At 28.0% G+C, this 60948-nt stretch overlaps 6 protein-coding genes across 19 annotated transcripts; 1 reads left to right on the forward strand and 5 right to left on the reverse strand.

Annotated features, from left to right (window-relative positions):
• Positions 1 to 5667: 5667 nt before the first annotated feature.
• On the reverse strand, positions 5668 to 13372 carry Cyp305a1 (Cytochrome P450 305a1). Of its 4 annotated transcripts, XM_089228236.1 has the most exons (9): positions 13249 to 13372; positions 12988 to 13184; positions 9171 to 9425; positions 8054 to 8442; positions 7421 to 7529; positions 6473 to 6653; positions 6263 to 6380; positions 5909 to 6050; positions 5668 to 5838 (listed from the first exon to the last, which is right to left on the reverse strand). In XM_089228236.1, the coding sequence occupies exons 2-9, from the start codon at positions 13025 to 13027 to the stop codon at positions 5669 to 5671; spliced, it is 1404 nt and encodes a 467-aa protein (XP_089084362.1). In that variant the 5' UTR covers positions 13028 to 13184; positions 13249 to 13372; the 3' UTR covers position 5668. The 4 variants fall into 4 exon arrangements, with proteins under 4 accessions (XP_089084362.1, XP_089084360.1, XP_015375411.1 ...); XM_089228234.1 differs by lacking the exons at positions 12988 to 13184; positions 13249 to 13372 and adding an exon at positions 11497 to 11697 and having other exon boundaries at positions 6473 to 6650; XM_015519925.2 differs by lacking the exons at positions 12988 to 13184; positions 13249 to 13372 and adding an exon at positions 11497 to 11696.
• A 70-nt stretch (positions 13373 to 13442) lies between these two features.
• Positions 13443 to 20967, reverse strand: LOC107169948 (venom protease-like). 4 transcript variants are annotated; one of them, XM_089228237.1, is made up of 10 exons: positions 20821 to 20958; positions 20269 to 20423; positions 18773 to 18920; positions 18558 to 18685; positions 17164 to 17523; positions 16876 to 17023; positions 15749 to 15915; positions 14843 to 14944; positions 14529 to 14677; positions 13443 to 14464 (listed from the first exon to the last, which is right to left on the reverse strand). In XM_089228237.1, the coding sequence occupies exons 4-10, from the start codon at positions 18655 to 18657 to the stop codon at positions 14303 to 14305; spliced, it is 1188 nt and encodes a 395-aa protein (XP_089084363.1). In that variant the 5' UTR covers positions 18658 to 18685; positions 18773 to 18920; positions 20269 to 20423; positions 20821 to 20958; the 3' UTR covers positions 13443 to 14302. The 4 variants fall into 4 exon arrangements, with proteins under 4 accessions (XP_089084363.1, XP_015375409.1, XP_015375410.1 ...); XM_015519923.2 differs by lacking the exon at positions 20269 to 20423 and having other exon boundaries at positions 20821 to 20967; XM_015519924.2 differs by lacking the exon at positions 20269 to 20423 and having other exon boundaries at positions 20801 to 20940.
• Positions 20968 to 20980: 13 nt separating this feature from the next.
• On the forward strand, positions 20981 to 27999 carry LOC107169951 (PRADC1-like protein). 2 transcript variants are annotated; one of them, XM_089228239.1, is made up of 5 exons: positions 20981 to 20999; positions 26890 to 27026; positions 27124 to 27242; positions 27334 to 27501; positions 27671 to 27999. In XM_089228239.1, exons 2-5 carry the CDS (start codon positions 26904 to 26906, stop codon positions 27789 to 27791), a joined length of 531 nt encoding a protein of 176 aa, XP_089084365.1. In that variant the 5' UTR covers positions 20981 to 20999; positions 26890 to 26903; the 3' UTR covers positions 27792 to 27999. The 2 variants fall into 2 exon arrangements, with proteins under 2 accessions (XP_089084365.1, XP_015375413.1); XM_015519927.2 differs by lacking the exon at positions 20981 to 20999 and adding an exon at positions 26471 to 26792.
• Positions 28000 to 28284: 285 nt separating this feature from the next.
• LOC107169953 (sialin-like) lies at positions 28285 to 38530 on the reverse strand. The gene is made up of 9 exons (XM_015519928.2): positions 38512 to 38530; positions 37615 to 37817; positions 36751 to 36984; positions 35139 to 35328; positions 33387 to 33511; positions 32493 to 32642; positions 32284 to 32416; positions 30776 to 31020; positions 28285 to 30085 (listed from the first exon to the last, which is right to left on the reverse strand). The coding sequence occupies exons 1-9, from the start codon at positions 38528 to 38530 to the stop codon at positions 29879 to 29881; spliced, it is 1506 nt and encodes a 501-aa protein (XP_015375414.1). The 3' UTR covers positions 28285 to 29878.
• A 3064-nt stretch (positions 38531 to 41594) lies between these two features.
• Paip2 (polyA-binding protein interacting protein 2) lies at positions 41595 to 47507 on the reverse strand. Its single transcript, XM_015519930.2, has 5 exons — positions 47291 to 47507; positions 45316 to 45512; positions 44743 to 44852; positions 44483 to 44582; positions 41595 to 43695 (listed from the first exon to the last, which is right to left on the reverse strand). Exons 2-5 carry the CDS (start codon positions 45493 to 45495, stop codon positions 43606 to 43608), a joined length of 480 nt encoding a protein of 159 aa, XP_015375416.1. The 5' UTR covers positions 45496 to 45512; positions 47291 to 47507; the 3' UTR covers positions 41595 to 43605.
• LOC107169954 (heterogeneous nuclear ribonucleoprotein A1-like) lies at positions 47290 to 57677 on the reverse strand. 7 transcript variants are annotated; one of them, XM_089228353.1, is made up of 15 exons: positions 57139 to 57674; positions 56915 to 57072; positions 55961 to 56081; positions 55690 to 55897; positions 55484 to 55627; positions 55019 to 55132; positions 54855 to 54950; positions 54679 to 54724; positions 53597 to 54551; positions 52879 to 52938; positions 52749 to 52820; positions 52612 to 52686; positions 48893 to 49101; positions 48565 to 48824; positions 47290 to 48464 (listed from the first exon to the last, which is right to left on the reverse strand). In XM_089228353.1, exons 1-8 carry the CDS (start codon positions 57148 to 57150, stop codon positions 54681 to 54683), a joined length of 897 nt encoding a protein of 298 aa, XP_089084479.1. In that variant the 5' UTR covers positions 57151 to 57674; the 3' UTR covers positions 47290 to 48464; positions 48565 to 48824; positions 48893 to 49101; positions 52612 to 52686; positions 52749 to 52820; positions 52879 to 52938; positions 53597 to 54551; positions 54679 to 54680. The 7 variants fall into 7 exon arrangements, with proteins under 7 accessions (XP_089084479.1, XP_089084478.1, XP_015375415.1 ...); XM_089228352.1 differs by having other exon boundaries at positions 47290 to 48467; XM_015519929.2 differs by lacking the exon at positions 47290 to 48464 and having other exon boundaries at positions 48504 to 48824; positions 57139 to 57176; positions 57371 to 57676.
• Between the last annotated feature and the right edge of the window lie 3271 nt (positions 57678 to 60948).

Genomic DNA, 60948 nt, shown 5'->3' on the forward strand with positions numbered 1-60948 from the left:
ATATAATCATAATATTGGTTCTCTGCATAAAAAAGAAAACTGCAATAACTGAGCGATTTTTGTGAGAAATATGGCATGCACTTCATCCAATTTTTAAATTTATAGATTAAAATTTAAGAGGTACCATGTTTTTATGAAATATCGTATGCACTTGTGTAGGTACATAGGGTACCTAGGTATTAGGTACTTAGAATTTATGGCTATGCAAATTACCTACAGCTGCTAGATTAATATTGAAAAATATTATGCTCGAACTGGTTTTAAAACATCTATTATAGTGCAACATTTCACGACTTTCGGGTTTGTAATAGCTATAAACTACAAGTGCGTGTTATTTAATACTCGAGTACCAAAAATATGCCAAAAAATTAAACCGCCAACGTTCCTAACACAGTATACAAACTATTTCATGTATACTACATTACTACACGGTATACATCACTAGGTATACATTGTAGTTGTCCATGAAATATGAATAAAATAACACTTTTTTATAACGGCTGAAAATACAATAACCTCACAATTATTAACGATAAAACTACTTTTTGATTTAAGAAATAATGTATAGTATTATACTACTTTAAATTATTTTAATAAATAGCAGTATGTATACAGTGTGTAACAGAAAGATATGACATTCTGTTATTATGTCTTTTATAATATGTTTTTATACATTTCCTTTGTCATATTATATTTCTGTTACATCCTGCATATATTATCATAACATTCATAACACACAAACATTGAACACGCAACATTTTTTCGTATAAAATAATTTAATTTATTTGCTATTTAAATTATCTAATAATTATTTAAAAGGTAACAATTTTTTAACGTAAAATCGTAAATAAAACGAAAGTGACTATAATGATGAACCTTGTGTTAATAGGTATATTGTTTGATATATTTTATACGTTAATATTAAATTATAATTGACGTACTTAGGTAATTGTATATACAATTTATTATGATTTTCATTAATGTGTAATATATATAACATGTGTATAACAATTATATTCAATATAAATTAATTTATACGCTTTACGTTAATATCTGAAGCGGATATGGTTTGTACATTAACATGAAAAAAAAGCTCATGTAATAATAATATAATAATAATGCTATTAAGTGGTTTTCTACATTTATGATAGGTATACATTTATTTGATACATATTATAGTGGTTTAATTGAGATAATAAGATAAGCAAAAAATAATAATGCGAAGGTTGTTTGATGGAGGAAATTTGTCATGCTTAATAATTGATAAATAATAATGATTAACGAATAATATCATAATTAATAATTTTCATTCAACTTAACCTACAGTATCAAGTATTCTCTTGCATAGTTGCATTATAACCAACAGATTACTTGGTCGACTAAATAAAAAAGGGCCCCTCTATTTAGGTTCAATTAGGAAGACGTGGAGCCTTGAACATATTTTTTCAATAAATTTAAAGAGGACCTAGTCAGCGATCGTCGTCTCACCGACCTGGCCAGGCCGCCTCTGGTTATAACGATCGTAGTTATAAGTTATGATTCATTAGACTCCCTATTCCCGAACAATGAATAGCAAGCGAGATCTGATGATTTTCATTATAAACTCGTCACTTTTCACTGATTTTAAATGATCATATTGCTTAGTTCACTATATTATCCACAACGTTATAATAACACAAAAAAAGTTTTTTAGTTTCAAATAATACGCTGATTTCTCTAAACGAGTATCTGAATAAATATTCCAAATAAATTATATTTGCACATATTTTGATATAAAATTTAGTTTATTTAGAATAGAGCCAAGAAAATATTGTTATGTCTTACATATTTTCACAGGCTTAAAATCAGCTTCGGTAATAAGCAATTCTTACAAGTCAATCATTTCCACAGTTATAACACCAATCTGGCAGTCTTTATAACTACCCAACAAAACAAATTTAAAACTGTAATATTGATTACAATATTATATTATTACGTATTGATTTAATCTAAAGTAGAAAAGCAAAAATAAGATTTTGGCCTATGTCACCGAGGGTATATTTCATGTTAATAAAAAAAAAAAAAAAATACGAGTAAGATTTGAAAAAAAACGTCATCATAAATCACGAAGTGTAGCTAGATTCGCAGAAGCATATTATATAGAATTTGTGTATTCCAAATTATCAATAATTCTTTTATATAATACTAACCCGATGTTTCTATTTTTTTTTGCTACATCTGCTTATACTTTATATTTTTATAATAATATATTTAACATAATAACGATGGAATGTCATTCATTCTCTAAACAAGGATTGATCGCAAAATTACCGGAACACCTTTCAGAATCTTTGAAATGCAACAGATACTCGCAACCATCACCATCAAATTCGTCATAAAACTCGAAAAAACCTTTAAAACATTATATAAAAAAACTTTTATAAATATGCACACAAATTTGTCTCAATATCATTAAAAATAAAATGTCTATGCAAATAATATGTAAGCCAATGTCCTATGTCCCCGAGATTAATTTTTTATCATAATAAAAAAAAAAAAAATATGTATTTGATATTAAACTATATAGTATCTCACCATACTATTAATATAGTATACTGCACACGGACATGGTATACTTATGATACATATACACAATAATTAATAGTAATAACTTATAATATTATTATAATTGTCGTGAATATTTTATGTAAGTTTGAAACGAGATATTTTGTGTGCCACTGGACTTGTTCCCCGTCGGAAATCGTATCGTAATCGCACACCTATGCACAGAACACTGAACAATATAATAATATAATATTATCATAATATCTCATACACACGGCGCGTGTTCTTATAGTGTTGCAACTGCAATAAACAACGCGTCGCCGCCGCGCGGACTAACCGACGAATAGTCATCGCCAACACCGCCGCCGTGTGAGGTGCAGCGAGGGCGTTTAATTATGATTATTTATCATCTTTATTCCGCGGGCGACCGCCGAAAACTTTCGACCATTGTGCGCAATAATGGTGAAAACACAATAACATAATAATACTATACCACGTGTAGGTGTATAATGTCTGTATGTGTGTACAACGACACATATTGGAAAATTTCGAACCAAATCCCTTTATCACACCTATAACAATAATAATATATACTCACGGCGCCGCAGTATGTATATAAGTGATGGTATATATGCACACTGTGCACGCCGAGAGGAGGTTCGCACATACTATAATAATATGTTCATAGTGTTATTATTACAAGTATCGAGCTTAAATCATAAATCGTCCTTTTCACACTCTCTATTTCTCTCCGTCTCTCTCCCACCCGCCACTCTGTCACTCTCGCTAGTCCCTATCTTTCTCCCTTTCTCAATATCGCACACACATACCTTATATATGCTGCACTGCATGTGTGCACCACCCCTGCGTATATTATTATTATTCACAATATACCGAACCCCCGAAAACGCATCACACACGTCGTTCGCGTATTATAGCGACAACAATAATATCGACATATTGATACTCTAATTTAATACAGTGGACGAGTGGCGTGCGTTATTTATTTCCAGACACCTCTTGTCCGGTCGAATATGCAGAAAATCCGTACATTATAATATTATACGGTCAAAAAAGGAGCGCGCGTGCGCCGTTATTATATTATTGTTGTTATTATTACAGCGAACCCGCCACTCCATCAACTTATATACGGCCCTGACCACCCACCCCCTCACAACCGTGTAGTTTTCACGCATATATATTGCATTATTTATATTATGCGCATGTATATATAATATTTTAACATTTATTAATATAATATAATATATATATACACGATGAGCTGATGGTGTGGCTTTATTATTGTTATTTCGAGTGTTTTCAATTTCTCCACAAACACCCCCCCCCACACTCTCACCCCAAGGACCTTTATTATGTTAACGCCACCGACACGGTACGTGTTATGTGTGTGCGCCCGCTATTCAATAGAATTACGAAACTACCGCGTGACGTTTTTGTATATATTATTATTGTTATTATTACTGTACCTATATCTACACCGACTATATGTAATATTGTAAACTCGTATAATATTATGCTGTATAATCACACACACACACACACACACACAAACACGTGCGTCAACGCGATTGGGGTATAGGTATATAATATGTTTGTATATTATACAATACATATACCATTTGTAATATGGCCGAGTAGTTATCGTATATCATCGTATTGTAAGTGGTTATAATATGATATTGTATTATTTTTACGGTTTATGAAAAATGTTTTTTTTCTTATGGCATGAGGACCGTGACAACAAGTTTCTGAACAGATTACCATCATACTACTGTCTACTATGTTGTGCCTAGGTGGTACACTGTAGTTCCGTTGTTACACTCATCCTCTTGAGGCCCAACTATGACTTGATAATACTGTAGTACTACGAGCTCAATGCCCATTTCAATTGATATATATTTTTAATTTATCTGCGATATTAATTATTATCAACTGCTGAAAAAACAATTATAGTATTATTTTGTCACTCGACGTCCATTATGTTAGGCACGTATTTATTATTTAACATCAAGAACTTGATATTACATATTCTAATTTCCATTCCAATGGATTCTTTTTAGTAAATAATGTTATCAGATAAAAGTTATCTAACAAATATTTTTTCCTAAAAATGTTTACTTATTTAAGTTTAAATATTCAAATTGTGGACCTGAATGAGAATAGGAAAAAACTTTCACTGTAGTGACTTACCATTTACATTTTCTATATAGTCTAGTTCTGTTTAAAGTTGCAAGCTATACCTAATTAATCAGTAATTATTCAAGAAAATTATGACACTTTTAAATATTTGTTCACGTGCGGGGTCAACGAGACAAATGAACTGTACAAATGAACTGAAATTCAAAATTAGTTAATATTTTACCCAGGTAGTTCAAAGTGTGATAAGCAATGAAGTAACAAATAATATACGTATGTATTATAATAATAATTAATCATTAATCATCAAATATGGTAACTGATTATTTCAAATTATATTTATAAAATATATTGATACCAAATTAAACTAAAAGTATATTCCAATATGTTGACACGTTATAAGGATAAAATAATTACACACGAGCAGTACCCAACATATACGCCAATTACTAATTATTTATATTGTTAAACAATTTGATTGACTTTGGTAACGATGGAAAAATATAAAAATAAAGAGCGTGCTCAATCATAATACTAAAAATGTTAGGTGCATTATTTTCTTCATAACTCAAAAATTAAAGTGGAATCATTTTCACTATTAACAGTGATTTTGACATTCACAAACAAAAGATTACATATCATTATCAAATCAGTACATTCAGATCTCCACTTAGAACCTTAAACATTGTTTCAACGATAAAAAAATTAAAAATTATAAGAAATCTTATGTTGTCTGTTAACTATCTACAATTTTTGAAATGTTCTAATTTAAATTAAAAAGTTCCATGTTCGTGAAATTTAAAACTTTGTCTGTAATTTAATATGTCACAATTCATTTGTATACTCCTATAATCATTTAAAAAATCAGTGTTGAATTTTATCTTACCTTCGAAAGTTATATAATTAACATTACCATGAACCGTTGGAATTAGAAAATCATGTTAGAAACAAAATACACAAAAGATATTCATTTTCTTTTAGTCATTTTTATTTTATAAGGTTTTGGTGTTAAAAGTATACCACAATTTACTCCATCAGGTAATTGATCTATTTCGATTACAAAATCGTGTACTAGGTTGGCAAATACTAAATTAACAAACCGCTGTGCCAACGCTTCACCAGGACATCGTCTTTTTCCTACAAATAAATAAACAATGACAATATTATTAAATATTATATCATATTATTAATTAATTAAACAGTTTACCAAATCCAAAAAAGTACATGTCTTCAGTCATATTAAGTTTTCCGTTAGTATCCATAAATCTCTCTGGGCGAAAAACTTCTGGATCACCCCATTTCAGTGGATCGTGGTGTACTGAATACAAACTCATCAAAAGAGTTGTATTCTAAAAATAAATATAGAAACATTGTTAAAAATTCTGAAACTATTATTTATGAAGTTTAAAAATTAAAATACCAAAACAAATTTAATATTGCATGGAAAGGATAGTAATGCATTCAACTAAATTTTTGTACAAGGGAGACTATCGTTGAAAAATTTGTCACTTTGATACTTAACCGATTGTGATAATACGATATGGTATTGAAATAATTTTACCTTAGGTAAACTATATCCATTAAGATTTGTATTTCTTAATACACGTCTAGGACCTATGATTGGTGTTACGTGATTAAGCCTTTTCGTCTCTAAAAGCACCGCTTCCACGTATCGATTTCTAATAATAAAAAAAAAAAAATAGATTTAATATGAAAATAATTATACTTGATAGTTGATAATGTCAAACATTATCCATTCAGTTTATTTTACTTAAGAATCTGTTCAGCTGTAATATACGTCCCTGGAGGTTGGATTTCATCCAGAGTAGATTGAACTTTAGCCTGGACATCTGGCCATCGTGCCATGGCCAATATAGCAAAATCCAATGTACTACTAGTTGTATGTGATCCAGCAATAAATAAGTCCAAGCAAACAGCTATCAATTGTTCTTCTGAAATAATTTATACGTTTTAATATGTATTAGAACGAATATAAATAATATCAAAAGAGGAGCGGTCCTTAACCGACTTCGCATAGGACACACCAGAATCACCCATGGTTTCCTTATGTCAAAAGAGGATCCCCCTATTTGTCAAACCTGTGGTACTGCATTAACAGTAAAACATATAATAGCCGACTGTCTAATCTACAACCAAGAACGCGCCGAACATAAAATATCATTCAACCTCGACTCCACACTCGGACCTATTCATGATAACCTAGATATAATTAATTTTTTAAGAAAAACAAAATTGTTCAATCTTATATATATATAAAAAAAAAATGTTTTATTCAAATTAATAACTTTCCATTGTATCAATACATATTATATTATATAATTACTGTATACATAAGTGTAACTAATGGCCTTTGTTGTCGATGTAAATATACTTAATAAAAAGAAAAATAATAATAATAATATCAAAAGTGTTGTTAATACCTAAAGTATAGCAATATAGTATTATTATTTGTTGTACTAGTATAAAATAAATTTTTATTTGTATAGAATTATTAATATTTTATCATAATAAAATAGATATTTTCATAAATTCCATTGATATTAAATTAATACAAATTATGGAAAAAAGACATATAATATAAATGTATTAGAATACCTACTAGTTACTTATACTTTTAAGCATATAAATTATAATAATTTAAGTCGAATGTATGCTTTAAACTAAAAGCTAATTATAAAATTAATAATTAACTACTAACCAGTAAACATTGTATTATACATTTCTTCTTTTTTCATTTGATGTAAATATGCGTCAATAAAATCTCTGGTAGTGTCAGTTATCGTTCTCTTGTGTTCAGCAATATTATTCTATATTAAATATTATACAATTTTGTGTATATTATTATTATTATGTTTTATGTTATATGGGTTAATATTAATAAAACAATCTATCTATTCTATCATAAATAAATATTGAATTTTGTTGAAATGTTTTAGTGAATTTACTTCTGACGAGGGAAGAGAGTACTAAAAGTTGATGAATCATAAATAGAATAATATGTAACTATTATTGAATATCTCTAAATTACAATCGTAATAATACATCTATTTTAATTTATAAATATAGAAGAAAACTATTAAAAATTATAGTTGTTTTAAAAATTAGAATTCTTAAATTATGTATAAAAACGCAGGAATAGTGGAAACAAAATAATATACTATCATAATATAAAATTAAGTTTAAATCGAATAAAAAGTTATAAGATGCATTAAATGCAAATAAAGCGGGCTAGAGGGCTTAAACTCCCCCCCCCCCCCCCCTCAAAATGTCAAACACAATTTGAACTGATATAATAAGATGTAAGAAAATAATCATTTAAACCAGATCTTACGGATATCAAGGAGTAAAGTTGCTGATTGATATCAGTTATGAGTGAGAACCCCGTCCTGTTGGGTGCCAAATACCGTATCCAAGGTATCTGATTGAGCAGCCCACCGGCCATGTCGAATGCTGAACTCCGTTTCCTCATCAATGCTAACAACTTAGGGTCTTCGAACTTAGTGCCGGCTGTCAGCTCCCACAAAACATTCATTACAGCTGATTGCAAGTATAAGGTTGGCGTCACACTTTTTGTCGCATCAAGTAGACGTTTTACCATGTTTTGATATTCATCATAAATCAACTCGTCCACCCTTCTCTGTCCTAAACCAAGTACTTTCAAATGTCTAACCGCAAATGATCTGTGTACTTTCCAAAGGTCTCCATCAGTCATTGTTATACCTGTTTTTAATATAACCATGTCTATAATTAAATACTAGGATTTGGACTATTTGGGGACACCTACATAGATACGGGAATTTTTATTATTATTTTTTTTTAAACAAAATTTGAAAAGTTCATATACAGCTAAAAAATTATTTCAAAATACGAAGAGTTAACCTTTATTTTAAATCTAAATGTTAAAAATGTCTCAGTTTGTAAATAATTATTTGTTTATTAGGTACATAATATATAAGTATAACATATCATTTCAGATTGCTAATGAAGTATATATTGATTGTGTAACTATTCTAATTTTTTGACACGTAACTTTATTCATAATACCTATATTTAATTATTTCTTCAAAAAAATAAAATAATTCCGATGGAATCAAAAGATCTTGCGGTCAACATCTTATTCTGTATTACATTTTAAATTACAGTGCACGTAATATTGTATAATGTATTTTCATACTATAAAGTAATGAAATACCGTCAATGAGAAGGTCTCATTCAGGAGAGTTCATAAGAAATAATTTTAAAAAATACATTGAGTATTGACTTATAAAGTATTGAGTATCAAAATCAAGATTATTGGCATCACTATCAGTTAAAACAATAGTATCTGCTATAATTATTATTTGATTTAAAAGGCGTTTTATTATGTAGAATTGCATTTGTACATTTTTTAATGATTACATAAAATATTTTATGTAATCATAATTTATAACTTTGATATTATATTTTACCTCTACGTTTGCCCATCGTCCGGAGTCTCATAAAAAAATTATCAGGCCGGCCCTGAAATTCATCTCTATGAAACGTTTCATTCAATAGGTTGTTTCCGAACACAATAACGACGTATTCACGTCCTAATTTCAACCCAATGATGTCAGAGTTGTATCTTTGACGGAGCTCCTCTAATGCCAAATACTGACCATTCTTGGTAGCCGCCAATTTAGCTAATTGGTACGTATTTCCCACAAACGGTATCCACTTCGGCCCTAAATATACATATAGAGAAAAAATCAAACGTCAATTAAAATTTTGTAGTAGGTATGAAATTAAAAAAAAAAATACAAATATTTTGACAGTCTTATGTTTTGTTTTAAAGCGTATTAACTATTAAGTACGTAACTTAACTTTGCACACAGATTTGAATATAAAAATTGTTCATGCTGCTGCAATAACGTTCTACAAACGATTTCATAATAGACTTATTCCTTCCCATCCCAGGTTAGGTCAGGAAACTTAATATCATAGGTACTTAAATAACAGATTGAGAAAAATTCACTCAGAATTGAATTTAGTAGAAGAACGAGTGAGTAATAATATTCTAATTTTGCCGATAATTTAAAATAACAATATGAAAATAAAACTATGATAGATAATTTTATTTTATTTTTTTTATTTGTACGCACATATTCGTATTAATAATATACATATTTAGATACCATGTGACATGTAGTGTACTGTGTGTACTATACTATCAATCAAACACAACTATCTCTCTACAAACACATTTTTTTTGTGCATGTTATATATCTCAAACAAACTGGTTTAACAATACTATCCAGATGTTAAGTGCTAGGTTGAATCATTTTGGCAATAAGACCATCAAAAATACTGAATTTCGTATTTTCGTTCACACATTTTTATCACAGCATGACATAATTACATTTGTAATAATAATACTTCAAAATATAAAATTAAATTGTTTAGAAACTATAACGAATTTAAATACCAAACATATTTTAATTAGCGTATGACAACTATAAAATATATTGATAATATTATAAAATAATATTTGTACTATTGTTTCTCATTCGATTCTGTGGGGTGTAGAAAATATAATAAATTATATATTAAGTGATTATCATTGGCAAATTTTAAGTAATTAGAAAACAATATTGATATCTTCATAATTGGATACATATTAAAATGATGCATAGCCAAATAAATGTGCATAAAAATAAATGATATTATAATTTATTATTTTTCTAAAACAATAAATAACGATGATAAGATTAAAGAATTTTGAGTTTTAATCTAATCATACTTAAAGACTAACCCAAGTTTCCACCCATTCTAATAATTTTATAGTTAATATCAATATATTATGGCTATCATATAATTAGTAATTAAAAAATTTAGAACTTAAAAGCTTTATATGAAATATGTGTTATGATGTTTGTAATAGTTTATTTAAAATAACCTTTATGGATAAAATGATTTCCAATTTATACAATAATAAAACATATTATAAGTTATCAAAAAATCATAATTATAAAAAAAGTCAATGTTAATAACTTATATTTCTTTGTAGAGGCGTGATAGCAAAAATAAGCATGAGTAACATCATAACCAGAATGAGGTGTTCTTTGTACATCGGTAGCATACAAATTGTAAAAAAATTGGTTTGAATTTTCGAGAGACATATATGATGACTGATATAAAAAGATACTTCACCACATCAAACTTAGGTACCTACCTATATGATTGTATTATGTATTGTTTAGTAGATAGGTAACTTGAATATAATTTCATGACATTTTTTAATTTATTAAATTATCATAATGGTTACAAATAATTTGATTATACTTACATTTAATATTGTAAAATACTAAAATGTGTGTATTACACGAAACAATAAAATACAAAATGAGTGTCATGCAAGTCACAAATATATTAATACTTCACAATTTTCAAAACGTGAAAAATAAATAAATGAATATAATATGAAGAAAAAAATTATAATTGTTATAATTTATTATGTAATAGGTATTTACATACATGTTATGCAATTTTTAATTGGTTGATTTCATAATGCTGTGCAATATACTAATATATCTTCATAAAAACCGAAAATTATCTTAAGAACCCAGAGAAACCTATTTGTACTATCTACCTATCCATCACATGGATTATTGTATACCAAATTATTTAAATTATTACTTTGCCGTGGTTTATGATGATATGAGTACCTGCCTATACTAACTGTAGACTGGTACAAGCCAAATTGTGAAACCAAATCACAACTTAAACAAAAATAATACTTGGAAAATGTAACTTTACCTGGTGGATAGTTTTTTGGTTTTCTACACGTACGAAGAGCGATTAATAACAGAATTACAGCAACGAAACATACAAAATACCAAATAATTAATAACAGAGACATAATATTATTAAAGTGTAATTAACGCCGGGACAGGCTGACGATTAGAATAACGATACAAACGATACACGTGGTAGCCGGCAAACGACTGACCGTTTTTTATTCACTCGTGTAATAGTGCTTTAATCGTATTTATTTAAGGCGATGACAAAGAATAATAATAATAATAATAATAATGATAATAATAATAATAAATTGCTTCTGCAGAATGAGATATTTGTGTGTGTGAGTGTGTGTGTATGTATAATACTATACCGTATATGTATAACAACGACAATAATTATTTGTGCAGTAAATTGGTGGGGACATTTCCGTTGTCCACTATCCAATAAACTATTTTGTATAAGTAATTATAAATACAATTAGTTTTGGCCGTTTGCCTAGTCAATACAGAGTGATTCACACTACACTGTATAATATACTATCATAACTATAAAGTGTTGGTACAACATGTCAATATCTAATAGCATATTGTAGTAAGTAGTAAGTACGTAATACTAATATAATGTAAATATTATATATATAACATGTTAAGAATAAGAAACTTAACAAATACAATTATAATTATTAATGTATAATATGACTAGATAGATGCAACTTAGTATCACCTCGAACTCGTACTTTTATAATTAACTCCTCCAAGTTCTTTAAGCATACTTAATTACCTTCATCAAATACTTAGATTTTTATATCATTTTAATAGTATAGGTGATATTGCGAATGTTGAGATACAAAAATTATTTTCACTTAAAATTGTTAAGTCGACGATTTTATTGAAAATGTTGATGTAATCGAACGGAAATTTTTAGGAGTAGTTTTTGAGTTATTGAATTTTGCGTACCAAGGTATGATGATTTGAAAATAGGTAGTAATTTCATTAATCTATCAACATTTTATGTTTTTAAAAACTGTCCAAGTTTAATAAGTACTAGATTTAAAATTACAACTATTTTTCAGAGATTTATAAAATTATTTTTTAGAATTATTATTCTTTTAAGTAAGTATATGCATTTAAATAACTCAGAAACAACTCGTACAAATTTTGATTTAAATATATGCTAAATGCATCAACGATTACATTAAATCGTCTGCATAGTAATATACTTATAAAAAGTTTGTATCACCACAGCACATAAGACATAATATAGCACTCTGTATATAGTCGTATGTATCTAACTACATAACTAACTATTTACTGTTTAGATTCTCCTTCTCAACACTTGATACATAATATACTTATAAGCTTATTTTAGATATTATACCTATACTTTAAAGTTAATTATTTTCAGTACAGTACAGTGTGCACGTACATACACATTTAATAATCTCTCTGTATACATTACTGGATTTATTAATATTTTTTTATTCTACATTTACAAATGAATACGTACCGTGGTCCACGAGAGAAAAATTAAATTTATTTGTTCTCATTTAATAAAATATCCAATTGAAACGTGAAGTTTTAAAAGTTCTCGGTTGACCCAACTACTCGACTGGATTTTATTCATTTTGCGTTGTTGGCTATTTTACATTATCTTCGTCACAGTGTGCAGTGTGCACATTACACACATAATATTTTACAATCTTCCTGTATACATTATTGGATTTATTAATAATTTTTTTTTATTTTAGATTTACGAATGAATACGTACTACGAGAGAAATATTTTATTATTTATTTGCCCTCATTTAATAAAATATCCAATTGAAACATGAAGTTTTTAAAGTTCCCGGTTGACCCGGCTACACGACTGAATTTTATTCATTTTTCATTAGCTATCCTACATTATCTTCATCACCAAGTAGTGAAGTATTCTCAACATACTTATACATAACAGTAAAACATATTACAATATGAAATGTAAATGATATATTATTATAAAAACAATAACATATACAAAATATATGATAGTAGAGACGCTGAAACCAATGTAATATTTAACTAAAGGCTCAGCAAAAAATTGTAATTGCATCTATTCTATTTATAGGTCTGCATTTGTCACTACTTAAGGATACGCGTATGATATTAAGTATTAGATAATACATATTATAGATACACAAGTAGTGTCTACACACTTAATTATAGGTGTTGATTGAACTGATACCACAGTGGTATTACCATTAAGTATCTAGCAAATAAACATAATGAATGATTATAATAAAAACTGCATATTATAATATTTTTAAGTGTAATGTATTAATATAAGTTACATTTTTAGGTTAATTGTTAATATATTTATACTATATACAGGCAGTGACAATATTATGGCCGGGGTTATGCTTATAAATATGCTAATACGTAAAAACTTTAAATTTAAATCATCAGATAAACTAATAGGTACATTGGATTACTATATAAATGTTTATTTATATATTTACTGGAAAAAAATAATTTCAAATTAAAATACTAAAATCAATAAATCGACCAATTATAATTTATCATGTTTAATAATATAGGTAGGTACTAGGTATGCATTTCGTTTTAAAGTGAAAAACTTAAATCTGAAAAAATATTTTAAAATGAACAATTAAAATTTAAAAAAAAATAATAATATTATTTTTAAAATAATCGATATTAAAATTTAGTAGTTTCCTGAGTAATTATAAATTTGTTGTAATAGTAATATATAAACCAATTGCACAGAGTTATCTGTTCTTTTTTCGCTCTTAAGTAAATGTCATATAAAACAACATCTATTAATATAATTTAACTATAATTCATGTTATCTGCGATCCATTCGACAAATGACGCTACCCTGGTATATACACCTGGGTAACCTGGTTCAGCGCACTTAAATCCAAAAGACACAACACCAACTAAATAATATTGAGTACCACTTGGCCACATTAAGGGACCTCCAGAATCTCCCTGAAATAACGATCAAAATTATAAATATATTTACACAGTACAAATTAAGTTTTTAGATCAGCACCTGACAAGCGTCTTTTCCTCCAGTTAATAATCCAGCACACAAAACTCTATCATCGATAACAGATTTCTTGTTGGCAAATGCTCGCTTACATTCTGAATTATCTATCACGGGTACTTGAACTTCCATCAGAGTAGTAGAACTCGGTCCGCCTAAGTAATACATATAATATTATTAAAACCAAATGCAAAAAATAAACATTGTTATTTTAATATGCTATAATCATAATAAGAGTTCAGTATAATATATAGTATAATATATAATATGTAATTTGAAATGTACCAACTCTACATTTTATATTATTTGGTTATGCTTACGGAATGATGTGGAACCCCATCCGGCAACAAATGGTACAGATTTAACTAACTTGTTTGCTCTATGATGCGATAAGACAGGTAAACAGATAGGTTGAATAAATTCTAAAAAAAAAAAAAATGTAAAAAGTAAAGTAAAATAAATAAAAATTATGCTCATTGTACGTAATATACTAGGTAGTACTAGTTTTGAAATATTTTATAATAATATTCTTACATAACATTTCTTATTTCTGTAGTAGGCAATATAATTAACAATATGAAAAATACAATATTATACCAATAGAAGTTAACTACACCACTGTTTTACAACGATTATTTTCTATAGGCTTGAAAATCATTCATCGACAATGAGTCGACTCCTGAAAAATTCTAAATAGGTCTTACAAGACAAATTTTAAATATTTCGAGGAATAGGTCGGTAAAGTTTTAAAAATGATTATACTGCCCTCATTAGTGTTAATCAGAGAGAAATTAGAGATTGTAAGACCTATTATCTGACTTTACTCAAAATGTAGATTAATAAAAATAAATAAAATGAAAAATGAAAAAAATAAATAGAACAAAATAATTTTCCGCCGCTCAATATTTAACTAAATAACTCCTGTACTTGCCTATATGTATAATATACTTTAGATATTAATATATTAATTAGGTACGCATCAAATAAACATATATTGTTTTAAAAAAGTCTTGTGTTTTTTATCATTTACATATTACTTATTTTTATATTTTAAGTTACCTAAATATAATAACAAAAGATAATAATATCATAATAGATATCAAGATGTAAAGAAAGGCGGCTTTTGTGAAGCCGGGAATTGGCATTGACCTAAGCCTTGACACCCTCAGAGACTTATACACGATATAGAAGTGTAATGAAATGTGTGATATTAAAAAAATACTTACGATTGAATCTAACACTGTTTTCTAATTTTAATAATGCAATATCAGTGGTATATTCTTGTGCATTATATCGTTCATGTGTCATGACGCGTGAAATTGCAACATCTATTGGTCCAGCTCCATCATTCACTTTAGGATCTAAGTTCAAATCACCTAAATGCGCGACAGCCCTGAAAAACAAAATAATTTGAAGCTACGATATTTGATATTAATTATTATCAAAAAAAAATTTGATGTAAATTTAAAGATCGTTTTGTTGAAAAAAAATGTTTAATATCAATTTTCATTCATTCGTTTGATTATAGTGTATTATAAAATCAATTATACAACTAACATTTAGGCATGTGGTAAACTTGTATAACCAACCTACTCTTTATAATCTATTTGTATTGAATATATTTATTTTTTATAAACATGTTTTATAACAAATATTATACTTTTTTAACTACTCGTTACTTGTTAGTTGTTCGAAATACGATTCTTAAATAAGAACATGTTGAAATTTCAAAAATATATTCTGCTTTTAAATATGTTACTATTCAAAATAATAAAACTACAGTTAAAAATAAAATCACATTATAATATATATATATATATATTATATATATTAATTTAAATGTACCTACCTAAAAAAATTTTCGATTTTTACATAGAAATCACAATAAAAAAACACATATTATTATCACTCGAACTAGAAAAACTCACAAACTTTTTTCAATTTAAACTCAAGTTGGTATTAGGATAACTAAAGAAGCAGCACCTCAACATTTATCGATTACCTATAAAATACAATTACCAATGATAACTAATATATAAAGTGTATAATCATATTTATACCAATAAATACTTATCAACATGTGTATATTTACTATTTAAACATAAAATAAATAATGGCAATTGTATGTAGGTATAGTGGCATATTGTAATATTACTTACTATCTATGTAATATGTAACCTCTTCACACCATTGATTTAATAATAATAATAAAATTTTCAACTATCATAATTTATATTATTCTTGTCTCAAAAACATTAAGAACATAAGTTACTTTATATGCTAAATATTTTAAGCAAAATGAAACAATTTTTAACTAGTTTATAGACAGATTAATCAGATTATTTACACTTACAATTTTCGATTTCCAATACCGACGGTACAGTGGGCAGCTGTTAATACGTATCTATCTGATATCAAGGCACCACCACACAGCCACTGATATTCGGAACTTGGCCTATTAAGATCTTGATATCCAAGTGCTGTCATCCAGGGCCAAGCACCTAAATACATCAAAAAGTCATTATTTGTAATGAATAATATTATACTTCAATAAATCTAAAACGCTTTACGAGGTAGATATTTTGTGAAATTTTAAAAAAATAAACACAAATTACAATTTAGTTTGTTTTCTAACGTATACCTAATTCAGCAGGATTTCCTCCGACAATTCGAACGTGGCTAGAATTAGTTCGTCCACAAGTTTTTTGTGATGGCAATTTGATTGACGTAACTGTTTCGTAAACTGCTGAACCTCCCGAATCAGTTTTTGGAGTAGTTATCCTTTGAGTGGTATCAGTGTAGCTGGTATCAGTGTAGGTGGTAGGTTCATTCTCCAATGGACAGCATACCTTGGGGTCTCTACCCTCATATCCACACATGGAGTTTCTGAGAAATGTGGCAATAGAAGAATTGTGTCTCTGATTTTCTAATAGATAACGTAGCTTAGGGCATCTTTTTATGTTAATGCAATTGCCGTTAAGATCATTAGGCGTGAAACATCCTATACATTTAAACATTTAGGTAAATTATTCATAATTTGTTTTTATATTAATATTAATAATAAATAAGTAATAAGTATAAGTTTAATAAGTAATGAAAAAATTACTAAGTTCAACAAGTTTGCAATACTTTTTTTTTAAATTTTATATAGGTAACCAAACTGATAATATAGTAAAATTGGAACTATACGGAAATATTACTTCTTATTTTTTCATCACTTTAAAGTTTAAAGAACTTAAATTAATATTTGTTAATCAAATAAAACAAAATATAAATTAATAATGAGTCAATTATTCTTGTTGTAAATTGCAATAATATTGTTGTTAATTTGATGAATACCTACATGTTGGTCTACAATTTTCAGTTGTTTTAAAGATAAATAAACCTGAATTGTCATTATCACCTACCATCTTACTATAATAGTAAAATAAGTTACTATAATAGCTATATATAAATATTATAAAATATAATTACTAATTAGTAATAGACTAATATAGGCTGACCATCTTCGCTCAGAATCCTTTTTCGTATACAAAAATCTATCATTAAATTCGTAACTAACTGAATTAACACATACAATATAATGATTTAGGTATTCAATAACATAATATACTACACTGCAGTAGATCAGACTGATCAGTTATCTACCTACTCCCTTTTTTTTATAAATGACTTTAAAGTGAGTACAGACGTACGGTCACATGATCAAATGATACTCTTTGGTGACTTTTAAGGTAGGTGACACGAAGTCTAAGTTAATCCCGTTATTTTTAATAACACCTAATCAAACATTTTTGTTAATTAAATATATAATAACTTAAAATTTATTCACCGCCATCTATTGGACGTGATTCAATCTTTTTTATAAAATTTTCTGGTATCACTAAGAATAATCTATGAAATTTTCGTCAAGATCGGTCAGTTTTTGAATGATTTAACTACAACCACACACACGCACTAATAGCCTACTATTATTAATTTAAACAGATATAGGTTGATAAACAACAATATTTTGTAATCAAAATAAAAACACACCATTATTATTTTGTGAGTTTTGAGCCTTCACACTTCTATCTCCATCAATCCAAAAACTGAACACGAATATCATACAAATAATAAATGTGCCTCTGTCCATGTTCAATTATGAAAACCAAACCGTATACCTAAATACAAAAAAAAAAATGTGTAATAAATGGAATAGTCAAATTACCCACGCCGTTCTAAACTCAATAATTAAAGATTTATTTTACCTTCGGTGTTTAGTTCTTGATTATGTTGCAGTTGTGAGTATAATTACTTGATGATTGTGTTCGTGGGCATTGATTTATTCTGATCAAAAGCAATCTATATTTAAAATACCAAGTATACGTGGCCTAGACGTTGTCGGCAAAGTAATCCCTATAATGATTTTTAATATTTTAGATTTTAGACTCATTTATACCAAAACAATAATACAATATAAATAAATAGCTATACGCCATACCAAGTGTAGGGTCATAAGAACATTACAATAGGTCAAACTGATTAGGTACCATTCATTATTAAATATGTACCTATCGTCAAAAAATATATGATAATGATGCACATTGTATATACAGTTATTTTTTATTTTTAATAATAATTATTTTTTTATTTCGGTTTTCAATTTTTGTTGATAGACCCTCTAATAATTGATGATCATTTTTAACTACCCTAATACAATTATTTTATAATGTATTTATTTATTCATCTGATTGTAATATTTCAAGTACCAAAATTATCAATCATCAAGTTCACCGTATTATATAGAAACATAACTGATATTATATGGCAAAAAAGTACTATCTCAATCTGTAAATTTCATTGATTTAATAATTTAACTGCAGTAGGCATAGCTAGGAACGTAATTTGATGAATTTGGAGATTGAAATTAATCTACCATATTATATAACATAATGCGTAAGATATTAGTTGTTCTAATTCTTCTATTAACTAGATTAATTCCTGGATTTCTTCTTAAGTATCAAACGTATTGTAAAAAACAAGCGACCAATTAGAAATAATAATAACATATGAATTAACAGATACATGTATAACCGCAATGTTTGTGCCCGTCATCAATACATTTTTCCCGTTTTATTTTATATGAACGTAATTATTTTAATTTATTACCTACACCATATCTTTTGGTTACACGCATGATATTGTAATTAAAAAGTTAATTAAATACCTATACTTGAAAATTGTATTATATTGTTCGTGTCACTTACCTAAACATTTGAGAACAGTATATTTATAACCAATTAATAAATTAAATGATTATAATATATCCATTATTTATTAATAACATTTATCACTTATCACTTTATCTGCTATCATAGATAAGATCAAAAATATATAATTTTGTTGAAAATTAATTTTTAGTTTAAACAGGTAAATAGTTACACACACAAAAAGCAAAGTATTCATACAATCATACATAATATATAATATGTAAACTAAAATGCATAAATCATTTTCTAGTACAATTTTAAGGAAAATAAAATTAAAATATCATTAACCTAACGCATGATGGAACAACATTTACCATTACTTTTATATTTTATATTTTGTATAATACTAAAAAGGTGTTAAGATTATTTTTGTGACAAATATAATAAATTACACGTAGCTAGGTAGGTACCTATAAGGCATTACTAAAGTTAGTTCTTACTGTAATGAAGTTATGTGTATAAGAAAATAAAAATGTTGATTAGTTGATACGTACCTACTATTCTTAAGTATGAAATGGAGGAAATAATATAGGTATTTATTATTTTTTCATTTTCTGTTGAAGTTAAAAATCACTTGTTATACTATTATGTTATACACCCTGAAAATTATTTAATTTTGCATCTGTATGACATTCCGCAAATTAGATACCTATTTAAATAGTGAGAATCAACATAAGTTATATTTATTTATTTAATATTTATTAGAAAAATCGTAAATTTATAAACCATACTGAAGGTCTAGGTCACAATTTCAAGGTAAAAATAATTTAATTTGATAAGCAACAAGGAAATTAAAGTTAAAAATATTTGTTTTTCTTTTGTTCAATGAATTGTTTGTTACACATTATATTTTTGAACTGCATAGAAAAAAATATATATTATAGTAAAAGGTTAGTCCAAGCAATTTACATGAGAGCATTTTAAACTCCCTAATGATTTTTTCATAAAAATAATACACTTGTGAGTGAACGTGATTTTTTAACTATTACATTATCATCAAATGATTTATTAACACATCATACATACCTACATAACTGAGTTGTTACCTGTTAATATATTGGTGACTTCTTTTATTGTAACGTAGCGTTTATAATAGAAATAAACTACCATAGACCACAATAAACAGTGCAGATTGTCTGGCTTAAATTAGTTGTGCCTTGTACGATACGTAAGAACCATGAACAAGTGAACAGTAATACGTCAAAAGAGATACTAATAAAATAAGGTAATTTAACAAATTATTATTATGCATTATGCTCATCAGTAGTTGCGAATCCCACCTCCAACTCGCTTTGTTCAAAACCGGTCGACTAATATGATTTTAGTTACACGTTTATCGCTTTAGCTTGAAAACAGGTTCCCGATTATGTGTTGAGAAAAATTTGTTGGAAACAGATAATAATAATTAATAATAATAATAACATGAATATGATAATATATTCTAAATTGTAATTTAAATATAATACCTATATCTTAATATCTTAAAAAGAAACATAATATGATGAATATCATTTATGTGGTAATACACCACTACGTCACGAAAATATTTTTTTTTCAATAAAAAATAAGTCATTGGTATGTACACAACTTGAGGCCTAAGTAAGGGGAAGAAAAATTAAGACAAAAGAATATTTAGTTTTTGGTCTGAAAATTAAAACCCTTATAGAAGAATATCTTCAAATACTAATAAAATTGGTTTATTATTTTAAAAATTTATTTTATATGGAAATAATAATTATTTCTATCTATAATTATAATTATTATAAATTATTAATGTTAGAAAATTAAAAATAATCAATACATAATGCATAACATAAAATAGCGACTATACGTAGTAGGTACATATTCCTTATGGTATTAAATAAAGAATAATGATATTTTAATTAACTTTTGTGAAATAACATAACATGATCCTGACATCGAAAAAATAAATATTTTTAAATGCATTAGGTAAAACATTTGATAAGTCGATATTATCATTAATCGGTAAAATTTTTTTTTAAGATGATTATTATGTTGCTTAGATAATTTTACTAAAGAAGTATCTAAAATATTAGACAATAATAACTTTGATAAAAGCGTAACTTGATTATGTACCCATAATTTATTTAAATTATTATTTACCTATGCTTTTATTTATTTCACTCGTTTTAAAATGACAACATTATTAAATAGTAAAATATGAACATGGTATGCAGATACCAAAATGCATATTGTATTTAACGCCGAGTCCTGTTAAACGTATAAATAACATTTTTATTTAAAACTGTAAATTTGTTGTCATTATATATTTGTATGTAATTATTTTATACAGCAAACGAATAAGTTGTAACCGTATATTCTAATTATTTTATATTACAGTGCTTGCTTAATTTTTTTTTTATTTGAATTAAGCCTTGGCAACAATGGGTTTAACTCTAATTAAAATACTTAATATAAAAAATTGTATTGGTTTTTTGTTACATTCTAACTTCTATATATTTGTGAAGTTGTTTTGGATGGTGGATCTGTCTTACTATTCCACCGCAACACATCATGGCACACGTTAATAAGTGCTTAACTACCTTTAGTCTATACTTATTAATTATTATATAGAATATAGTACATTAGTACATACATGCTTATAACATTGGGTTTCCATATTATATTTTACTCAAACCGTGAGAAGCATTTTGCGTATAATTTTATGGGAAAAATCTAACCACTTCCCCCTCCACGGCCGGTCAGCTGCCAATTTGCACAACCTATTTTTTCGATACTATCACACAATGTTAAGCATTTAGCGACATAAAGGTATGTAAATTACAATCTATTCTTTTATAGTTTATGTTAGAAACATTTTAATTTCAAAGAATATAAAGTTTAATATTATTATAATAAAATAGTAGATACAATAAAAAATTAATCAGATTTTAACATGAACCTATAAAATGTTCATATACAATATTTTTTGAAATTAAAATGTTTCTAACATAAACTATATCGTACTTTACTTAACGAAAATATTGATATTTAAAAAACTTTAAAAAGTCAGCCATTTGACTTAAATAAGTGTTTTTACCATATACATTTTTCTGAAAGTCAGATTTACAAATTGGCTATATTGAATATTTCGAAAAAGATGTTTATCAATGTGTATGTTTTTTTATTTTCAATATATTAAAAAATAAAAACAAAAAATTTATTCTAAAAATTTAGCATAAGTGTCAATGAATTATTTTTTAAAGAAATTTAAAAAAAATATCGATTAGAGCAAAGCGATAGATGTATTTTTTTTATTAGATATGAATAATAATTTAGGTGTCGTTTATCTGATCAATTTCAATAAACATAAATTATCAAAATATAACTAGACAAGATAAAAATGAACATAATGTATTTTAACAATTTTAATTTTAGTTATTAAGCTTTATTAATTTTAACAATTTTAATTTTAATTATTAAGCTTTATTAATGTGCCATCGAAATAAAGTTTATTTTTAATAAAATAATTTATTTATTACAATTTATAGGTAAAGTTTATCTGGCCAATTACAGTAGGTAAACATAAAATATTATAGTTTAAAAATGATCATAACTCGCATAAAAATTATACAACATAATATTATACTCACCTATTAGGGTGATGCTGAAAATCACCACCACGAGTCCATGATGCACTCGTGATGTATTTAACATAAAAGATTTTCTACGAAATTTGTTATTTTAAGAATTTCATTCAAATTACAGTACTTACATACAATCATTGATGTAATACGTAGATGGGTTAACCCACACTGCTTGTTTTGTCCCAACAACTAGGACATCATCGCTGAACACACTCTGTCCCAATGCCCGATATGAGTTGCAATGACGTTTCACCATCACGGTAGGTGTATGCTAAAGCTAAACTGCTCTGAGGACTAGGTTTTTGATGACATACCCACCGAAATGACTGGGCGGGTTGCGACTCTACAAGACGTTTAAGAATCCTATACAGAGGATTTCACGCGAGACGACCATGACGGAAACGCGGCTTAAATATAAAGCTACAGGACCCGATCGCTACCACGGTGCTGGTTCAGAATTTCAGATGCTATACCAGCTATACCGAGCAATTCTCTTCATTTCTCCTTCCATGACTGGCGGGACGACAATCATAATATAGCGGTGGCCGCTGGACTCCAGAAAGTTGGACATAAAAAATAGGTACGTCATATATACACGTTATATGTACAATACGTTAATACTCGACTACATCATCCTAATTAGTTCCGGGTAATCTAGGCGGATCAAGACCGAATCGGTTTCCGATAAAGACCTTCTAAAAAGAAGAAATACATGCAATCTAAAATATAATTTGATATCAATATAACAAATGTTCCATCATTAATTATGGGTGTACCTATGTAAAAATGTAACAAGTACCTACACAAGAAAAATGATTCGTGTACATCAATTTAACTTAAAAATGAATAATTGTTAAGTGGAAACCAGAAATGTTCACAGAATATTTAAATATGACATGTGATTTGTAGTTTTTGTTTTTGAAAAGTAAAAATCTTGAAACTGTAGTACAAATGTTATGTTAGGGAAGTTGTTCATATCTCAATTATACAAAAAAAATCGAAAGTACATAGTCATGTTAGAAATTCAAGTTTTTATGAAATTCATCAAATTGACAGATTCATAATATCTCAGATATGATGACAGGGGATCAGTAACTGCGTCGTCAATGAACAAGCAAGCGGGTTCACCGACGGGACCGAGGAACGTCATATTATTATTCACTGCCGACCGAACACGTCTGCACTGTCGAGTTGTTGTCGAGTGACGACCGTGTTGTCGGTTGCCTAACCAACCACCCGACCACCATAATGGGACGTACACACCACGACAAATGAAGGGCGTCGGTCTGCCCATGTCACCGGACTATTGCGTATAGCCGACACTCGAGCAAATGTGGTCGGAAGTGCTGTTGCCGGGCTGCGGGTTGGCGATTCAGTTGACCAGAAACCGGTAGACACATCGACCAGATCGAGAATCCACACGCCTAGAGCCATTAACCACTAACCAGAACAGGTCAGGCGAGAACCACCAAATTCCGGCAGGAAGAGCAAACTCCAATAACACCGAAAGGACCTTTTTTAAAGCTACGCCTTCTTATAACAACTAGGTCCACCCAACGCGCTTGTTATGCATAATCCAAAGGTCGGCAAGTAACTTCTATTGGAGTCCAGAAAATCAAAATAATAAATAAATGAGGTCCCGTGAAACCAAATCCTCGTTAAAATTGTGTATTTATGTAATAGCAATAAAAAAGCCAAACAAATTGTAAGACATATACTGACGGTCCAACTGTTTACAGTTCTCCACGGTCAACAATTAGTCTATCGTTGGTATAAAAGCCAGAGTTTCCCAACCAGGGCGCCGAGAACTTTATTTAGGGGTTCCGTGATAATTTGAAATATATGTCCAATTTTTATTCAATCTTAATAATGAAAAAAGAATAATAACTAAAGATAAAAAAATGTAGTTATATTGCTCAATATTATAATTTGTTTTATAAAATGTAATAGGTATGTGTATTATATAATATGTCTTAATATTTTAAATTTTTATTTACACTTATGCAGTTAAGCGCTGCTAAATAGAACCGAAGTAGGCTATATAGGGTGCCTCCGGATTTGTAGAAAATGACTTAGAGAGCCGTGAGTCAAAAAATGTTGAAAAACTTTATTATAAGCGTTCGTAAGACACTACGAATTCACATCAAGTCTCTTGTTTGAGTGGGCACCGCGGTGCGATCCTATATCTCCACATAAACTGTACAATCACTACGTCATATGTATTTAACAGGCCATTCGCCATGGTGAAAAATTTAAATAATCATTAAAAAAATTAAAAATTTTGAAAACGTAATTTAAGATCCCATACATTTTTCTATTGGCAATTTAAAAGTATTAAAAATTCATAAATCAATTTTTATTTAATATTTTGTAGTTCAAAAATTAACAAAAATCGAAAATCATTTTGTTGTCGAAACCTTGTAAAATGTTCCAATATTACAGCTAAAGCTTTAAAATTGAATACACGGTTTCTCATATAGTTTTGACTGAAATTTCAAAAGAATAAAAAAAATATTTTTCTTGCTTAACATCTGAACATTTTGACGAAATTAGATGTTCTAACGAATAATAACAATTTTAGTAATTTCATTGCAACTAAAAAATAAGCTATTTTTTTACACTTGAAACTTTTACGGGTTTTTCGTAGACATCTGAAGTTGAACAGCTGGTTACACAACGGACAAATTGGTTGCGAGCAGTTTTATTCGCTTACAACACAAAATTCATTAGGTACACGTTGTAGGTATTAAGGTATATAGTAGACACATAAAAATGTGTGTTTTAAAAAGAACACGATAATGAAAATTCATATTATTAAGTGACATTAGTCATTAATTGTATATTACTTTAAAAATTGCCACCTATCAACTATTTAAATGTTGGTACCAAAACTTTTATTTCAATAGCCAATAAGTAGCTGCTTCTTAGCTCAGTTACAAGTTGGTACGATAATATGTAGTGCGATGCGCATGCGCAACATAAGTGATACATTCCTCATGTTCCTGAGATAACAAGCAGACGTTATCAGCTGATTGTTTGGCTATGTGCCACGATAAGGTGACGAAAATGATAACCATCGCGGTACGTCCTAACGATGTGTGTCATGTACTCATTGTACATTTGTAGTGTTGTACTCATGTATCAGTTATATTTGTTTAAGGTGTTAGAGTGGCTTTTTTTTTGTTTAATGAATATTGAATAATTATCAACCACTCGGGACATATAATGGTAACATATGTTCAAAATGCTCACTATAAACGCCGCAATTGCTTTAGAATTTTGCACCGACGAACCGTTCTGATAGCATTGCTGCAGTTGTGCCGTAGTGACGAAAATGATTTCAATACGTAAAGCTGTTTTTATCGTAAACACTTTTCTACTGTGCATTTTGTCGTTTTTTAACATTTATTGTAAGATCTTCGGCGTTCAGTTATTTAAATAATATTGACATCGACAATAACAATGTATTGGCACAATGATGTATGTTTTTATACTTTTTTTTTACAGTCACAAATGGAGACATGACCATTGTTGACATCAAAGAATTCGAATATGGAGGCGATATATTCTTTGAGATAACACATCCGCCAGAACTACAGTTTACATATCGCATAAGACCGGCCAAAAGCTTTGGGATCCCTTTTGTAAATAATTACCTTTTACTAATTAGTTTAATTTTGGGTCTAAATGAATAAAATTTAGTGTTTCACAATATAAATTAGGTATTTTTTGTTTGTTAAGGACAAGGAAAAGTTTCCAGCTAAAAAAACAAAATTGGTACTCGTTGACCCTCACCATGGTTGCGAAATTCCTAAAAACGCAAAGCAACTTGAAGGAAATGTTGCATTTGTGAAAAGAGGGTAAATATATCTATTTTTTGTATGTTAATAAATTAATAACTAACCAGTAATAATACTGAAGAAGCATTTTTAAAATAAATTGTTTAAACAGTGTGTGTAGCTTCTTAAAGAAAACTGTAATATCAGAAATGTCTGGAGCAAAAGCTATTGTTATCACGGACAATAACATTTATGATGATACAGCTTATATACACATGATTGATGATGAAAGTGAAATGTCTGCCAATATTCCAGCTGGTTTCCTTGTTGGAAAATCTGGGTAAATTGTTTCTTTAAAAATGAAAATAAAATATTTACATTTTAAACATCAAATCATTATTGGAGTTTATATTTATTTATGTCATGCAACATATTACTTAATTCCAATTGAAATATTTATATAAACTTAATATTATTTATTTATATGGTAATATTACACTGTGTTCTAGGCATTTGATACACACCAAAATGACTCAACTAAGTATGACAGAACTGCCCATTGTGTTTCCATTAAACATGACTTATGTACCACTACATGAAATCAAGCAACCACCTTGGATAACAATTTGAATCTTCAGAATCTTGTATGTTCAACTCAATTTTAGACTGAAAATCCCTCCACATTATCATATATTTTTAATATTTAATCATTATGTTTTTATTTTATTTAATAATGAATAATGACTGAACAGAAATCTCACGTATTTCAATTATATATTATATTATAACATTTATTTATTAAATATAATTGCAGAAAACTGTGGACCTAATTTTTAAATAGTTTTAGCCATATTTTACTACATTTTTGCAGTTAATATAAATGTATGACATTATTTGGTTAATTTTTAACAGGGTTATATTAAACAGGGAGTTTTTATGGCATTAAAATGTAATTATTAACCATAATATTCGAGGTAACCGTTCATTTTTTGTATTTGATATTTATTTGTATAATATTAGAATCAATGATAGTTATTCAAGTAAAGAACTAAAACTCTAGTGATGACAAATAAATGTATAGATATAATTACTAATTAATAATAATACATCATCTCACCTTAAAATTACCAATTAAATTTATATAATAAGTGTTGTTTTATTGTATTTCAATAAATATAAAACATTAATATATTTTAATTGACCAGATAAATTATTTGGATTTCACATTTAATACTTAAATGTTAAATCAACTAGAGTTTATTATATCAGAAACCAGCCAAAGAAAAATATTAATGTCCATTAACGTTATTTTAAATTTACGCCGCAAACAAAAATGTGAGTGTTGCAAGTACTTGTGTGGTAATAAAAATATATCTGATTACCTGAGAAAATAGTTAAGTTACTTAAAATAGTACTACAAATAAATTACTTCAAATAATGTGGATGTTAACATTCTTTTATTTTTGATGCTAATACAAAAACATATAACGGTTTAAACTTTATTACATCTACAGTTTTTAAATCTCACCATTGTAGCATTGCATCTACTATGTTCGCTACTTGCGCCTACCTAAATACGTCAGCACAATCAATTTAGAAGTATTTATTATTTTTTATCATCAATAATAAACTCGAAATTAGCCTAATAATCGCAATCTGTAAAAGAATCTCGAAAATCAATAGACGGTGTCGACAAAAAAAATTCGACAGCAACACCCCGACCGCAAAAAAAAAAATGTTCGACATTTTTTTAAAGCCGTTGGTTAGCATGAATTTGAACGGTTACCTATCACCGAAATTTACACGGTTTTTAATTTTTTTTTTCAAATTTGTCGGTTGCCTAACCTAACCTAACTTTTGCATTGTGACAAAAAGTCAGCAATATATTCAGAGTATAACGATTTAATGGTCGTTGCACGCACCGAGTAAAAAATAAGATGGGTAGCGAGTACTAGCAGAGTACTACTACTACTTCTGTGACAGAAGGGAGAATTTATTGTAACATACTATTATATCTCAAACAATGTTTCAATGTAAACCCATGTAATATGTATTGCAACCCATTCATTCGTTCTCATTGTAACTTGGCTCGTTTTAAGCCACGCGTGACATAAATCTAGTGAATCAATTGACTTCTATAAACAGGTGTGACTTTCCTAATTTCATGTAAACCCATTAAATAAAACGGAGTTCTGAAGCTAATTGTTCAGAATTTTTGTCAAAAACTGTTAAATGATATTAATAAATGGTCCGTTTCCGGGACGTACAAGGTGAATCGGTGGCGACGACCGCAGAAAACCTACTAAAACGCAACGCATCCCACCTAAAAATGTTTGGATTTTGGAATTGAGCCAATCTTTACTCTTAAGTAGGTATGAATAGAAGATATTGATTATTGACTGTTGGTCTGTGCCATTTTTTCACGTTAGTGGGTTGATACCTATTGGCTACTACCTACTCAACTACTTTGTGACGTGCATTGTGCAGTTAGTCGTATGATTATATGATAAAATGATTATTTACATTTAAAATGTAAATGCTTTTCTACGTACGAATTCAGCATGTAATTTGCAATGATTTTAAATAAATAATTAAAGTGAACTGTTCAACTGCAGTATTACCTAAACATTAATTTATGAAAAATCGTGTTACTTAAAATATTTATATTTCATATGTTATTTCAACTGCAATATAGTAATTGACAGTTATGTTTGATTTTAAAATATATGTGTGGGACGTGCAACTGACATACTTCTAGATGCGTTAAATAATGTTGTCCGGAATGTTCCTCTTTCGGGAATTTCTAGTTTGTCAATCGACCATAATTGCAATGACGCTGATCCAAATATTAAATAAAAACACATTATGAATATAAACATAGCTACAATTATCCATAAAACAGTATTCCACTCTTCCCTGGTGTTCTGTAAAATATACAAGTACCAAGTTAGATAATATAATATAATAACAAATTATTAAATTGATAAAGTCTTTAAAAATTTATTGATACCTAAATTAATATTTATAAGTTATAACTATATTTTAGATAAAGGAGGAAATAATAATCATACTGTTTTTTTCAGTAGGGTAGACAAGAAAAAGCGGGGAAGTCGTGGATGTCGCTCTGCTGTACAGTAGGTTACAAGTGGGTTACTGTAATGGGTGGAATTAAATTTGAATCCAATGATACTATATCATTGTATACGAAAAACGATTCTGAGCGAAGATGGTTTATTTGTCTAGGATGTATTATAGATTATAAAAAATTTTCAAATCTTAGATTTTAAATAAAATTTTTTATGAATTTCTAGCACAAAATAATTTGAACATTGCCGTAATTTTAAATTAATTATTGTTATTAAATTTAATCAATAAATATAACAATATAGTCTATTCATATTATGTGGTGTGTATAAATTAAAGACAGAATTGTTTTTTGAGAAAACGTATTTATAATTTAAGTAAAAAAAAAACAGATATTTGTATTAAAGAACTGATAAGTTAGTGAGGGCGGCAATGGTGTAATATCTTTTCTCTAGTAAAAAAACTTTTATATTACTGGTGATTTGATGTTTGATTTATGGTTTTAACAATATAAAGGTATTTTTTCTAACTTGTTTAATAATGATGCTGTTGATTAAAGTCGATGGACAAGCAACCAAGAATGCGATAAATGTTGACAAACCGGACAACAAACCAGCATAATTTGGAGCCAAATCGAGGAGTGTAGGAAAGAAGCCTCCACTGTAAGCGAAATCACCTAAAGCCAAGTTTATTGATATTGCGACCATGATATGCAATTTGGTGATGTTCTCTTCAAAAATTATGCTCAATAGTGATGTAATGACCATTATGCACCCTGTTATCGAACGAATAATGCATTATAATTAATGTATACCCAACTACTAGTACAATATTATGTTATTAGAATTTTTCATAATTTATTGATTTATACTATATACTGTTATATAACTAGTAATAAGTACTGTGCTATGCGCTGTTATATTTATCCAGTGTTTACCTGCAAAGTCCAGTATCAACTTAAATCGATCACAACTATGGTTTTTACTACAATAATATACATATACAAATACACTTATATAATACCAACTGTATATCAATTATCGTAACAGGATAAAACTCTAAACGACTTATCTATTTTTGTGCATTTTAATTTTCCTAAGGATTTAAACATTTTTAATACCTACATAGCATTTGAAACGTTTAATACTGAACTCAACAAATTAATTTTAAAATGTAATAATGTAGTTCTTTATTTATATAAAATGTATGACGACTTTCAATTTGATTTCAGAAATTATGTCTGATAAGTAGTTTAGTTAATACAATTGCTAAAAGATAAATACTAATAGGTCAAAATAAATAATAGTCGTTTCTTACACGACATCACGAACTTGTTAAAATGTAATGCGTACCTACCTACAATTGTACCGGAAAGACACAACAGCTACACTGCACAATAACATTGTTGTAATTATAATTATAATTACTAATTAGACATGCCATAGGCAAGCTCAGTTTAAGATAAATTTGGGCCCAGGACAAAATAATAATAATATATCCATTAAATCATTATCCATATGCATAAAAACACTATATCTATATTATACATTGAAGTTTGAACACCCTCTAGACATTAAATCCATATCTTTTAAATAATTCCATTCGTATAATTATAATAAATAGGTATCTACGTGATATACCTATATATATATATATATATATATATATATATATATATATATATATATATATATATATATATATATATATATATATATATATATATGTGTGTATTTAAATTATTATCACACTTACATAGGTAACCTACTGTTTAAAAAAAAAGCTAAATATTTTTATATTAAAAAATATATATTTCGTACGGGTTTATAACAAACACAAATCAATAGGTACAACAAATAATTAATAAGTAACATCTATAATAAAGCGTATAGGTATGTCTATATTTTCCCGCGGCGTCGTCGGTTCAAAACTGGGGAAAAAAAGGTATGTCTATATTTAATGTTTAAAGTAAGTTCAAGTAAAATAGTAATATTTCTTATATTAGTCAATAGTCACAAATTGCAAATGAGTACGTTACCAAAACAACAATATAGTTTTCGGCATGCGGTGTGTGACAGTCCAGAAAAGTCTTTGACCATAGGATATGTTATGGCGTTAAAATTTCGCATTAAAAACGTCAAGATAAATGGTATGCAATACAAATATCCACTCTGAAAATTATAATTAGACACACTGCAAAGTGGAGATTATACAATTTCGTCAATCATAGCATGTTGTATAGTTCACCTCACTGGTTTGGATACCCAACATGGTTTGCAAATACATCGGCATAAGGTTCATCATGGTGAACACATTCCACAAAAATGCCGAGTAACACAGCATGTATGCGATAAATGGCAATGAAGTGAATATGGACAACCACGGTATTACTGGCGGCTAAAACACCAAGCGATGTGATTTGAAAAAAAGTATTTAAAAATTATTAAAATAACAGCTAGGTAGTGAGATAGTTTCATACACTCAAATTTTAAGAGGGGTTAGACAATTTCAAAGAAGATAAATAAATAACATTTTTAGTCACAGCATTTAGAACTACATTTGTGATCGAATTGCGAAGTCACGGTGGGTGGGGTAGGGATGACTGGAAGAGATTCGTCTACTAGAAAGGTTTTCGTTTTGCATACCCAGGGTTCTCGACAATTTGTATTTTATTAGAAAGAAATGAGATGAGATGAGAATTTCAAATTTGGTGTCGAGTCGTAGGTAGTAGCACTGTATCGAATCGTTCGTAACTATTATAGGAAATCATATTATGTTTAACAACTAAAGTGTATATAGTTATAATAAAATAGTGTTAGTTATGTAATATAAGTGTCTATGTCTGGACCTCAGAATCACACACTCACACATTCTCTTATAACCATCGGCGTCTCCGCGGGGAGCAATACGGGGCACTTGACCCCCCTATAATTTTAATTTTTTTTTTCCAAAGCATTATCTGTATAGTGCCAATTTAGTAGACATAGATTACTTTTAAAATGTATAAAAATATATTCATTTATTTTTTAAATTGATTTTTCTCCTCCCTCTCGAAAAATGCCTGGGGACGCCCGTGCTCTTAATATGATATATTATTATACATATTTAAATATGATAGTACCTAATACATAGAATAGTTACCTCTTGGGACACACCAACGTTTTGAAATAGATATGTATATTCTTCTGGAGATATTTTAGGGTGGTTGTCAGGTACGTCGTACAAATATCGATGAAAATAGAATATGAACGAAATGGATATGATCGCTGAAATTTGTCACAATTGTATACTATATGTATAACAAACCAAAAGGTATATTTGGACAATGGACAGACAGTTTATATTGAATGTAGTTGAACAAACAAGGAACCTATAAAAAAACCTTTTGTTCTGATCAATATTTTTAATTTTTCTTTTTTTCTATATAATTTATTGATATGAGCGCTACACATTTAATATAATTTGTAAAATATAAATATATCTGTGTTAATTTGGTTTAAATATTTTGTGAAAATTTCAAATTAGTCAATAATATATATATAATAGGAGCGTTTCGACGATTAAGGCGGGTTTCCACTATAGGTACCAGGTACGCATGTGCTGTGTAGGTACACGTAAACTTACTGTTCTGCTATGTTTGATAACACGGTAACGTGGTTAACCATGTAGTAAACTAACCTAACCAACCATACACAGTAAAGGGTTTGCGCCAACGTGCAAGTGTAGTGGAAACCCGCCTTTATAGGGTCTGGTACTCTGGTTTACTGTATCTATCGGTATTTCGGTATAAATATGTACAAGGCCGTAACTGGGGGAGGGTCCAGGGGACCGGACCCCTCCATCCAATTTGTTTTTCAGTTACGGCCTTGTAAAACGTAATATATAAAACTTGTATAATTATATATTGATAAAGGCCAGTGCGCGGACTTTTAAGTAATAATAGATATAATTTAGCATTCGACATTATACTAATAAGCAAGTATAGATTGCAATTACTGCAGTGAAATCCTCCCAACCATTTGTCATAATATTTAAATAGTCTGTAGACATTTAGCATCCGCCGGTCGCCATTTACCACCTGGTAATCTGCAGCGGTGATACCCGATTGAGCACGGTCGTTATCGGCCGACCTTTTAGACGACCCGATTGAGCACGATAAAAAAATAAAAATATTGTATACAACGTTGTCAGATTTTCACTAGTACCTACGTATGTTGTGTAGTAGATATTACCAATAGGTAATTACTAACACATTACTATATTAGTCGAAAACGATTTTACTATCGATCGATGGGTAGGCATACCCACGGAAGTTGAAAATAACTGGGATACATAGGAAAACAGAATTTTATCTACAACGATTGCACTAAATTGTGATTAACTGTTATTGTATGTACCTATGCTGTAAATAAGACTTGGTCACAGTTAGTCTGTTCTGTTGTCTCGCGCGTGCTCGTAGTGCGGTAGTGTGCGAATTTTACAATAAAATATGGAAAATAATGAAATAAAAATTATTTACCCGAGAGAGGTAAAGAGTTGGCAAATGTTGGAGCTTTCAAGTACAGGTTTATTGGGATACAGGTTTACTGGATCCAGGAAAAATGGTGAATTGTTGAAATGGTGTTGTACAAAAAATGATTGGGCAACAATCTATTCTTGCCAAGAGAAAAATATTGTACTGCAATCAAATTTTATTTTTTAATATTAATATTATACGATACAAAATGGCAACGTCGCACCTATTTTCGTGCTCAATCGTGTTGTTTTTTGGGTTTTTTTGGGTTCCAATTGTTTGATTCCAACCATGCTCAATCGGGTTGTGAAAAACGTCAATCGTGCTCAGTCGGGTTCCAGCCATCTGCAGTATTCAAATACGGTAACGATATCATTTACCTGGTACGTAAAATATTAGAGACCATCCGCCGAAACCGTGAACATTGGAACCGCACAAAAAACCGCTCATCGGATAACTCAGAATAGTGCCGAACGAGAAACCGCTGAAGCCGAAACTGAGCAGAATCGACGACTCGTCATCCGACATCCAAGCGCTGAACAACTGGAAAAACGGACCGGCCATCAAGCCCTGTAAAATCATGACGGATAGTATTAACGATTATAAATACAAAATATTTTATCTGCATAATATTATATGATTTATGTACCATACTATTACGGATAAAAACCTCTATTTGATTATACCTATATGCGCCTTCTTTGTATTTAAACATATAAACTGCACTTGGAAAGTTGGAACTTTCATAATTGAACAACTAAAAATATTAAAGTAGGTAGATTACCTATATTTATAAGACAACTACTTTTAGATTCTGAACGAAGTGATGAATGTATTGATTTTACAATGATGTGTGTTTTTTTTGTGTCTGTGTGCAGCATAACTAGTCGAAATAATGCTTCAATTTCAAACTTTGGGGGTGGTTTCCGATGTAAAAGTGAATATCCTTGGTGCATTATAGAGGTCAAAAGTAAACATTTTCCAACAGTTTTAAAAAAAATCGAGAAAAACAAAAAAAAAAAAAATGACAGAAAAACGGGAATTTTTACGCAAAACCAGTTTTCGACGAAATCGATTTTTTATATGGTTGTAATTCAAAAACTAATCACTGTAAATACTTGACATTTTCACCAAATGTTTATGTTAATGTTATCTATGTACAGTTTAATTTTTTTTTAGGTTTTCTCTTTTATCGTATAATCCCAAATTCCCAAGTATGTATAACGAGATTTTACAGTCCCTTAAAATGTCTATACAGAAATCTAATCTGGTGGAGAAGTGTCTACACATTACCACGTGACTCTCCACAGGTGCGACTAGAGGGGGGGGGGGAGGTTGAGGATAAGCATTTTAATTATTACACTAGGTATTATAACTATTTGCTTACACATGTACATATTTTATGATTATATTATACAGGCCATAGGCACCTATTTTATTAGGATGATTAATTCTAACTTAAGTCTTTAGATAATGTTTTAAACGGACAAGGACGTTAATAGTAGTATTATGCTATTATTATAAAGCAGGTATAGCCGGTATAGGTATATTAGTAACCTTTAGTAGGTTCCTATTCTATCGAAATAAAAAATAACTCATTTTAATTTTTAACTTTTTAGTGTGGCTGCCAACATAGTGATGCTTTTTGATACAGTGTTACAACGTAACACATATGAGCTGGTGGAAAACCAATGCCTCACCACCTTTCAGCCATAGGCATTACATATAGAAAATTTCAACAGGAGGAGGAGGCTTCAGTCCTACTAGTCAAATTTTATTTTTTTATTTACAAAAATTACATTAATACGATAATAAATCCGGGGGGGAGTTGAATTAACATTAGGGGGCTTAGTGTTCCCCTCCAAGCCCCAAACTATTTGCGCCAATGCCCCCAGCGTCCATGTTTTTTTGTTTGTGACCGTGCTGTAGATGGTATATTATAATTTATAAGTATCTGCAGGTATACCTACGTTAATTAATAACACTTTTTACCACGAACATTCCTTGAATAAAACGGCACGCGAAAAACAATTCCGTATGTATCAGCGCGGCTGACGGGCACAGCATATGAAAGATGATGTTTCCGTACACTGCGATCATGAACGGAAGTTTAGCACCGTAATTGTTTGAAATTATGCCGCCCGCCATTGTCGTCGATATATAACCGTACATGAACGAACCCAATAATCGTCCGCGAGTCGCAGAGTCCCATTCGAACTCGCAATTCTGTATCATTGACGGGAGCATAGAGTATAATAATAATAACATTAAATAGTTATAACTTAAAACTATATAGGGTTAGGGTTAGGGATAGGAATTTTTATTTTTATTAAATTTCTGAGAAAATTTCTGAATCGCGGTCGTTGACTTGTTGTGATACCAACAATATAAATCTAAGGCCAATATTATCGTTATTATGATTTATGAGCATGTATCACACGCTGGTTCGCAGCTTATCAAATAATAATGAAAATTTTTTTCATTGAAATCTAAAATGTAAAATAAAAATTACCTGCGGCGTATGCAATATACAATATAAATAATCTATATGTAAGGTATAACTATATAATACTTAAAAAAAAAAATAGTTAAAAACAAAACATTAATTTATATATATAGGTAATAACTGGCTTTAACAGATTTATATTTTGGTCAGCACAATGGTCACAACTATGAGATGAAAAATATATGATTAGAATTCGGAAACTATAGAGAGGCGAGGTACCTAAGTGTATTATTAAAATGAAAATTCGATGACAAGGAGTCAAGGAATGCAGGTAAATACTTTTATTTATGTATTAACTACGATGAACACCATGAACCTATACCTATATATGACCATATTGTGATGTATACCTTTTTTTGATCAATCCACGGCAGAGTGGGTATAACAGTGGCGTCGTTTGGTTCGCATGTAAAGTTCCCAACAGGCTTCGACATGCACAGCAACGCTATTCCGAGGTTATCCCTGAGCATGGCCATCTGAACCGAAGCCAAAAAAACACAAAACGCTATGGAAAAACGGCAAGAACCCCATAACTTGGGCTTTGGGGCAAGATCTAAAATAAAAAACCATCGTTTACAATACCTACGTAAATTTAACGACTATATTACTAAATGAATACATACAAAAGTGCAAATAGAGAGTGAGCCCTGCAGCAGGGTTATATAGATACAGCAGCTGCATCTCTACGATATAGGTGATATCATTGGTCAAGGACGAGCTACAAATAGGTTAGGTTACATACATAGGTACCAGCTTTACATTTCTGAGTATTTTAAAAATATTTTTTCTATATTGTTATTTTAGGTAAAATATTATACTTAAAACTAAAAAAAAATGTTTAATCAACAATTATCCTGTATGGTGTATAGTTAATATGAAGTACCTATTATAGTTGAGTCGAAGAATAGTTACAAATATATCAATTACATAATCCTACACACTCCGAGCTTATATTGAGATATTGATGTATATCCGTTTTATTCGCTGCTCAGTTTTCTAAAAAATATAGTTGGCTGATGGAATGAGGGTTACAATTATGAAGTGTCTAAATAATTTTAATCGAAACAAAACATTACTATTATATGGACAGTGGTCCATTGCCCCCCATCCCTCATATATTTCTTACTGATTTAAGTTGTATATTGATGTTTGAAGTGTACCAATTAGGTATTATATTATTATTATTTTTGAAAAAATATAGAAAATGTCTGTGCTGTTAAGCCACATTGACGTAGGTAAGTACTTACGAGCCACATGATTGGACATTTTGCAAGATAATCTGTATACAGAAATTATTCTATTAAACAATTTTTCGTCAAGATAACCCGTAACCACGGAAATATGTAAACATCTGATGTGTTTACACTAAATATTATACAGTATAAATCATTAAATTAAATGTTTAGTCAAATTAATATTTTTGACTGTAAGTAGTAGCCAGTAGGTAGGTAGGTAACCAATAAGTGTTAAATATTGGGTATATAATAGAATGCGTGATTGGGCGTTTTTCGAATACATAATAGTTTTTTCCATAAATGGGATTTATTGGCTAGGTAGTAACTATTAAAAATAATTTAGACATTATCATAATATACCTACAAAATTCCGATAGCTGGTTTGAAAATTATAATGCAGTACGCTATTTTTTCAATAGTTTTCATTCCGACGTGAACAGTAATAGGTACGTAGGTACTAAATTTTTTTAACTCGAGTCAAATTTTAACACAAGTTGATATAAGAGTAGGTCAGTATAGTCAATTTCGACACAAATTTTTTTTTAAGCTATATTAACAATCTATACAGAAAAGACTAGTCTTTAAATAGGAGAAAATAGGCGGAAGAGTATAGGTGAGAAGGGGATCTTAGCCCTCAAAAACAGATAGATTCTTGGTTGTGGCCTGTGGGTTCTACCCCCGTCCCCCTGCCACCCACATTAATATTAAAAATGTTAGTCCATCCCGAAACTCAAATGGATTTCTACCTGTCAGAGACGTTGAAAAAAATTTGTATTTGAAATCACCTCACTCTTAGACTCATCTCTTCTATTTTATTTTATCATTACTGTAAAAAACATACTTTCGAAAATGAAATATATTTAATATCGTAACATTTTCATTTATTATTTTCTTCTTATGAGTAGTTTTGTATACCATAATTAAAATTCTCATTTATCAATAGTCAGGTTTAATGACAATAAATATTACACCAAAAAATTAGAATGATTTCATGGTGAAAAAATGATCGTTATTGACTGATTATCTTCTATGACGCTTTGCCACTGGCCTATGCAGGTCATTTTCAACAGTAATTTATTTTCTTACAAATCAAACATATTTTTAATTTATTGATGAAAGTTTTTTGAATGACATTACATTCTCTGATAAATAAAAAAAAATATGTAAGTACAAGCAATGTTGTAAATGTATTAGTTGAAAAGAATATAGAATATTTCTTCAAATTAAATATAATACTAAGTACTATACGAACTAAAGTGTTAAATAAAAACAGTACTAATTTTTTTTAAATTAATCATGTCACTATGAAGAAGATACCTTGTACGATAAAAAACTGCAAAAAATGATACACGTTTTAAGTATACACAAGGTTCTATTACACTAAAAGATAAGTTAATTAAATTTATTAAGATTTCAATTTCAAAGTATCCGTGTGGTAAATTGATAAGACCATGTTAATGTGTAAATATTAGCCAAGAATAATGATGTTGGCTTTTTATTAATTTTTACTTTTAACTTAGTTATGCATTCGAAGTTTATACCAAGTAATATGAGATTTATTTATTACAAAGGATAGATCTGTTTAAAATTTAATTAGACAGTTATAAAATAATGTTGGCAATATTCTACTGCTAGAATATCATATAAAACATGAACTCCATTTAGAACTTTTCAGTATTCACTTTCAACTAATTTTAAAAACTTAAGGACAAAATAAATGCTCAATTTAAACAACTATGAATACAACTGAATATTTAAATATTAAATATCAAAACTTTTGGTTATATTCAATAATTTCAAAAATTAATACATTTATTATTTTGGAAATTGTTGATTAATAAATTGTATTATAAATAACGAGACAAAATATTATACAACACGATAAGTGATAACTATTGGCTTTGAGACTGCAAATCATCTTTAAAGGCAATAATCTTTACACTTAAAAGATTAAAAATATTTTATAATAAAAATTAACTTTAATTTCTTTGGTTTACATTAAATTTTAAATTGTTTTATTAATTTTTTACTTCTAATGACTAATAGCCAATAGGTATAATAGGAGATAAGCAAACTAACTATTCAAATTGTTCTACTATATACAGTTTTAAGTAATGACAATATTTACTTTTATTTTAAAAATCATGAATTTCTATATATTAGATTCTGAGCGGAGCGATGAATGTATTGATTTTACCATGATGTGTGTTTTTTTTGATTTTGTTTTTTTTGTGTCTGTCATCACATTTTGGGGCAGTAAAAATGCTTTGATTTTTGACTTCAGTACCTCGTTCGATCAGAAAGTGAATCTAGTTGGTACTTTGGTGGGTCAAAAGTAAAAAATTCTTAATACTTTTCTAAATAATTGAGAAAAACAAACTGATAATTAAGGGAAAAACGGGAAATTTTACGCACACTCATTTTTCGACAAAATCGATTTTAGTTTTTGATGTAACTTTAAAACAAATGACCATAGATACATGAAATTTTCACCTAATGTTTATATAAGTATATTCTATCCACCATGCAATTTTCAAAAAATTTCGACTTAAGTTGAACTATTCATAGGAATTTCAAATTTTCGATCATTATAAGTTTTTTTTAAATTAATATCGATAAAAATTTATTTGTTAGGCAGAAAAGCTTGAAAATTTAATACAAGGCTCTTAACATATTGTTACAATAGCAGTTGAAAAATAAAAGAAATTCAGTCACAATTTTTTTTTATAAGCATTCAAAGTTTGAATTTCGACAAAATACGTAAAAATCACAAATTATTTTAAGCTAGAAATTCATAAAAATTTTCTTTTTAAATCTAAGATCATGAATTTCTATATATTCATATACTGATTTAACAGCCAAAGATTGAAAATCAAATGTACATATTAGGAGTTTATATTCATGAAAAAATATAAATAAAAATGTTCTATCAATTTTTTAAATATCGAATATTTGAGTTTGAAACATAAGTTTAAAATAACCATTATTTCTATATCGTTTCAAATGTTTGAAAATAAACAAATATTTCAATTTTGAACTGCACCACAATAATAAAGTGCTAGGTTCATATTGTGTTGTTTAACAATAAAAAATACTTTGGCTTATCACAAAGTTTATTACATTTAAAAACGTGTACACTAAATCAACCTACCTAAAAAAATTGATTAACAAATAACTTAGCTCAATTTTAAAAGTTTTAGAGAATTAACATTTTTTTTTTTTTTTTTTAATTAACATACTTTTGAACGTCTATTACATCAGTTATATACTGTAATTAATAGTTTTAATTTAACCCACAAAATTTAAATACATATACACATTATCCTAGAAATTGTTAGGTCTGAGTGTTGTTTATATTTCAGAATAATATAATAGTATGAAATAAACTATTTAAATTTAAGGTAACATGAATAATAATATTAATTTGTCAACTTAGCAATCAAAACACAAATTATATTATTATATTTTAATTACACATCAGTATTGTAATGTTTAATTGGATATAATTCTCGTCAGAACTAAGATGTTCGTTCATTTAAGAATGTGCTATTGGTACGGATAAAATTATTATCTACCACTTAAACGTAAGATAAATATTATTTTAGATGATACTGAATTTTGTAATTACAATATAAATAACAAAACAGTAACAGAAAATCAAGATACAAATTTTAAACTTCATTGGAGATGTAAAAAAAAAAATTGAGTGTAAATAATTTAACACAGTACCAATCAATCTGACGAGAGTTATCCAAAATATTATTATTTAAAAATTCCCAAAACCATATTATTAAAATTAATAATTACATAAAAACATTAAAATGTAACTAACACGGTACATCAAAAAAAAAAAAACATAAATAATTCTACACGCTTATTAAAATAATAATCACTCATTATACGATTCATATTTCTTTTAATTTAGCCATGAAACATTACACATGTTACTTAATAATAAAACGACTACAAAGAGTTGAGACGTACAAAAATATTACTTATCACATCACTAATATATAATTAAAATATTATATAAAATAATATTAAATAAACAACACATTTGTACTTAAAAAATATTAATTATTTATTAGGCTTGCGAAAGAATAGAAATTAAAACATAATATAATTGAAAATATTAGTATTTTGGCATTGTTTTTAAAATAAAAAAAAATATAATCATTTAACATAATTTTTCAGAGTACAAAAGTGAACAGAATAATGATTTGCCTGAATCGATAAAAAATATTACAATAAGCAACCCCCTAAAAATGTATACACCTAAATATATATATATTATATAAATTAAAGAAACTTTCAATCAAACCATCTGAAGTTCTTAGACTAAAACTATTTTCATGTAAGATTACAAAACACATTCAAAAAGAATTTCCAAAGAAATTAAAAAAGAAAGATAAATCATAGGCAGGGAAAAAATTAAGTAAACACCAATAATCAATTATTTGTATGTTTTTAATTAGCTAACATTTTTTATTAATAGTCTGCCAAAATATTATTTATTCATCTACAGAAAGTAAAATAACTATTATAAGCATAAATATTTATTCAATAATGAACCAATATTCTACCATTATTCATAAAGTTTGTTAAAAAATAAAATAATATATAATAAACAATCAAATTAATATTATAATATGAATACTAAATTAAAAATTATAAACTAAAAGATAAAATAGATTGGAAAACATTACAAGTTTACTAAGTGGCAATATACTTAAACGTGGATTGTGTTAGCATTTTGTTTATTTTAATTTTTATAAACATTGTACTATAACTTTCCATTGTTAACAATATAAAAATCGATAATAATTTTGAATTATTTGAAATGACATTATTGATCAAAACATAAGGGCAATTTTTATCATATATGTGTAATTCAGTAATTTTAAATTATGATAAAATTGAGTGAAACATTATGAGTATTATGAAGATTTACAAAAAAATTCATCATAGTCAATTATTGAAAATGTATGTTTTGTTTAGTATGAAAATATATTATACTTTGTGGTGATAGATTACTATTTACTTTATTTTATATATATATATATATTTATAATATATAGTTGTATGTTAAAAATATTTATTTCTCGTTTATGAAGGACTTGCTACTACCACAGGGGCATTATTCAGAGACCTGGTTGCTAATGGTACAAATTCAGCTGCATCTGGATTTAGAGTACTCTGTAACACACATTTAAAAATATTTAAGCAATAGAATAGTAAAATTCATAAAAAATATTGTTTTAAAAATTAAGAGGTCAGCATAATAGCATATTTGTTGTGCTTTTTTATTTTATAAACAGTAAATAAACTTTTGATAGCTATTCTTCATATTTTTAATTTTGACCTATTATCTAAATTATACAGATATAAACTATAAACATGTACTAATAAACAAGTAAGAACTGCATGTGCAATAAAATTATTTATCAATATTGTTTAACAGAACTATTATTTGAATTATGTTATTTTCAATTGATTACAACCATCTTAGAATTATTTATCTTTATTAAAGATTTATTACAAAGAAACATTATCTTAACAATAATTATGACAGATATAATATTATAAAAGTTAAATTACAAGAATCATAAAATAATTATAAAACTCAGTGAATAAGAAAAAATAATTAAAAAACAGATGACACTAAACTTGAAAATGACTCTAAGAAACAATTACATTTATTCACTTAAAGCAGTGTACAATTTTAATTAATACAATTCATGTATCAAAATTGATAGATTTTACTTGCCACATAAATATATTTTTAAAAGACAAATTTATAATTTCACATATTGCTTGTCCTACATAGTTAAATTGCGCTTAAGACTTTCATGACATTTATTCATAAACATTAAGACAATTTGTGAGTGTCATTGTTAAATTTTAACAACACAATGTTTAACTAGTAATCGATAATTCATATTGTATATATTTATAGTTATAATTGTAAAAAAACCAGACTTACTGTAGATTGCCTTGGCTGATCACCACTATTGCAAGATGAATTTAAGCTCATATGATCAAGTCTATGGGTAATCATTGAGGTAGAGCTACTCGAACCATTTCTATAAACAATAATGAGTCAAATTTGTATGTAAATAAACATATTTATAAATATTTAAATTTATTAAGGCTTCAACAACACAGGGTTTTAGTCTATATTTAATCAAAAGTTAAACAGGAAAAATAAACATATATTATGTAATAAAAAAAAATGTAATTTACGTTTGAGCATCTCCATTTGCTGAACCATTCTGTTTGCTATGTTGTTCGTCATCTAACATAGCCTCAAGACATTCTTTCATCAACTCTTTTTCTTCTAATTCTTTCATAACCTATAAGTTATAAAATATTTTATCAAAATGATATCCATAATTTTTTTGACGAACATGAAAAAGTAAGACTCGAAGTTAGTAGACTAATAAACATTTTGCAGTTATGACTTTTTAAGTTCAGTAACCATAACTATGATAAAATGGTTGATTTTATAATAAACAGATAAGGTATCCCATAAGTTTTCAGTGACCAAAATTATACTACCAGCTATTAGGTTAGTTGCAACCATTTTTATTAAGCAGTTTAAATGGATATAGCAAAATTAGAGACTGACAGCATAATTTTAGTCACCAAAAACTCCAAAGAGATGGATCATAATACTATACTAAAAAACCAATTGTATAACTATGTAACTATGATAACTATCTATAACCGAACTAAGATAATTTTGTTTTTTGCACATATTCTAATAAATACTTAATAAGGAATAAATTAGGTGGTTATTATGCTTTTAATTAATACCTGTAAGTCAAATTCTTCTTGATTTTCCATCCACATATATTCAGAAAAATCTCCATCTCTTGTTGGTGGATCAATTGAATCAGAATTTGATTCTGTATCATATGGATTACTCAAATTATCATCATCATTTAATGTATTGTCATTATTCTGTTCTTTGGATTCTTCCTTGGGGACCTTCATTTTTATTTAATTATTTCCTAAAACAATAAATATAAAGATATAAATACATTTTTACTAATATCCTTAAAGAAAAAGTAAAAATGTAGGTGTTATAGGTAGTATAGCTCTAAAATTACAGGCATCAGGTTTTTTTTTTTAATTTCATGGGGTGCTTACATATAATATTTCCCATAGTATAGGTATTAATATTATATATTGCTTCACTCATTTCCGCACCCAATAAAATAGGTTGTTGGGTCATGGGGTGGTAAAGTATGGGTGCTAATAGTCAGTACCCATGTCTACTATCTACATGTTATAATAGCATTTTATTAGTTACAAAGGTACCCATATCTAACCTAACCAAAAATCAACAGAATTAAATGTTTATATACAGACATTCTGTTTTCAAATGACAATCTGGGTTCTTTGATCAAATATAGAGATTGATCTATGCTATGTAGTATATCGTCATAAAAGGTTATAATTTGTTTAATTTTTATGAAACATGTTTTTTCAAGTCTATTTTGATTTGCAAGTTTTTTTACCAATTGTTATTTTTGTAGTTACCTAAGCTTTAAATACTTTAATTATAATATAACTATATTGTCTCAAAAGAGAATAATAAATCAGCCGGCCAACTTTTAGTGGATCATCCACCAACTACTGGTATTAGCATAATCATGTTGTTTTTGAAGCACCAATCATATCATTCATGATATGCAAAAAGTGATTCATTTCTTTTATGAGGTAGAGTAGTTATTTATTTAATTTTTAAAAGCAAAGCTAAGGGTTAAAAAAATTATTGCCCTATATTATTACTGCATAAAAATTATATTTCATCAATTTTATTTTTAAACATAAAATTCGGTTACTACATATTCATAGCTGTAAAAAATAATAAGTTATCTATACAAGGTCCTTACCAAGGTACTAAAAAGTGATAATGTCCCTGCATAATATGATAATTACAAATTTACTTAGGTAAATAATAGTTGTCAATAAAACTTTCCAATTTCCTTAAAAGTGATTGTACTCATTGAGAAAAAAAAACCAGTTTGATAATGCCAAACACGTTTTACCTTTAATGATTTCAACTAAGACAAGACAAACTGTTAGTTTTTAAGGTGCATTATCAACCAGAAAAAGAAGGATTACAAGTCAGAAGAACAAATAGGCTACCAATGTCAGTCAGAAACATGTTACGGAAATCGAAGTATGTAGAAAGAACGAAATAAAAATAATAATAACAATCGACACCCACAGTACCTACTACTTGGTTCAAGAATACGTAGAAAGCTACCAAAGTACAATTCGGAAAAAAAATATTCATTTAAGGGGAGCAATTGTAGGGTGAGGGCTCAGGAAGAACCGTTTATCGACAGTAATTTATCCACGAGAAATGAAAATTTAAGAGGAAAAAAAAATTTGTAATATTCGCTTGCCTTTCACAATGCCCTAGTTTTTTCATATATACATATGCTTACGCACGTACACACACACACACACTCGCACATTTATACGATACACACGCTTGTACACTTATAACAATTACACGCATACACACGCCATATTATAGGCACACCGCACACGGTGGTGTACGCGTGTCGATGTTCTTGATAGAGAGAGAGAGAGAGAGAGAGAGCAAGAGATAGACAGAGTGGGATGAGAGAGAAGGGGGCGAGAGCGAGGAGCAAAGAGAACGATAGAATGAATAATAAAAAAAAATCACACACGTCTTGAGACGTCAACCGAATTGAAATAATTGCAATAATTTAACGTTGGCCGTATAAAATTCGGTGCAATTCATACTCACAAGACGAAAAAAATGACAACGGCGGACTGGCACACGCCGGTGGTAATACAATCCAGCGACGGCTGTTGGAGACTCTTGATGGACTTATGGAGGATACAAAAAAAACACAACGGCAACGAAAATGGACGGTCAACCGACGGCGATGACGTTCGCTCTGCGTATAATATGCAGACTACAACGGAGAAATCGAACACGAGGAGTATCGCTCACAAAATGGAAGGTGAATGGGATAATCGTCGTCGTCGAATGGGAAATGCGGAGTTGAGTCGCTCGGCGCAGCGCACCCTGGCGGCGCCGAAGATATTATTATTAAATCGTCGACCGACCACCGGGGGCCGCGACGTGTCCGCGAAAGTGGTACGCTTGAGTTTGCAATGACAGTGTTGCCGATGAGTTAGACAAAAATTGGGTACGTAGTCGTCGTCGTACCAAATGGTTTTGAATTGGCGGGAATGTGACAATTCAAATATCATACAAAGCGATTGATGAATTCAACTTGATTGCAGTGGATTTCACGAGTTGAGGGGGGGTTATTTAACAATACTAAAGTCTAAAACTGTAAAATACTTAATTTAATTTATATTTAACGCCCCCCCCCCATTCCATATGTTGGTTTTATGAATAATAAATTAAATAGTATATAATATAGTTAATATAATTTATCTATGCCTCAGGCCCTCAGCTATGGTTAGATGTCCCGTGTCCCGTCACTAGTCGGTAAGGTAGACAATACACACTAATGCACAATATGACTTGAATACAAGTGAATCACTGACTACAACCTAACCTTTTGTAGTGACTCCTAAGCACTAACTAGTAACTAGACAGTAGACATGTTTCACGTATGCCATTTGCTATGTAGTTATGACGTTAGTATATAAAATACGTGCTGTATGTTCTCATGTTTTAATACTGCTGAAGACAAGTGTAAAATCACAGAATAGATAGAAATATTAGATAAAAGTAAATGTAGTATTACCACAGCACACACGTCACCGCTCACAAACGGACGAGGATAAATACATTTTATTATAAAATTATTTGTAGAAATTAGCACATGAAATGCCACAGACTGTAGAAACCATGTATTTACTATAATAGTATAGTAGTCGGCTTGTCACCAAACCGATAATCATTAAATCACAAGTCAGCTGCAGCTGCTATCTGCAGATTTCTGCTAAAACGACCACATATTTTAAATAAAATATTAAAATATAGCTATAAAATATAATATATATACAAATGGCTATTAAAAATACAGAATAAATTATTACAGAAAATCTTTTGTGTTATAGGTAGGTAAACCATTTGTACTTTGATCTTGAATCTTGATAATTGATGGCAATATATCACCTTCGATGTGCAGTGCTCATAGACAAGAACATTATCAATGTATCACTCATCAATCATCAGTTTACGGTAATCAGCATTCGGAATTCCCCAACATAGGTGCTCCTTGATGCCATGTAAAACTTGAAAAATGCTTATTAGTTATTGTGCACTTGCCATGTGTTATAGTTGTACCCTTATTGTACTATTAAAAAAAAATATTTGATTATCAACCAAATAATATTATATTTAAACATAAAAGTACCTACTTACTTCTTTAGTGGTAGGCAGGAGTTAAAATTGCAGTGTTCTAAATCATATTCATATTTTTTCAATATTCCATGCATGTTTTTCCGTACTTTAATTCATTAATTTGTTGAACCGAAAATATTTTATCTTGAAATATTAATTACTTTTGTTAATAGGTAGCAGAGCACAAATATGTTACTTCCGTCTCGTGTGAATATAAACTTGTCAATTGTCTGAAAATCATTAATATTACTTATTACTTATTGTACAAAATGTATATTAAATTGTAGTTTTTCAAAATAAACTCAAAAATAGTTAGCAAAAATATCCATATTATATAGAATTAAAAGACCTATAATATAATTAAATTTAATTAAATAGATACAAATATATTGCTAGACGCATAACTTATGTTTTACTTAATTTTACAAAATAGTTTTTAACTATAACAGATTATAAACTAAAAAAATTAAATTTAACAAAACCAAAAGAAACATTACTTAAACTTCTCTTGTGAATTAGGTACATTATATAAAATTTTAATTACTCATACATTAAACTAATCAATCATTAGCAAGGCCCACCTGGCCAATATTTTGTTACTTGACTAAAAGAAATATACATATAAATACTGAAAAATATTAAATAATAGATTTTTGAAAATAAAAATTGTTCCAGCACACTGTTTGAAGAATTAATTAAAGGAGACGTCCTAGAAGCACTATCAGTGGTAGAAAAGCTAAATCCTACTGCCTAATCCCTATTTAACCCCAAGTCAAAAGCGCAATTTAGGGAGAGCTTGTAGGAGGCTCAGCACCTCCAAAAATAAATTAGCCTCTCGAAAAATCTGTATTTTAATTATTAATTAATCCTTAATCTACATGATACACAGAAAACATTGAAGAAATTATCTTTTTAAGTTTAAATAATGATTTATTATTAGTGTTATCCATAGTAGATATTGGAATACCTACAGAACATAATATCAATTGCTACATTTCCTCAGAGGTTAATTTTACCAAATTTTACATACGTCTATTTAAAACTGTTTTAAATTGATTTTGATATTATAGTTAAATTTTTTATTTTTTGTGTATCTTATGAAAATACCTGGAACAATTATGATATTATGATAACAAAATGCGGTAATTAGTAAAAATAGTAAAATATGCATTTTACACATCATGATTTGTTGGGAGAGTCTAAAATACTAAATAAAATTATTTCAAACACACACAGAAATCTGACTTTAGTAGGCAATTAACATAAATCTAATGTTTGATTATTAAGTAACTAAATGAGACAAAACAATTATTCTAATAGTAGTATAGCATATACTTATAGGATATATGTTAATTATTCATAAATAGGTATCTTATTTTATACATAAGTACCTTACTGTTGGTAATTGTAAGTGCATAACATAGAAAATTTTACGATCAGTAGATCACTTTTAGCTTTATGAGCTTAAAATTAAAAATTAATTGCCCTCTTATAAAAATTGAGGGCTTATCATGAACTTTTTATTATATTTTAATTTTAAAGCAAGTTATGTGTATTTTAAGATATACAAACAATTTACAATTTTAAAATACTCATAACACTTTAAAATTAAAATATAATAAAAAGCCTTAGATAATAATGTTACCTTTAATTCTTATAAGAGGTCAATTCACTCAAAATTTTAAACTAACAGAGCTACATGTGTTCTGTAGAGTGTAAAAATTGCTGTTATGCACTTGTAAGACGAAGAAAACACATGCTGGTATAACATCTTCTTAAGCCCCTTTAAGTTAAAACTGAAATTACGAGTATGTCCCTGATAAGTGGTTGAATTATGAGAGGACACAGGCAGAGTGAGCTACTCTACATTATTTTCATATTATAGCGTACCCTTTTACATTCACCAATCAATAAGGTTAATATTAGATTAATTTGCTTTGGAACACTAATTTTTCAACTTCATGAAGAGCCTATCTTTATATTTTTTCCAGATTCAACCGCTATCTGGTAATAGATATAATGAAATGTTCCAACACTAGATAGTCTCATAGAAAAAATATTTCCTCAACAAAAAAATTTGAACCCCGATGTACCATTTAATTCATATCTCCAAAATCTAAATAAATATCTGATTTAGTAACTAATCCAAAAATTTATATAGTGACAGTTATATTTAATTTAAATAATATTATGACTTATAATATAACTTAGGTAGGTTTAAGTTTTTAATACTTCAATTTGAACAGGTAGATAACTATATAGATACCTAGAAATTATATGTCTATATCATTACTACCTTGTATAATTTGATCTAAGATAGTTACTCATAAGTCATAATAATCAACTTAAATTTTATAATCATTATTATCAATAATTCAACTAGGAACCTATAAATAAAAGTTAATATTTATGAGAAAATAAAATGAATGATTTTTTATACAGGAAATTATTTGAAAATATACCTACTGCATATGCCATTAAAATGGACACCTATAATTTCTAATGGTTAGTTATAACACCTGTCAAGATACAGTATAAAAAGTTAGCAAAAACTTATGTAAAATGTTTCTTACAAAATAATGTAAATAAACTGTTCTAACATCTGCTATAATATTTAACCACTAATACAAAATAATTAAAAAAAATTGACCTCGTTAAATTTCTATAATTTATGAAACAATAAAAGGTGTTAAATAAGGTTGTATTTACAAGTGATACATAAAATGTACCTACTCGATAAACTATTATGTACTACAATATAGTCAAAATAATTATTCAACATCTATCCAAATCCAAAAAACCTACAAGGCAAAAAGGTAATTGATTCTAACAGGTATAATCTGAAGTATGTTATCAGCTATCAGCTTAATGTTACTACCAAACCGCAAGGGGTAGACATAAAGCAATTATGTATTTGTAAATAACCATAGAACAATAACATATCTAATATTATGTTATACCTATAAACTACAGAAGTATAGGTTCATTATTCAAAATAAATAATTTAAAAATCTAATCCATGACACTTTTGAGAAGAAATTGACCAACAGGAGGACTTTAATTCTCAAGATTTATTATTTATTATGTTAATACTAAAGAATAAAAATAAATGAAAATTATTGACAGTATAAGCCTTATTACAGTTTTAAAATACTGTACTTATAAATCAAGAAAGAATTCATCTTATTTGTGTTAAAATATACTTTAATTTAACCTGAATACAATTCAGTTTTTATGGACATAATAAACCAGATGGTATAGCAATCAATCCTATACAATTTAAAACATTTGACTATTTGTTTAATGTGGTTATTATAAATAAAAAAACTAAAAGGTAACGACAAAAACACTATGATATAAACTGTAGTGTTTATTGCAGTTGTTTCGAAAAAAAGTTTGATCATAATATTTGTAACAATTGGTCCTTTTTACTATCATAAAAAAATTGCATGACTATTAATTTTTGATCTTTTTTTTGTAAAAATATTTAATTTAAATCATACTCTTACTCAAATTTACTAAAAAGAAAAAACATAATTGGTCGTTTAGAAAATGTAAACATGTATGTATAATAAAATAATTAGGATTAATATTTAGGACAATTGCAGTAGACAAAAAAATATTTAAATTAACTTCTACAATTAATGTAGAAAAACAAAATAAACTGATTTTAACTTAAATCACAATCAGTTATGACAATATATTATTTGCTGAATAACTTAGTATTATACATTACTTACTTCAAAGTAAAATGATTGGATTCATATTGGGGTCTGACATACATTTTGAACTAACTATTAAGTACTTTTGCAAATCTGGAAAAAAATAATTGTATGATGAAAATGACTAAGCCAATAAATATCAACATTTAACTTACCAACATGTATTCACTTTGCATAATAATACCAGAAGTTGTCATCTTTTCAATCATATCAGTTTAATCCGAAAACTGTAAAAACATAATAAATTATAACAAATAATCACAAATCAAATATTTTATTAATTACCTGTGTAAATTATATATCAAGTTTCTTGAAATGTTGTAAACTGTTTAGTTGAGCATTTGCCTAGACATAATATAAGTAGTATCAACCATATAATAATAACAAGAATTTATGACATAATCATTGACTGAATATTGTATTCATACACATTTAATCAATAATTGAATCATTATATTTATAAATATGCAGCCACTAAAAATATCATGGGGCCATAACATTATTGGTTAAATAATAAAACATTTCTATTCAATCTTAATTAAATTTTATGAAACGTAATTTAAAACAATAGTTATATTTTAGACACTTTAAAAAACAATTGTTAAACTAAGTCATAAGAAATTTAATATTTAATAATAAAAGATAAAATCTTTTAAGTATTTCAATTACTAGCTTCTAATAATTGAAAACAAATCTAAAGAATAAATTAAATTTATTTTTGTAACTGTAAAAATATAATTATACCATATATTTAACACAATGATGATGACTAAAAGTTGTAGATATATAAATTAATCTAGCCCCACAAAATTATAATGACTGTATATTTGTTTAAAAATCAAAATTAATCAAAAAACGACATTAATTAGCAAACATTTGACAAATATAATATTTAACATGTAACTTTCAACATATTTTTATTGTATCGTTGATCAATTTCAAATATTATTCAATTGAATTTGTATATTTATATTTAATAATAATTTGTAAATTGCAAACCTACCTAAGACACTTACTATCTTGGAACCGGGGGACCTAAGTCCTATGCTGTTGATAGGAGTCTCAATATGTTGGTCTGCATTAAATGCCTAATTTAATATCTTGTACCCACAATCTATAACTAATCAACTATTGATAGTGAAACCTCTATAAGTCACAACGATGGTGATAAAAAAAAACTGTATTATTTTATGGAATTCACTATTCAAAGTAGTAAGATGTTACAAAATCACATTTCACCAAGATTTTAAAAAAAAAAAAAATCTGTTAGAAAATATTCAGTAATAATTGTAAGACATTGATAAATAGAGATTTCACTTTAACATGATTATAATAAAACACAAGAGGAAATAATGATGTTAATATTTTACAGAATTCTAGAACATAACAAAGCACACTACTTACGATCTGTTCCAATATAGTAGAAATTATGCCTACCATATTTAAGCATTCATTTAAGAATGTTCGTTCTACTAAAAAAAAATGTATTGTGAATAATCATTAAAAATATTGAGTCAACAACAATTATATTCTGGTCCCTGTATAAAGACTGGGTATTTTTTATTTTATTAATATAACATATAGTAACACAAAAATTATTCACCATTAAATAAAACGTATTACATTTAAATTAACCAGTGTTCTAAGTTATAAAATCATATTGGAAAAACAATAATTAATTAAATAAAAAAATATATATGTATTTATGTTTTATATATATAGAAAGAGATAGTAGATATATAAAATGTTTTAAACTTATTTTACCTAAATTTTAAATCATAATGAATATGATAAACAAATATTGTACTAACATAATTTTATGGCATTAAGTGTCAACATGTGAAGAGCAGATAATTTTTGTCTGAAAAAAACATCATTCGAATAGTTCAATAGCCAAAAGTTGAAGGAGAAAAATTTGATGGTTATTGATTCCTACCAGCCTTGCTTCAGCAACCTGCCTAACAAGATACAAAAAAAATCATTATGCAAAACAAAAACAATCCTCAGTATTAATTTTATTCAATCTAGGAATAATTTTTTAAGCATTAAAAATCACAATTTAAAAATTTTATGTTCAATACTTACTTTTAATACCTCCCTCTTGAATTTTGATGGAAATTACCACTACCTCCTTAAATTAATAAAACAAATTATAAGAAATAAATTAGGCAATTATATATATATGTGTGTAAGTATGTGTGTGAAAATGTATACATTTTTTATTGTAAAAATTTAATTTAATATTTCAACAAAAATATTACCTCGACCTGTATGATATGGGGCTGCTCTGTTGTTACCAAAATTTCCTCGCATTGGTCCACCACCATATCCACTTAGACTACCTCCCCAATTACCTCCTTAAAATAAAAATTAAGTATTTAATTAAATATAAATAATTTATGGATGTTATTACTGATGAAAATACCTCCATTACCCCAACCTCCTTGGGTAGCTTGACTACCCCAAACATTATTCCAACCTTGAGGACCACCTTGAGCCCAACCACCACTACCGCCTCCATATCCCCCAAAATGGTTACCTGAAAATAAATTGATCAATAAATGTAAAATTAAAAAAAATGTTTACATGGTTTTAAATTTTAAGCGACACACAACACAATGAAATGAGCATTCTACAATAAAAATATATTTAATAATTAACTTTGATATAGAAAAAAAGTATTTAAAATTATTAATATAAATAAAACTATCTATTCTATGTATTCTTATCAGCCTAAAATTGTATTCCAAACAATAATTTGTCACCTAAACATATTATTATAACATTATACATTTAAACTAATACCTACATTGTTTCTTAAATGCAACTTCATAAGTTATAATTTTAAATGTATTTACATATTGTACACATTAAAATAAATTAGACTTACCTCCCCAATTATTATTTGGTCCTCCCCAACTTTGTCCTCTTCCACCACGTCCACCTCTACGACCTCTGGAAGCTGATGCTACATCTTTACTGACAGCTTTTTTAACTTCTAATTTAGATCCAGTAACTTCATGACTTTTGATTACTGAAAAATGTAATAAATAAAACATAAAAAAAATTTTAAAAACAAAAAGACAAAAAACATACAAACAGCTTTATCAACTGAATCTGAATCATCAAATTCAATAAATCCAAAGCCTTTACGTTGTCCGGTTTCTTTGTCTGCAATAATTTGAATATTAAGTATATTTCCATACTGTCCAAAATATTCTTTTATGTCTTCTTCGGGTTGTTCTTTAATTCCAGAAACAAACATTTTTTTTACAGTCCATGCTATATCAGGTTTATCTATGTCCTATAATCACAACATTGTGAAATAAATCATAAAATATGTTAATAAAATTCATATAATATTTACGTCACGCGGTACAGCACGTTTTGTTTCTACTTCACGGCCATCAATTTTATGCGGTCTATTGGCCATAGCATCATCTACCATTGAAGCTTTTGAGTATGTAATAAAACCGAATCCCCGTGATCTAAAATATAAAATAAGTTTTAAATGATATAAGGAATATCTTATTATAAGCATTTTATTGCATATGGTTTTTGGCATATTTTTTTATTTTAAGAGCATTTTTAGACCTAATTATATTAAATTGAAGAAAATAAAAGTCAAGTTATTAATAATAAAAATAATTATAAAACACATGAATTTAAAAATTGTTTGTATCCAAAAACATTAGGATAAGATTAAGTTTTTTAATAAATTAATCAAATGAGTTTCTGTTACTTTCCTTTTTTATATTTAATTCATAATTCATAACTTTTCAACGGATATTTTAATATTTTCAGCACAGTTGCTGACTTAAAGCATTTATGAAGTGCATAGACTTATAAGCAATAGTTAATATAATAAAATATAGTTGGCTAAAACTGACAAAAATAACATTGATTAATTCATAAAACATTTATTTTTTAATTGATTTATCTATTTATGATTCTAAAAAAAAAACTGTAAATATTACAATATATAAGCCGGGATATAAGCCATTATATTTATAAGTAATAATAATTAATATTCACTATAATATACTTAAAACTGATCAAAAAATACCTAACAAATTAAAATCAAAGAATTAAAAGTGATCAATTAAAATTCAATCGATCATCTAATCAGAAAATTCAATTACAAATAATGCTAACCTACAAAATAATTTTGTCTATTATTCTTAAATATTTATGTTATGCTTAATCTTATTATAAAAGCTGGTAAAGAAATAATTTAAGCTAAACTATGTATATTTTGAGAACACATTTTAAGTAAATTGATCTTGTATGATGTTTAAAAATATAATGCTTTTAGAGTAACCTTTTAGTGACAGGATCTTTCATAACAACTACATCGACAATGTCGCCCCACTTTTCGAAAAATTCTTTTAACGAATCATTTGTAGTTGTGTAGTTAAGTCCACCAATGAATAATTTCCTAAATTGTTCCGGTTCTTCAACATCCACAGCATTTTCTCCCTATTCAAAATCACACAAATGAGCAATAAAAACGTAATAATATGATGAGAAAAGTTAAACGCTTACCGATACACTCATTGTACGATCACGCTGATGGATATGCACTAAAAATAATTATAATAAATTTCGTGACGATTAATAAATCGATACCTTCGAAATGGCGCTAGAATGAAGCTTCAATAATCGGAATAATGACGATCGGAGGTTGTAGGTAGTGTTGTACTTTAGATGCTTATAGTTTTTGAGTAACAGCAAATGTGCAAACAAATAAAACAAACAACTGCCGACCAGAACTTACAAGTGGAGCTATTGCACCCGGCGCAATTGTCGATCGCAACTCACAAAGTCACAAGCAACAGCGTGGAAACGGGCAACAAAAATTCGAGACCGAACAGACGAGTTCACCACAACTAGCGCCGCGATTCGAAATTTATAGTTATTAGTTAATATTACAATAAATATGTATATAATGTATTATGTAAATATACGATGAACCGTAGAGCGCAGTCCAAACAACACGTCTTGTAGTCAGTTTGCCAAACAGCGACGGGAGAGGTTTGGGACGTTTGGGTTTGGATTTTTGGAACTCGGTCTCGCTCTCGGATTAGTCGGATTCATTTTGATAAGACGGACCGCTGAATACAATTTTAATCAGTCAGTGCAGTAAACCTACCACAGAAATATAAGCATAAAAATACACAACTAACAGACTGTATGTTAGTAAAGTTGTAGCATAGAACTACAGCTACAGTGTTGTAGTTGTAGCGTCGAGCTGACAATGCAGTGTTGCGCAATAGAACAAAAAAATTAATAATCATCCCGACATGGAAAAGTAAAAATCCCATCATTCTGGTAACGGGACTGTATTACATGTTCCACAATTATTCGTTCCAATAGACATTTGTTCCAAAAACTTATTGGAATTAATATTTATTGGAACAAATTTAATTTGATAAAGAGAACATTGGAACAAATGTTTTTGTAGCATATATCCAATGGAACAAATATCATTGGAATAAATGATTATTGGATTTCAACAAAATATATCGGAACAGCTGATATGGTTTGCAAAAAAGTTCATTGGAACAAATGTACAAGTGACAATTTCGGAATTAACCATTTGTTCCAATAAATATTTTTCCCTACTTTGTAGTTGTTGATTTGTTCCCATTTCCCGAGCAATGGCTAGTATTGGCATTTGGCGCACGCATAGATATTATAAGAATATAATAGTAAGGGCGTAAGGCACTAATAAAAGAGAGCCCTTTAAAGAGCTCTAATAATATTGTAGTATTATAATATCTATGGGCTAAATGGACGCACGCCGTTTCCGCAGGGCAAGGCTGGAGGTATTTCAAATTTTGATCCCGGTATCTATGGTATTACCGGTTATTCGATATTTCGGTTATTAGAACGGCAATTTTAATACATATTTTTAATTTAAATTTTATGTGTAAAATAATATTAAAATTTGAAATATTATTGTTTAATTTATAATTCAATATAATATGATTTTCATTTGTATTGCTTATTTTATTCTTGGCGGGGCGATAACAAACACGAGTGGTGGGATGATACATTTTATACGGTGTACTGACGAGTGGCGGGGCAATAACAAACAAGTACCATTACCAAAAATAACACACCTCAGTAGTTAACTACTAGTTATATCTAAAATACCATACCTCGGCAAATACCGGATCTTGTTGAATTTTCTATTTATTAGTGTTTCCAAGTTTCCAACTTTGGTTAGAGCTATTGCCTATTACAATATTACATTACAACATAATAAATAGGAATTGCGGAAAAAAAATCCCCGACGAACGACCTAGGAAAAAAAATCCTCAGACCGCAATATAATTACTCACAACCTCATAAAAATGGTTGAACATATATTTTTAAACGTTAATATAAAAATATTTCGAATAATTAATGCGTAAATAGTACAAGCTATAGATAATAATAATAAAATTAATAATTATATAATAATTATCAAACAATAATCATTAAACGTAGGAAACTATTCACAGTAAAAACATATAATAATATAATTGTTTGTAGTTTTTTGAAATTTTCAACAAATGTTTATATGATGTTTTCTATGTATGAATGTATGATAACATTTTCAAATTATTTTAAATATTTTAGAGCTATTTATAAATCAAACGTTATGATTATGACTTTATATATTAGACAAAAAATTGTTGACATTTTTAAATGTAATTATAACGAAAAACAAAAATAATTAATACCAAAAATTACAAACATTTTCTAAAAATGCAAAAAATTTTCAATTTCTATAGCTAAGTATTGCAAATTCAAAACAAGGTTTCTCATAAGTGTTTGAAAAAAATCTAAAATACTCTATGGTACATACTAGGTACTCGGTATTTTTTATAGATATTTTTAGTTAAAATTATAAGGATAAAAAATATTTAAAAATATAATTTTTTAATAAAAACTTTGTTTTTCTAACAACTATATTAATTTATTGAATGATATAATACAATAATATAGTATAATATAATATAATATACGTATTTGTAATTAAATATTAATAATGTTGTAATTAGAGATACCAAAATTATCGTTAAAAAAAATATTTGTGAATGAGGTTGTGAGTAATATTGTAGTCTGGGGATTTTTTCCCTTAGGGTCGGGGATTTTTTTTCCCGGGGATTTTTTTTCTGATTACCAATAAATAGCTATACGGATTTATCGGTTATTACCGATTCATGGTTATCGGTATTCTTTAAATACTGGTAATTACCGGTATACCGAAAATACCGTCCACCCTACCCCTACGGAGTTTCGTAGCTCTGGCTTTTGCTACTCGGGTCAATTAAATTTGTAAGAACACTGAACAGACATTAGGCCTCTGGCTTCTTACTCAGGTTACCCTGCAGATTATCGGGTTGATAACTTACTTTTGTTATACTAAAGTAATATTTGTACTAACGATGATTTAGGCAAATAAATGTAGAAATAACCGCAGGACTCATTTATCCTGTATATAGGTAGTATGTTTCGAAATGTACGTCATCAATGAGGTGGTATGTCGTATGTGTAAGATTTATACACAAATTAATTGGGTATCTTAAATCATGTAATGAAAGTCACACATTTTATACATAGTGAAATTGCAAGAAAGCAACACATTATTGGTCATTCTCATTATCTGCAATTATGTTTTTTTAAATTATTTTATATAATTTACTATATTTTAATGAAATGAGAAGGGAAAGATTAAGGCCCATAATTAATTGTTTTTAATTATATTTTTACTACACATAAATTATTTTAGATTGACAAGTATTTCATAATTTTTCCTCATTCGCTTATGGGAACGACGATTAAAATAAAATTACTTACGATTTTTGAAGCACCCTCTTACTAGAAAATCTAGTGACAGATTAAACTAAAATAAATCTAAAAAACGGGTAAGTGGCTTTGCTGTAGGTACAGTAGGTTACAAGTGGGTCACTGTTTCATGGATGGTATTAAATTTGAATTCAATGATATAATATCATTGTATACGAAAAACGGTATCATATTATATTATATATATATATATTAATATATATTATTAATGTTATATTATTATTATATTAATATTATATTATATATTATATTCTAGCTGAGGCGGTTTGTCAGTTGGATATTTTATATTATATTTATATTGTTATTACTTATTACTTATTAGTTATTATTAATAAGGTCTCGTCAGTAAGTTGCATTAATATTACAAAATTACAACAAAATAAACTAAAATCGTTTTTCTTGGTTATTTAATATGCGATTTCGTTCAAATTTTATCATAAAATAGCTATTAAAAATATTATTAATTGTGCTGATGAATTTTTAATATTTTTCATT

The sequence above is a fragment of the Diuraphis noxia genome, unplaced genomic scaffold, assembly GCF_037042655.1.
Source record: "Diuraphis noxia isolate RWA-SAM2 unplaced genomic scaffold, SU_Dnox_SAM2 contig0005, whole genome shotgun sequence".
Lineage (NCBI taxonomy): Eukaryota > Metazoa > Arthropoda > Insecta > Hemiptera > Aphididae > Diuraphis > Diuraphis noxia.

Bases quoted from the DNA above. Each gene is read 5' to 3' on its own strand.
- Cyp305a1 (XM_015519925.2), bottom strand. From the start codon at position 11,599: ATGTCTCTGTTATTAATTATTTGGTATTTTGTATGTTTCGTTGCTGTA. The intron at 8,443-9,170 runs GTAAAATATAAT...TATTAAAAACAG, and splicing joins GACGATGGGCAAACGTAGAG to GTATAACAATGACTGATGGA. The intron at 5,839-5,908 runs GTAAACTGTTTA...ATTTATTTGTAG, and splicing joins CATGTACTTTTTTGGATTTG to GAAAAAGACGATGTCCTGGT.
- LOC107169948 (XM_015519923.2), bottom strand. From the start codon at position 18,657: ATGGACAGAGGCACATTTATTATTTGTATGATATTCGTGTTCAGTTTT. The intron at 17,024-17,163 runs GTATACGTTAGA...TGATGTATTTAG, and splicing joins AGGAAATCCTGCTGAATTAG to GTGCTTGGCCCTGGATGACA. The intron at 14,465-14,528 runs GTGCTGATCTAA...TCGTTATTTCAG, and splicing joins GAGGAAAAGACGCTTGTCAG to GGAGATTCTGGAGGTCCCTT.
- LOC107169951 (XM_015519927.2), top strand. From the start codon at position 26,717: ATGATTTCAATACGTAAAGCTGTTTTTATCGTAAACACTTTTCTACTG. The intron at 26,793-26,889 runs GTAAGATCTTCG...TTTTTTTTACAG, and splicing joins GTCGTTTTTTAACATTTATT to TCACAAATGGAGACATGACC. The intron at 27,243-27,333 runs GTAAATATATCT...TTGTTTAAACAG, and splicing joins GTTGCATTTGTGAAAAGAGG to TGTGTGTAGCTTCTTAAAGA.
- LOC107169953 (XM_015519928.2), bottom strand. The intron at 33,512-35,138 runs GTAAATGATATC...GACAAATTTCAG, and splicing joins TCTAATATTTTACGTACCAG to CGATCATATCCATTTCGTTC. The intron at 32,643-33,386 runs GTAACTATTCTA...TTGGTGTTTTAG, and splicing joins ACGTTGGTGTGTCCCAAGAG to CCGCCAGTAATACCGTGGTT.
- Paip2 (XM_015519930.2), bottom strand. From the start codon at position 45,495: ATGAAGGTCCCCAAGGAAGAATCCAAAGAACAGAATAATGACAATACA. The intron at 44,583-44,742 runs GTAAATTACATT...TATTGTTTATAG, and splicing joins GCAAATGGAGATGCTCAAAC to AAATGGTTCGAGTAGCTCTA. The intron at 43,696-44,482 runs GTAAGTCTGGTT...TGTGTGTTACAG, and splicing joins ATCAGCCAAGGCAATCTACA to AGTACTCTAAATCCAGATGC.
- LOC107169954 (XM_089228353.1), bottom strand. The intron at 55,628-55,689 runs GTATGTTTTTTG...TACATTTTTCAG, and splicing joins TTCAGTTGATAAAGCTGTTT to TAATCAAAAGTCATGAAGTT. The intron at 54,725-54,854 runs GTAATATTTTTG...TATTAATTTAAG, and splicing joins CCCATATCATACAGGTCGAG to GAGGTAGTGGTAATTTCCAT.